General features: G+C 38.7%; 1 protein-coding gene across 3 annotated transcripts; it reads right to left on the bottom strand.

The window, feature by feature from the left end:
• Positions 1-10,938: 10,938 nt before the first annotated feature.
• lims1 (LIM and senescent cell antigen-like domains 1) lies at positions 10,939-23,296 on the bottom strand. Of its 3 annotated transcripts, none has more exons than XM_017477586.2 (10): positions 23,138-23,296; positions 20,700-20,862; positions 20,414-20,480; positions 19,421-19,541; positions 19,111-19,260; positions 18,806-18,956; positions 16,787-16,879; positions 15,435-15,483; positions 15,136-15,211; positions 10,939-12,332 (listed from the first exon to the last, which is right to left on the bottom strand). In XM_017477586.2, exons 1-10 carry the CDS (start codon positions 23,164-23,166, stop codon positions 12,218-12,220), a joined length of 1,014 nt encoding a protein of 337 aa, XP_017333075.1. In that variant the 5' UTR covers positions 23,167-23,296; the 3' UTR covers positions 10,939-12,217. The 3 variants fall into 3 exon arrangements, with proteins under 3 accessions (XP_017333075.1, XP_017333076.1, XP_053539237.1); XM_017477587.3 differs by having other exon boundaries at positions 20,700-20,859; positions 23,138-23,295; XM_053683262.1 differs by lacking the exon at positions 10,939-12,332 and adding an exon at positions 12,339-14,799 and having other exon boundaries at positions 20,700-20,859.
• Between the last annotated feature and the right edge of the window lie 37,652 nt (positions 23,297-60,948).

Raw genomic sequence — 60,948 nt, 5'->3', positions numbered from 1 at the left:
TTAAAGTAATATTAAATTAATTAAGTTTATTTAAAAAAATTGGGGGGGGGGGCGCACCATCCGTTCATATAGACTTGCATTTCTTGTTTATTGCACATTTAAAAATAGTAGTAATGTAAAATTACTGCACAGTACCAAACATGACAAGACGGTGTTAATCTGTCTCCCTTTTCTTCAGGTTTGAATAATAATACATTTTAAAAATCTATATGTTTGCCCCAATTACCCGATATAGTCACTGTGTCTGTGAGTGCACAGTATATTCTTTAAGAACAAATGGGCTTTAAAGTCCTTAATAATCAAAGATTAAACAAGCCTTGTATATGTCACACTCAATACCTTAGTCCACACTACAAAAAATATATACAGTATATCCAAAAATGAAAGTTTATACTACACTGAACAATACATCAGTGTAATAATATCTGAAAAGTCAGTGTGTCTACAACTGGGACCTGACAATCAAATCAAAGCTTTGATTTTCACTGTACCACAGCACAATGTAATTGTAATGATCATAAAGCCAAATCTTCCATGGGATGAAACTATCAGCTTCAGTCACATCAAATTTCTGGCTGGCTTGAATAAATCACTCATTCTCACCACCTGGATTTGCTGGGTTTTGCACTAGAAGGCAGGCGGGAGCACACTCTAATTTTGTATTCTCACCAATTCCCCCTGTAGATCTGTCTGGAATAATCAGGTGATTGTGCCTGTGGTGTTGGACTTAAAATGGATGGCCTGACTTTCATTGTGATGTCACTCTCTCATCAAGAGCATGTTAAAATAGCACAAGACCAATAAATGTACTTCACCAAAGATCACTAGTAGATCACTACTGTCAACAAAAAGCATAAATTTTATTGTTGCAAGATCAATGCAATACACAAATCCACATATTAGATTAAATAACCTGCCAAAACACCTGGTCTGATAATCCAATGTTATGACAGCTTATTGTTATAAGAATATAAGAAATAGTTTTATCATTAAGCATTTTAATATAGAGTGGCATGCAAAAGTTTGAGCACCCCTGGTTAAAGTATCTGTTACTGTGAATATTTAAGTGAGTAGAAGATAAACTGATCTCCAAAAGGCATAAAGGTAAAGACGAAAAATTCTTTTCAACATTTTAAGCAAGATTAGTGTATTATTTTTGTTTTGTACAATTTTTGAGTAAATAAATAAATAAATAAATAAATAAATAAATAAAGGAAAGGAAAGGAAAGGAAAGGAGCACAATGCAAACATTTGAGTTCTCAGATAACTTTTACCATGCTCTCAGACATTAATTAGCTCTTTAGAACTATGGCTTGTATATAATCATCATTAGGAAAAGCCAGGTGATGCAAATTCCAAAGCTTTATAAAAACTCTGACTCCTTAAACCATTCCCCACCAATCAGCCACCATGGGCTCCTCAAAACAGTTGTCTAGCACTCTGAAAATTAAAATCATTGATGCCCAGGAGAAGGCTATAAGAAGATAGCAAAGCATTTTCAAGTAGCCATTCTCAGTTCGTAATGTAATTAAGAAATGGCAGTTAACAGGAATGGGGGAGATAAAAATATTTTTTTTAGATAAAAATTTAGGTAAAAATTTATTGTGGATCTTTCTTGTAAAAAGACAACAAACTAAATCATGAACAGAAAAATATTTTGAAAAGAACTGACAATCTTGGTCTTCAGCCAGTGAATGTCTGGCAACAAAGAAATTATACAAGTCATGAAGAATGAATGGACAAAAAAAATTCCAGGTACTCGTGGTAAGGGGATAATTATTACATAAGCTTTATCACATTTAGAAAGGTATATGCAAACCTTCTTATCTGGGATCACTATTTTAATATATTTAATAATGAAGGAACATTTGTGAAACCTGACTCACACTAAATGTCTCGGCATAAATTATTTTCTTTGTCACTTTCATTTGGTCTTCAAACACTCATTCCAAATACTCTTATAAGCTAGCTCAAAAAAATCAGCATGCAACTTTTCAGCTTGATTAAACACGCGAGTACAGAGAAACTATTTGGGGTATTTATGGCATCCCTTTTTGTTATACACATAGCAAAACTGGCAGGCAACCTGAAATCATGTGACATAAATGCATCAAATTTGGTGTCAAATTTGGCCTCACAGCTCCAATGTCTCCAGTTCAATCCTGAGCTCAGGTTACTGTCTGCAAGGTGATTTGCATGTTCTCTTGATGTCTATGTGGGTTTCCTCTAGGTTATATGGGTCACCCAAAAAGATATGCTAGAAGGTGAATTGGCTACATTGAGATGCCCATAGATGTCAGTAAGTGTGTGATTTGTTTGTGTCCTGCAATAGACTGGCATCCCATCCAAGGTGTATCCTTCCCCTAATATCTACAGTGTTCCTGGGATAGGCTCTGAATGGAGCACGAACCTGACTTGGGTAAAGTGATTACTGAAGACAACTGAATGAATGTATGAATGAATGAATGGACATAAAAGTTTTGCCCTTTTGGCATCCTTCCATGTATTGATCTGTACATGTATTGGACCATGTATTGATCACATGTATTGCCTGTAGGTAAACAATTTCAGTAATTATATATTATTCAAAATTAGCCAATTATCCAGCATCTCTGTACAATCTCTGTGAGTCTATAAATGGTTATAGGCAATTTTGTTAAGATTTGAACAACTTTGTTGTAGAAATGGTGAAAAGATTATGCAAATTAATACAAAATCAAAATGCTGAAGCTTAATGATTTTCTAAAGTTTTTTTTGTTTGTCATGTTTAGGCCAAGGTATAATGCGAACCTTGCTGTGTAGGCGTTGTTGGCCAAAATGCAAGATGCTGTGATAAACCACCCCCCTTGGGCTGATTGGGCTTATTTTACTCGAGGTTCCAAGTTTCAAGATTCTGTTAATTCCACACAGCAAAATATTGTTGAAACAATTATGTTGGGTACAGCTCAACAATCAACAATAAATAATGCACAGTACAAGATTTCACATGCAAGAAATGTGTGTTAATACTCAGTGAGTGCAGATTTAGACTCATCAGATAAAGACTGAAACCAGGAGCAGCAGTAGTGATTGAAGTAGAAATAAGAGCACAGATTATTAAGTATAGTCTGTGCAGACTTGCAGTAGTCTCTGAAGAGCAGTTATGAGTTCTTTGATGGCAAAAGGAAAGAAACTGTTTTTGAAGATGCTTGTTTTAGTCATCAAGAGCGTGTGTCAGGTCTGATTATGTTTGAGGCCTTTTTCTGTTTCATGTCTCTGAGACTTACACTTTCATCTGCACTCATCTAACAATACAATTTAAAGAAAAAAGGGGAGGAGGAGAAGAAAAGTCCTAGCAAAAACAATACTATTTTAACAGTTCATGTTTGGACACCTGATAATTCCTATACTGTAACATGTAACTTAAACAGGGCAGGCTAAAATCAAAAGAACAATCACACTACAAGAAAAGAGACCTTGTTTTGTTAAATTGCCTAAAGCTAAGAATGACCATCTTAACATTCTTCTATAGCTATTTTCATTTAACTAAATAATTTAATGATTTCCATGCTTCTACTGAGCAAGGAGCACTGAGCAGTACTGTGCTGTACCATTTGGTGGTAATGTGCTGGGGCAGTAAGCTGACAGCAGCTGATGCCATCAGGATAAACAAGCTTATCAGGAAGGCTGAGTCCTTAGGTGGAAGTGTTTGAGACAAAGATATAGAAAACTATCGACGATACCTCTCACTTCCTCTTATCTCCTCCACAATGCACTGCAAAAGTCATTGAAAGAAAACAAATTCACCAGGATACCAATACCACCAAAGTGTAGCATTGAACACCACCTGAAAACTCTTTTAACCCAACCCCCAACACCCCCCCACCAAAGGCCATCAGACTGCAGAACTCCTCCTCCTTCTGCAGGAACGAAACCTGAAACCAAGTTCTAATGTAAGAGAATGTGTGGAAATTCTAATTTTTCTTATTATATTTATGCACATTTTATTGGAAAATTTGATAAAAAAAAATTATGTACTATATCTACACACTGACCCTTAATAATTACTGTAATATACTGAAAGCTGTAATATTAGGTGGTGTGATATTTGACAGATTTTGTCATACCATCCCATATTCCCTCGTGTCCTATATGACCATTGTTGCCAACTTAGTGACTTTATCGCTAGAATTGTCACAACTTTTAAGACCTCTTTAGTGACTTTATTTCAACATTAGCAACTGTCCTGCACTCAATACAGCTTTCCAGCTCACATCATGCTGCTGGTTATACAAACTGAGAAAGCAGGTTCACTGGATTCACCACCAGTGTGTAAAGCCTGACTGAGTTGTGCTTGTGTGAGCCTATGTTCCCAGTGACCAGTCAGTGATCACTATTGTTTCTCACTAACCAATCACTGATCACCATTGTTTCCCACCAACCAATCAGTGACCACCATTGTTTCCAAAGACCAATCACTTACCATTGTGTAGGGAAACTGAGCTTTTCCTTTGTTAGACTGAGCTCAAAACAGGGGAAAAGTGCAAACTTAATATTTCAACAACTGGTCAACTTGCGATCCAGCAATGAGTTGAACTTAATGTATCTTATTAAGTCTGGCTAGGATATTAGTCCTGTGGCCAGCGGTAATAATATCCTAATGTTAAACATGAGTTATGAGCACAGTAACAAGATCGGACAACTTAAGACAATAAATCTTAAATACAGACAAGAGACACTTGCTATTAAAATCAGACGAGACTTTATTAAACTACTTGAATAAACAGAAACTAAACTAATACATAAGCACACACACAAATACAAAACAAAAGGGGGTGACAGTGGCTTTGACCAAGAATGAATGGCTCACTAGTTTGAACACCATACGCTGTTCTTAGACCTCAACCTGAACGAACCATCAACAATTTAATTTTCGGTTTCGGTTTGCACCTGCGTTGATTGTCCTTGGGGCCTGTTTGGTTGAGACACCCCCCCTTTTCCACAAAGTTATCAGCTGTGGGACAAGGCTTTCATTTTGTAGGCCAGCCACTACGTCTCGACCAGTGGCCTAGATCAGAGGTTCCCATTTGACCGAGGCCCCCCTTTTGCAAGATGTCTTTAAAACCCATTAAAAATACAGACTTCTGAATATATCCCCCTTTTTATTAATAATTATCTCTATCATCTTTACATTACATTACATTAGGAATTGATTGTGTGTGTGTGTGTGCGTGTGTGTGTGTGTGTGTGTGTGTGTGGTTGTCTGGGAGTAAGAATCATGTATTTATTTATTTTTCACACCAAATTGTTGAGGCCCCCCGGGCGCCCCCTGGCGGCCCCCACTTTGAAAACCACTGGCCTAGATCAATGAGTATTTACGAGAGGTTTGCTAATTTGTGAGGGATCGTACATTGTTCACAGGACAGTTAGATCCCAGCAATCAGCCATGAGCTGTAATTGGATTGGTGCCCCAAAGTCTGCACACAGGGGCTCATGATTTAAGGCTCATGTGAAGGGGTGATCTTATGCTTACGATCTTGTGCGTTGAGTACAATTGTTTCCTAATGACCAATCACTGATCACAATTGTTCCCATAACTATTCACTGATCATTGTTCCCAACAACCACTGATCATCATTGTTTCTCACTGATCAATCAGTGACCTCAGTTGTTCCCAACAACCAATTACTATTCACCATTGTTACCTAATGGCCAATCACTGATCACCATTGTTCCAAACAACTAATCACTAATCACCATTGTTCCCAACAACTAATCACTGATCACCAATGTTCCAGCAGACCAATCAATGACCACCATTGTCCCCACTGACCAATCACTTATCACCGTTGTTCACAAGAACTAATCATAAACTAATTTCATCATTGTTCTCACTGACACATCACATTTTATTCTATTCTATTTTATATGTCTTCAGAAACTATTCCTTCTTTATGTAACACCTTCTGTTATGCAACTGGTTATGACAAATCACTAAATGTGCAACTTAGTCTATGGCATCAACTGCTACCTTCTATCAAGTGTTTGAGCATGCATTAGTTGCTTTCCCCCGAAAAACAGTTGGCAACAGTGTATGTGACCAAAAGTGGTGAATTTTATTGCCATGGATTTGAAGGCTGACTGGCATGAGAACCCAGTACCTGCAGATCTATTATGCTGCTTAATGCAGTCTGCAGAACTTTAAAGTTCATGAAAAACTGAGTAAATGTCATGACATGAACAGCACACTACCCAGGATATCGGTCAAGACGGAGAGCTAGGCTCTGGAGCAAAGTTATTAGAACATACACTATAGTCTCTGTGTAATCCAATGATAATGTCAGTGTCTGTGGAGATACTGAAATAGGAGCAAGACAGCTGATTGCTTAGCCTTAATAACTTCATATGAAATAGCGAAGGCAAGCAATCTTTCATCAGAGGAGTCTGGTGATGACATTTAAACTCACACCTGAGCAAATGAAAGGGGCAGAAGTTAAGCTGTTTTAAGACCAACACAATCTCACCAAAACCTGAACATAATAACACAGCACTGGCTGTCCTCCTGAAGTGGGGGTATATCCTGAAGCTTTGCATAGTTTAATGCTTCATTATACGGCATTTGTTTCTCAAACTACTGGCTTTGAACTTAGCAAGATGTTGAGACCGTGTTTTCTTTCTTTTTTTTTTTTTAACATGAGCAACAGTTTGTGCATGAAAGCATTAAATATATAATTGATTGTAATGGATCATGCAGGGATTTAAATAAAGTTGAACCCATGAAATAAATTATTAGGTTTCCATAGTAACTACGATACCGCAAACTTTATCAGAAGTTTATCAGAAGCTAGGAATGGCTACCAGGACAGATGAACAAGGCTGAATTAAACTCAGATTACTTCATGGCTCAAGAGGGTATACAGTGGCAAGAAAAAGTATGTGAACCTTTTGGAATTTCATGGTTTTTTGAATAAATTTGTCATGAAATGTGATCTGATCTTCATCTAGGTCAAGGGTATTGACAAATATATTGTGTCTGGAATAATAACACAAAAAAATTGTGATCCGTCATGGCTTTATTGAACACACTCATTCAACATTCAAAATGGCAGTGGAAAAAGTAAGTGAACCCTTAGAATTAATAAATGTTTGACCCCCACTTGGCAGCAATAGCCTCAACCAGGCGCCTCCTGTAGCTGTGGATCAGACCTGCACATTGTTTAGGAGGAATTTTAGCCCATTCTTCCTGGCAGAACTGCTTTAGCACTGTCATATTCTTTGGACGTCTCATGTGTATGGCTCTCTTCAAGTCATTCCATAGCACCTCTATTGGGTTGAGGTTTGGGCTCTGACTTGGCCACTCCAAAAGGCAGATTTTGTTTTTCTGAAGCCATTCTGTTGTGGACTTGCTCCGGTGTTTTGGGTCGTTGTCCTGCTGCATCACCCAACTTCTACACAGTTTCAGCTGACGTACAGACATTCTCACATTATCCTGAAGAATTGTCTGATATACTTGGGAATTCATCTTCCCCTCAATGATTGCAAGCTGGCCAGGTCATGATGCAGCAAAGCAGGCCCAAATCATGATGTTTCCTAAACCATACTTTACGGTGGGGATGATGTTTTCATGATGATATGCCGTGCCCTTTCTACGCCAGATGTAGTGCTGTGTAGTTTTTCCAAATAGTTCAATCTTAGTTTCATCAATCCACAAAACATTTTGCCAGTACTGCTGTGGAGTGTCAATATGCTCTTTCGCAAACTTCAGGCGTGCAACAACGTTCTTTTTAGTAAGCAGTTGCTTCCTTCGTGGTGTCCTGCCGTAGATACCCTGCTTGTTCAACGTTTTACATATTGTAGACTCATGAACAGAGAAATCTTTGGCTGTTATTTGGGGTTGTTTCTTTACCTCACTGATGAGTTTTCATTGTGCTCTTGGTGTCACTTTGACTGGGCGCCCACTTCTTGGTAGAGTAGCAACAGTCCCAAAGTGTCTCCATTTGTGGAATTCACTGTAGACTGGTGAATTTCTAAAGTCTTTGAAATCACTTTGTGACCCTTGCCAGCTTTATGTAAATCAACAATTCTTGATCTTAGATCCTCTGAAAGCTCTTTTTCACAAGCCATGGCTCACATAAGCATGTGGGCAGAGCAAACTCTAAAAGTTTGAGGGGTTTTTATCAGTCAAAGTAGCTGTAGTCCACACCTCCAAACTCATTTTCTTAACGGGACTCCAGGTGTGGTAAAACTTGACTCCAATTAGCTTTTTTGAGGTCATTAACTCAAGGGTTCACATACTTTTTCCACAAGCCCTATGAGGTTTTTTTTGGATGTTCTCAATAAAGACATGAAAGATCAGCATTTTTTTGTGTTATTATTTTAGACACATTATATTTGTCAATACCCTTGACTTAGATGGAGATCAGATCACATTTTATGACAAATTTATTCAGAAAATGAAATTCCAAAAGGTTCACATACTTTTTCTTGCCCCTGTATATTAATGAAATTCACTGACATGACAAAGAAACAAAATACCAAGCACCCAACATAGAAATCGCTTAAACCCAAAGTAAGCCCTTGCTTCAGTGTTGTCTCTCTTTCTTTTTCATATACTGAAATAAAATTTGTTTATATTCTCATAGGTAACTACAGGAAAATATTTTTCTCTCTTAAGCCTTTATGCTTATAGTTTGCTCATAACTCTATAGATAATTACAGAGATTATTAGAACAGTTTGTTTTCGGGTCAGCACTACCAAGAAAATATTCTCTTCTTTTTTATCCACTGAGATGGGATGGAGAGTCACAGCTACAGAATTGCTGTGGGCATACCTGCTACTGCTTTGGTCCCCACAGCACAAAATCCCATTTCTATATTCTTGACACTGTTAAAAGTGCAGAATGTAAATTTCATTATTTTTTTAGACTATAATAATGTAATGTAATTTCAGCAACACCTTAGAAAAACTGTGGTTGACATGACTGTCATTCAGTGAATCTGGCTAGTTACTCGGTTTCAAGATTCTGTCAATTAAAGAAATATAAACATGTACACAATTATTTTTTAAATCTGCAATCAGAATTAATTCATTCAGATTGGTGAAAATCTTTGCATGTACACATGCAAAGCCAGTGTTTTTTCCCTACAATTGAAATGCATTATGTAAGCTGCAGAGGACTCCAAGAATTGCAAACTGCTTTTTTTTTTTTTATTAAACTGCACAGAAAAATGTGTACTATCCATGTAAACAAAATTCATCATAGAGACGCACACACAAACCTCCCAACGTGAAAAGAAAGGTGGATTTAGATAAAACATTAGAGGTGTTGTAATTAAACTGCGGATCAATAAAAACGTCGTTACGCTAAATGTACGGGCTTCAGTAATTTTACCCTCCAATAATGTCCACCTATACAGATGATCCAAGCTCAGAAACCTGATAAGCACTCAGCACTTGTGTGACCCGCATGCCCTTACTCCACCTTCAGCTCTGCACTTGTCGCTTTTCTTTATCCAACAGCAGAGGGATTTTTTTTGTGTGTGCGACATATATTGACGTTTTCCATGCAACCCGCCACCATGATAGATTTTCAGTCACTCGCTATTAGTTCCCACCGTCCTAAACCTCACTCGTTCCAGACCACCTTCCATTACACACAAACACACAGGCAAATCATTAAACCCAACATGTTCAAAGGACCAAATGTCTAATGCAGTCAATCAATTTGTTTTTACCTTTGAATAACAAAGTCAGGCAAGGATGGCTATTCTTACATGGCATGAATTATTGAGCTTGTCAGCAAAGCTTTAAAGGTACAGACTTGTTAACATTTCTCTACCATTATGCCTAATTCACAGGGCATTACTGAAAGGGCTGGGGAAGACCTGGTGAGCCTTTCAGGATACCTTTGAACAAATATCAGCAAACAGAAGGCACAACATGCAGCTGGCCCACTAATGGTGTCATTAGGAGTGATTTCTAACACAGTGAGGTGAACAAATGATGCTGTGTAGGTTACATTCATTATATTAGATAGGTTAATGCTAGCTGTAAAACTGCTAGCTCAGTCAGTAGAGCATGAGACTCATTCTCAGGATAGTACATTTGAGCCCCATGCTGGGCTCCAAACCAAGCCACTCGGGTGGCATTAGGGTAGCTAGTGCACGATCAGTGGGAGTCCTAAGCCCGGATAAAACTGGAGGATTGTGTCAGGAAGAGCATCCAGCGTGCCAAATCAAATATGCAGGTCATAAAAAACTTTTTTTTTTTATAACCGAGATCTGCTGTGGTGATCTCTAATGGGAGCATCCAAAAGATGATCCACCTTCTTTATAACGAATCATTTATTAATTAAAAAAAATAAATAAATAAAAAATAAAAAAAGGGTTGTAAAGGTGTCTCCTAGCTTTGGAGCTATGTTTCATTGTTTCATATTTTTCTCCCGAAGTCTCAAATTCCACAGAGAAGAATGTTAACACCAGGAATTAATGCAGTTCTTAATAGAACAGAGATTAAACCAAGTGAATACAAATGTATTCCTTTGTAATAAATGAAAGGCGGCATCTAGACGTCTTTTCCTTTTTATCCTTATTCCATTGATCTCTGCTATGTTGCAATAATGGACCTTTGATTCATTGTTTAACTTTGGCCCTTGAAAGTGAAAGTTAAGAGAATGGCACAAAACACAGATCACTAATTGATTTACACTGAGAAGATGCGTAGTCCCTTGTAGTAATATTGTGCTTTAAATTTCCCTAGGCTCGAAGCATTGATTCATGGTTTACAAATTTAAATGAGAATTCTAGACGGGGCTAGAACAGTGCAAAGAAAGGACGAAAGATTTCTAGCTTTGTTTTTCCTCTCTTGAACAAACGCAACCACGGATTAGTAAACATACTACACAACATTATTGCCATCAAGTGGTGATCTTTGAAATGACACCTGCAACAAAACAGAAATCACGAGTGCATATTTTATTTGCATATGTTTAAAGCATTACTCAGCACATTAGAGATATAGTGAAATGGTACAGCATAAATAAGATGAATATAGTTGCATATAATGCTCAGATGTAATTACTTATGGTTTCGTTTCTTCCGAGGAAAACTTAATGGAAATCAACTGAACAAAAAAATATTCAGAACATAAGCTACAATACACATATAAAGGTGGAATAACTAAAAATGTTGCTGGTCCCTTCAACACGTCAGATTTTTGGCCCAAGATGTAGAAGACATGTTGCATTTTGCTGTAAAAATGTCACACTTTTGCTCATGGGACACTAAACACACAAATTAAATCCTGGTACATGAACTGTGTTGTTGTTGTTGTTTCCCCAGGAAAGTTATAAAACATGTATATGTAGCATAACTATACATTCAGTTACATACGCCATAACCCGTCAATCCAATTCAAATGGAGAAGCTAATACTTTAACCCATGGCCATGATTATCACATATGATAATGTAAATAAAATTCACCATGAATACATGAGATTTTTAAAGGACTTTTTAAAGTCTGTATTAGTCTGGACCCCTTGATCAGTTAAAACATTTTGCATATTTAAGATATTACAACTTAAAGTCCGCCAAGACTTTTCCAATAGCACCTTAACAACCAACTGTATTTTAATACAACAATAATCATAATAAAATGGTACATACAAGTGTGATATCATGGTAGAAGTTTGACATAATATGTATTTAATTTCACTTAAACTAAGTTGTCTAAACAGATTTTTTTTTTGTATGGTCTTTTGTTACCGGTATCTCACAGAATATACCATTATAAAATAGGATTATATAAAGGCAAACAGCTTTGGCTATACAGTAAAAGCAGTGTATCCTTTTAGAAGGGCAATTCAATCAATCAAGGCATTCTAGCGTGTAAACTGCACATTACATCACATACTGATTGTGAAGTTCTTATTGCATATACTGAATAAAAATAAAAAAAGTCATACACATTTCTAACAAACAAAAAGTGTTTTGGTTCCTGAATTTTAGTAAATGAAGAGGCACTCTGATCAGAAGTATGTAGCAATAAGTGAAAAACATTTACCTCATTCGCTGGGCTTTCCCCAAATAGAAGAGTAATACGGAGTACTGAACTAACACAGCGAACACCACTGAGTAGCAATGCAAGAGGATATTAAGCCTAGAGAAATGCACGGCCTCCACTCCATTAAGCACAGGAAAGTTCACTGAGTCTCAGGCGCCCCCTGTGGGTGATGAGGTCTACTTGCGGGCCACAGTTTCAGCCAGCTTCTTCAGCCTCTTCTTCAGCTCCAGGGGAAATTTCTCATAACACTTCTTACACACGGGCTTCATGTCAAACTCCACAAACTTGTTCCTGTAAACAAAAAGCAACATGTCTGTTCCAACACTTGCTTGTTTAAGATAATATAAATAAAAGCACACTACTAAAATACTTATCTACAGTGCTTTGAGCAAGTATTCCCTCCCTCAACTTTTCCATAATTTCATATGAAGTCATATGGAATCCTGTTTGGAATTTGACAAAATGCATACTGGAGACTGAGCAAACATGCGGGAAAAGGTTCTCTGGTCTGAGGAGACCAAAATCGAACTTTTTGACCTCGACACAAGGCATAACATTAAGCAGAAACCTTGAGAATAATAATCCCTCAGTGAAGCATGGTGGTGGAAGCATCATATTTTGGGGATGCATTTTATCAGCAACTACTGGGAAACTAGTCAGGCATGACGGCATGATGGCTTTAGCCAATTACTGGATAATCCTAAAAGAAAACTTAGACTTGCCTGCAAGAAACTTGTTACAGGGGTGCAGGTTCTCCTTACAGGACAATATCTTAACTCATACGGCCAAAGCTACACTTGACTCAAAACCAAGAACCGGAATGTGTTCAGGCCCTTTCACACGGAGTGCGCCGTGATAAAGTGAATCGATGATGAACAGCGCTTTCACACCGAACGCAAAACGATTGATCACCTTCAGCTAATTCACACCTGCACGATATGTGGCGCTGACCGAGAATGCATTTTATGCCTGCACACTAGGTGGCACAACCCACTATTCAACCACCACTCCCAAAAGGGAGGCGGAACCTTTTTTTTTTTTTTTTTTTTTTTTTTTTAAGTGTTTTTTTGAAGAGCCCCATCAAGCAGTTTGAGTATGAATAAAATAATGCGAAATATAATGGAATAACATGGTAGTGGGACAAAACCCGTTTATTTGTGAAAAAATCCGTTTTTAAAATCTAAAAAAATATACATGTATATATAGATGAAAGAACAATAAGAATTATAAGAATAAAGCAGATTACAATTACACAAAAAATAATTTCTATCAATGTTTTTGTAGTCTCTGTGACTTATCAAAAAGTTATTTGTTCCCAGACACCAATGATAACAAGAACTCAACATCCATTCTCCTCTCTCTTCTGGAATACGTTTTTTCTGTGTCTACACTGGTTTTAAAAAGAGCTTTCTGTGTTTAGCATCACCTATCCTGCCCTTTTGTACAACAGCAGCAGCTCTGGGAATGTGATCTAAAGCTCCGATCTAATTTGGATGAACTGTTTCATTGTGGGGCAACGGGGGAAAAAAGAAAATAAAAAACACACACACACACACACACACACACACACACACACACACACACACATCTAAAAAAAAATAAATAAATCACTCTGTCGCACCGCGATTGATCGCGCCCAGTGTGAACAGCTCCATAGAGATCAATTCTTTCGATTCAAGAGCGTCATCGTGTCATACATTCGCATTCGCTTAATCATGCTCAGCGTGAAAGGCCCTTTAGAATGGCCGAGCCAAAGCCTAGACTTCAATCAAATTCAGAATTAATGGCAAAACTTAGAAATTGATGTTCAGCAACGATCTCCAACCAATCTGACAGAGCTTATCCGAGCTTGACACTATGAATACGTAAAAATATCATGATCCAGATGTGGAAAGCTAACAGACATAAACCACTATTGACCCAGGAGCGTAAATACCTATGTGACCAACAAATGTGTGTGTTTTTGTTTAATTAACAATACGGAACACCTTCAAATGTTAGACATTTTGCATAAATAAAATGGGGAAAAGAAAATTCCAAATAAAGTGGGGATGAGGTGTGTGTATACTTATGCAAGGCACAGAAGTTTCTTGAGTTCTGTGTTATTTCTCTATAATCTCCAGGCAAATCACACCGGACACGTTCCTGTAGCGCTTTTTTTGACGCATGTGTGAGGAGCATCACATGAAGTTAGCGCTTCCATTTTAACAACTTTCGATCAACACCATCTGTTATCAGTGGAATGTTAGATGGCCAAACTTTGTCTGGTTCCATCCCACACATTTAATGGACACGGTGGTACATTTGGGCATAGTTTTCTTCATCAAATTATGCTTATTATCATGATGCAATAGTGTGTGTTGAACGCAAAGTGTCCGGTGTGAATTTGTGGTCAAAATCCACAAAAATTGTGCACCAACTAAGAAACTAAATAAAACTGTTAAATAATGACTGAAATCACAAAACCAGGATTTTACAACCACAACACAAAGAAAGGTACATATAAAAATATGCAGGAAAATAAAGACATGAGCCATTGGAAATGGATGAAGACACTGACCACAAAAAAAGAAAGAGTAAAGATGGATGAGCATGGAGAAAAAGAGGAGACAGGAGTTACGGACAGACAGCAACCGTCTTCTTCTTCCTCTCACGAGTATCGCGTTCACGTTTGGCAAGGCGCCGTTTCAGCTCCTCAGGCAGCCGGTCATAGCAGTGCTTACACACCGGCTTCAGGTCAACCTCTACAAATTTGTCCCTACGAGGACAGTGTAGCGGTCCAGCAAGAGAGCGATAGGAAGGCAACAAAGGATAGAGATAGGAGAGAAATACAAGAAGTGTTTTTAGAAAAAGAGAAGGAAATAAAGATGAAGTGTACCGGTATTTGTATCAGCAAGAGTAGACAAGCAGATTAGAAACAGATACACTTGGCAAAAATAGAGAACACTCAGAGGGATGCTGCACACAAGTACAGCGAGTTGGACATGAAGCACTGGAGAATGTGAGAAGAGAGAGAGAGAGAGAGAGAGAGAGAGAGAGAGAGAGAGAGAGAGAGAGAGAGAGAGGGGTGTTTGTGTGTCTGCATTAGACTTACTTTAGTGTGAGCTTAGTGTTGCAGGTAGAACAGGAGAAGCAGTTGACACACCAGGCTTTGTTCAGAGCCGACACAACTGTAACAAAAACCATGACTACATTAGCAACTTTCAAAAATGTTAATTATACAACTGCTTCAGCCACAAAGAGGATGAAATTACACACATCTGACACACACACACACTAAAACCTGTTAGGATTTAATCATGGGGGGAGGGGGGGGGGTCACTGGAAGGGCTTCCTGACAACCTTACATTATGTATACTATTAGAAGATTAAATGTAAAAGCTCATTAATTACCATCTCCTTCGATCACGCGGTTGCAGTGGTAGCAGACGTCACCAAAAAGCTGTGCAGACCAAGCGCAATCAGAATATAATCATGTTTGGATATTCAACACCATAAGCATGTCAACATGTTGAGAATGAAGATCATAAGCTAGAAAAATCAACACTGCTACATTTACATGAAAGGTTTTGCTACATGCCTGTATCTAATCTAGTATAAGATCACATGCATGATCCAGGGTCATAAACAGCCACAACAAAAGATTCGTCACTGATCCATTGTTTTTTTTAAACTACTAGTGCCAAGTTAGACAGGTCAAGATTCACCCCAGTACAAATGACATTACCGTAATTTCCGGACTATAAGCCGCTACTTTTTTCACATGCTTTGAACACTGCGGCTTAAACAATGACGCGGCTAATTTATGGATTTTTACGAGCTAACGCGCTTCATGCCGCCAAAACATTTAGCCTCGTCACATCGGACCAATGAAATTATCGAACAGGTCACAGTGGATTCAGTGGTTCAAATTAAATCAAACGCACTCACACTAAATTCTTCAGATCAGTCATTCTGCGCTTCATGCACACCCCCTCATCACGGAAAACACACGAAGAAATGCATATGATGCAGCTTTCAAGTTAAAGGCGATCGATCTGGCTGTCGAAGAAGGAAATAGCATGCGAAGAGCAACTTTTGCTCCAGTCGGCCAGTGGATCCTAACAGCGTCGAGCAGTGTCATAAAATCTACCATCACCAGCAGGTTTCGAAAGGCTGGACTGCTGCGTGATGAAGAGGACAGCACAAGCTCAAGGCTGAATTTGCCTCGAGATGTAAGTGACATTGAGAGAGACAACGAAAGAGAGACTGAGGAAGTGTGTGACGAAGTACCGGTAATTCTGAGGCTGTTCAATTCCGACACTGAAGAAGGAGACTTTAGTGGTTTTAGTGCGCAGCAGGAAGATGAAGATAGCGATCAATGACTTTTCCTGGTAGGCAACTGTATTTTTTAATTTTTTAACCAGCCGTGTTACAGGCACTGTTCGGAAAAAAGCATTTACGGTACGTATTTAATTAAAAGTTTAAAAAAAATCTTTGTGTAACATCTTTCTGTGTAAATATCATGTTACAACGTGGACACCTGCGGCTTATAGACGAGTGCGGTCTATATATGTACAAAATTTTTTTTCTTTTTAAAGTTAGTGGGTGCGGCTTATATTCAGGTGCGCGCAATAGTCCGAAAATTACGGTAAATCCAATACTAGACTAGTAATGGGATTTTCTTTCCATTTGAAAAAGGAGTGCTCTACGTTTAACTTAAGCAAATATTGAATTGACCTGTAGTCCAAACAGCACCATGTTACCTGGTTGTAGTGAGTCTCGCAGTATGCCAACCCTTTTCTTTCGTAATGGCGATGACCCAGGAAGGGCTTCTCACACTTAGCACACACAAAATGCTGCAAACACACAAATACAATTACAGCAATTTCAGCATACGCTAGCAATAACCAAATGGCTAAATTGCACATTTTTTAAATCATCATTAAAACTTTGCCTGCTGGTATTTATACCATTCACAATCTGAAACTATTGATCAAAGCATCACATACCGTATAAGCAAGGTACATTTAGCTAGCACTTTATGCAGACTGACCGGTTTTACTGCTACATTTGTAAAACTACTCCCTTATTTGGCTAAATTTGAAGTTTAAACATACACCAAGGCAAGATTATAAAGTAAATAAAACATTTATTAGGGATGCACCGAGATGAAAATTCTTGGCCGAAGCCGAATATAATAAAAAACTTGGCCGAAGACCGAACACATTTTTTCGCGTTTTTTCCATTTATTTCACCACTGCATAAATTAAAGTTAAAATGTGCTTTTTACTATTTTGTCTCGCTTTTCAAAGAAAAAATCAATTACAAAACCTACAATTTCAAAATAATTCATTAACCACTGAACATTTGGAAAGGCACAATATAACTTTAAATAAATTAGTAAATTAAAAATATTTTTGTGGGGTCATCTTTGAGCCCCCCTTGAATAGCCGATGTTAGGCCTATAACTAACTGCTGAAAGAATGGAAAACTCTGTAGCCTACAACAAAAAAGTGCATTAAAAAGTGCATTGACAAGAGTGCAGAAAATGGTTCTATACGGCTGATTATATTGGGGATATACAACGCTCGCATCCCTGTACACCTCGAGGAGTATCATAGTAGATAAAGTATAGTTAGATACGTTGTTAATGTTATGTTCCTTGATAGATTTAGGTAGTTTAAACTATAGATTAGTTCATTTAGCCCCTGCTGATTTTTCAGCTGCCAGTCCATAGTACTAGTCCATGTTTCTTGTTTTGTGTTTTGACCCTGTTTTCTGTGACCGCAACTTCGATTCCTGCTTTGCCCCGTTTATGCCCATTTGCAGATCGCCTGACCCTTTGCCTGTCTTGCCTACGTTTTCTGGATTACGATTTGAATTTGTCTGCCTACCCTTAAATAAATACGTCTTTACCTGCACCTGCTTCCGTGCTCTACTCCCTTACATCTCGCGACGTTACAATACTCCGCGAGGTGTACAGGGATGCGAGCAGTATATATCCCAAATATAATCAGCGCTAAGTGCTGGCAGCTGAAAACAATAAAGCCACACCCCTGAACAAAAACCAATGACAAAACAGGGAGGAGACAGAACAGAAACAAAACAAACGCACGTGTCCACAGTAAACAATGTCACAGTTGTTAACATCCGAAGAGTATGCGCTCGTTGAGTACTCGTGCACGTAGCTCATGCATGAACGTGCCCCCTCATCTCTCCGCATCTCACTATGGTTGCTAGGCTATTTGGTCGCGTCATCAGACACGTCATTGTTCGGTCAAATTTATTCAGCTTTTTCACTTATTTTCACAATTTCGGTTGCCAAACATTAACATCCTTAACATTTATACATTATTTTGGTAAAATCCAAATGTTTTCCTAAAAAAGAGGTATCAAAGTATGTCATAAGGAAAAAAAATGTGTTTACACTGCTGATGTTAAAAACTGTTTTTTCAAACATGGTTTCATTTTCTACCTCTCCACTGTTAAATCCCATTTTTTGCAAAAAGTTACACAAAATTCAGAATTTATAGATTTGAATAAACCAGCTCCAGTGTTTTCTTGGTGCTTTACAATGATTAAATATTGAGATGTATATTGGGTACCATGAAGACAGATTCAAGTATTTGCAACATTCATCTTTTTGGCATATCGCCCCGAGTTCATAATATTGATTTCCACATGTGCTAGACATGACCCAAATATAAATAAGCATTATGGATGAGAAAAATTTCAAACACATTTTGCAAACCAGACTTGCGCTCTCACACACTCACACTTACCTCAACATGCCACTGCTTGCCCATGGCATTGACCACACGGCCTTCGATAGGCCTTCTGCAGGCTCCACAGATCGGCACACCCATTTTATCATGGCATGGGAGACAGTAGAGCTCTCCTTTCAGCTCCCGAGCATCAGCAGTCAACTCCTTACTGTAAAGTATCACAACTTCGTCATATAAATCAAAATCATTTATATACATACGACAATTGATATAAACTACGCCAATATTCCAGCTAACTGGGGACAAAAGTGTGTCACAATAAACTTGGAGAGAGTGGTTAATTTCCTGTATGTCCAACTAACCCGCAGTTGCTGCAGTTGAAGTGATCCGGATGGTACGGGTCATTCTTGAAGATGAGAGGCTGCTCATCAATGATGGCATGGCACTTCTGACAAAAGTACTTCCCAAGACCACGAGCCTTCTCCCGATTATGACATGGACGACACAGATGACTGTAAAACACACAAATGTGCCACTTCCTAAGAATCCATTTTCAGCTGAGAAGCTGCTCATCATAAAAAGATTTATTTTATTGTATATTTAGTGCAATAACCAAAAGGTATTATTAATATCATCCAAAGAAGCATCACTATACACTATTAATGAGCTTACCGGCCAGCATTTTTGACAAATCCAACATCAGCTAACACTGCCTGACAAATGTCGCAGCAGAAGCAGTCAGGGTGCCAGCTGTTGTTCATGGCTTTAATCACACGGCCAATGATGAACTCACCTTCACACAAAAGAGGATTAACAATAAGCCACAACAATACTGTGTGTTATACCTCATGTCTTTATTGATTAGTTGGCCAGTTATTTTTTCGTTTAATCGGATGGGGCGGGGCAAACTTTCAGTACCATTTTTTCCTTTATTTAAAATAAAATCCACAAACGGAGTGTTACAAATATAAACTTCAGACTAAACACAACTGTTTGCCCAATTATATAAGACTGAAAAGAACCCAACACACACACACACACACCAAAATATATATGATTCATTTAGGACTGTAGTTTAATTCGGTGCTTTTTGTGGATCCATAAAAACATAAATACTATTATACAATATAAAAATTTTATATTTTAAATATTATATATATGAATTACTTTTTATGGATGCACGAAAAGCACCGAATTAAACTACAGTCCTAAATGAATAATAAAATCTCACTTTCACTGCACCTTGTGGTTTCTGTTACTCGCTGTCTTTAGGAATATTGTTTTACTTCTGTTTACTTTGATTACTTTGAGTGTTTTAATTAGACATTACAGATCTTATTTGAGGTCCCACTGTGCATTACTGCATCTACACCACAAGCGAGGAGCAACACGGCCTTATTACTAAATGGATCACTTCCGTTATCATAAATAGCAGAATTTACACTGTAAGCGCGCAATTACAGCATATAATGACAATAAACTTAAATTAAACTAAACCTTTTAAGCAGCTTGCACCAGTTTACCCAACCCCTTGCACACAGTGGAGCATTTTGGATATAGACATAAGTTTGTGCTCGTGCATCACTGTCATGCTTCTGTGCTACAAAAGCTCTGCTTTATAAAGTTTGCAGGAATATTAGAGTAAGTGATAATGCGTAATCTTACCACACTGGTGACAGCAAGGCGCAAACAACATTTGGAAATCATGCTCGCAGTACTTCCTGCCTTCAAACTACAGGGACAGAAAAGAAATTAAAAATCTGTAAATTGGATTGATAAAAATCTTGAAAAAAGGCTTGACAAAGCTTCAGGCCCAATTAAGGCATTGCTATATTATTACGTTTAATATAGAACAAGAGGCATATACATGCACAGGATGTAGAGTTACATTATTACATGAAGCAAAACACAACACTGGGAGGTCCATTTAATTATAAGAGCCATGCTGTACCTCGTAGAAAAGTCCCTCCGGAAACTGCTGGAAGCACTGGGCACACACGAAGCACTGCTCGTGGTATAACTCGCCATTACTGTTGACAATCTTCTCCGCCGGTGCAAACCCGCTTTTACATCGCTCACATGCGGCATTCGCCAGGGCATTGGCCATATTGCTGCTGGGGTAAGAACAACTGTTATTTATTTCACTCATTCCTGAATTAGTTTATCTCTGTTCATTATCAAATTTATTTGACATCAGCCCACTTGAGATGATTAAACATGCAAATGCCATTCAGAACACAACATACCAGATGTTTCACTGAGTTTCTACTGAGACTGAAACATAAAAACGACGTATGAAAAATAATTGATGATTTGTGGACTATACCGTCATAAGACTGGTGAAAGAACTCAAGGTACAGTACTGTTTAAATTTCTATAAGGAGCATCCCATAATTCCTATGTTTTGGGGTTGCTCAAGTCTCTCGTTATAACTCAAAATGCAAGCTTACGCGGTAAGCGTACCACCGTTGTGGCAAACTACCACCGCGGCTGTGCAGGCCACCGTCACAGCCCTATTCGCACTTGTTTTTTTATGATGTTTGTTGGTAAAAGAGACTTTTTAGCTGTACTCATGTTTGACGCACGTGAATCGAAGAGGGCTTAAGCTGAATGTGTGTTGCGATAACATCACATGGCTCAAACCTGTGGAAAATCTGAGGTAATTCTGAAAAAAATTGTATGCGCTTCTGAATACTGTAGAGTTTTATTTTGTGTTCATTTCTGCGATCGCTAAAAGCAATAAATAAAAGTATGGTCAAACTTTGTTCCATCAAACTGGATTCACTACTGTTTTTTCTGGCTGGTTAGCAAACCTACATATTATAATACACGGCGTGTATTACAAAGAAAGTATTGTGATGTGATATTTTTATCATATCGCCCAGCCTTGATGGTGCTTTAGCATAGGCTATGAGACACTTTCAAATTAATTTGCACTCGACATGACTGTGGTTCTCATCAAAGTTGAGCCAATATTAGTCCACAAATATTACCGCGTAATTACAGCAGATCTCCAGACCTGACGTGCCCGTGATTACAGTTTTACCTCCTCTGCTTCTCAAGTGACTTTGTGATTCCCTGAACAGATATTTCTACCAAATGACAGTATAACCAGGAGCAGTGAACAGCCTGAGTTATGATTTTGGCCCTGCTTTACATGGCCCCACGGTAATACAGCGAGATGTGGGTGGGGATAAGGACACCCGATGATGTATGTTCCCTAATATGGTCATCTTCACATGGAAACAGTGAAGCGCTCTCCTACTCTCCAGCTTTGGACTTCCTGACCATGTTGGTGTCTCAGATAAAAACAAGAACAGCATTCCTCGAGAATGTATGATGACACAAAAACAAACTGTACTTTAGGCAACATTGCTTTTAGGAAATAAATAAATAGATAGATAGATAGATAAATAAATAAATAAAGCCATGTCTTGTGCTTGGTGCTGCTTTTGGCTCACAGACAGAATCTTCAAACATCTGTCTGTCTGTCTGTGTGTGTGCACGCACGAATGTATATGTATGTATGCGTATGCATGTATGTGTGTGTGTGTATAGGTATATATGCATGCCTGTGTGTGTATATGTATGTAAGTGTATGCATGTGTGTGTATGTGTGTGTGTGTGTGTATATATATATATATATATATATATATATATATATATATATATATATATATAAAATGTGTGTGTGTATGCATGTAAGTATGTGTGTATATATGTGTGTGTATGTGTCTTCCTTAAGCCTGCTCAAATATGTGAACAATAAAGTCAGATGTTTTACATAAAGATAAGCCTCTCGAGGTTTCAAACTTTTCTTCAGAAAACTTTTTGAAAAGAAAAAAAAAAAAAAGAGAAACTTTCATGTAAATTGTACTAACTTACACGATGTAAACTTCTAACTGAGCAGGGTGAACGGAGTTGGCCAAATAAGGGCATTTTCCCCTGAACCGATTCATGATTCATTGGTTGAATCTCCAATGTTTTCATAGTGGACACATAGTGCACGAGAAAGAGTGTGGAATTCCATACATCACTCTTATTCTTACACACCCTTCTTAGTGCACTTATCTAGGAAGTTATTTAGGACGCGTCTTTAGTAACCTAGCTAGTTTGCTAAGATGGCCGCTATTTGGACAGCTGTCTGTGAAAGATGTAATAGCTCTTATAGAAAGCATTAGACTACGTATGTTCATTTAAATGAAACGCTTAAAGTTGTACAATCGGGACTTACACACTTGTTGAAACAAAAAGTAGCTAGTTCAAACCGTACAGCCATATTTCAATGATAGCCAGCTAGCATCACTGGCAAGAAAAGAAAAAAGTATTGGTTTGAAGTCTACGCTCACTAGACTTATTAAGAATTATAAGTAAACTGCTCGACATTACCTGCCCGTCATTTCTGACACACCCAGCATCCCCTACTAGACAGCTAATCCAGGAAGAGTATTGAGAGTCGACCACTTTAAACGAGCTCGACAACAGTTAACCGCTTTCTTCCTCCGGGCGCTGGATTTTCAGTCACCCCACCCTTCTGCTTAGGGACCGTCAACAAATTCCGCTCTGAACTCAAACGCGATCTGCGCGCCTAATCGAGTAAGGGAGAGTGTACAAAGACACTTGTCCGTCAAACACGCAAAAAGGACCGTAACGATACCATCATCACTTCGATACCAAGATCACAGTGCTCACTACCAAAACACTATGGATAAAATGTTGAATACTTTAGTGAATAAAAGGGATGTTAAAAATTTAGTCGGTCAAGAATGGTGGAGATAGTGCATTGGTGGAGTTTGGGGAGACGGAGGCGCGAACAACCCTGGGCCTGCCTTCTAGGGGTCCCTACTGATCACGAAGATTTTTTTTTGTAAATTTCTTTTCTTTTTTTAGTCAGAAAACTTAGATCAAATGTCCATTCCAAATCATTTTGTTACAAAATTGTTTTTTTTTTTTTTAAATCATTACATCACAGGCTACTAAATTGTGTGTTGCAATTTGTTTACATATGCGTCATTTCCCTTTAGAACAGTAACAGTGTGATTACCGTTAGATACTCTTGTTAGCCTTTGCTCGCCAAGAAGATATGAAACATTTTAAAATATGAATAGATATAAATCTGGTGCATGTAAATGGAGAGAGAGGTTGAAGGAACAGCAGAGGAAAAACTATGTCATGTCTAGTTGTGCCCGACTGACAAGCTATTTTGTTTCCTTTGCTCGTTTTTCTTAATCAGAATGGCTGATTGTTTAGGTCGGATAACGTAACAGGTTGGAGCTGTCAGTGGATTTTTAAGTTATCTGTTTGTTTGTAGTTGGCAATAATCATTGCTGAACGCCTTTACTGTTTTTTGTGAAGTATTTTGGTAAATGGTCTGCACTTATATAGCACCTTTTTAACCTTAGTGGTTCCAACGTATTTTGACCCTAAATGGAATGTTTTGTTTTTGTAAACCCACGATACTGACTGTTTGTGTTACTACGTGTGAGATATAAAAGATTGCTGAACACAGTACCTAAGCTTAGCCTACATTGTTTTGGTTTGCCGGTCCAGACTGTTGAATAGATACGTGTGTCCATTCATGTTTGAGGTTGCATTTACTGCCGCTATTTTTCTATTATACCAACAAGATATTAATAATATGGGGGCCCTGAACATTTCTCACTCCCCCAAAGATAAAACTTTGGCTCTGCCCCTGATGTAGTGTCATACCTTGGGCTTACACGGCTGCTTCTGGAACAGGCTGACTAATCTTTATTGATGATGTAACTCAGGATGGTAGCAGCAGAAAGAATTCAGAAGTTTACAGGAACATTTTGTCTGCTAATTTATAGAGAAATGCATCCAATCTAATCGGGAGGAAGCAGTGACCCAAAAGTACTGCCAATTTAACAAAGGACTTTATCAGGTCGACTAAGTGGAAGGTTTTAGACTGGCCAATTCAATCACTAGAGGAGACGGAAGGGAGGAACTCCCAACCCAAAACAAACAACAACTGAAAGAAGCTGCAGTACAAGCCTGGAAAAGCAACACAAAAGAAAAAGGTAACAGTTTGGTGATGTCAGTGGGTCACCGGCTTGATGCAGTTATTGCAAGCGAGGGATTTGCAACCAAATATTAAGTGTTATTTACTTTAAGACTATCTGTTCCTATACATTTGTTCACCTAAATATTGGGTGGGCTGCCACCAATGGTGCCATGTTTTGAGTTATTTAAAATAGCTAGATGTAAATATCAGGAAATGAAAGCTGAAATTCTGATCTATCATCTCATATTCATCTTTCTGACCCACACGTCTTCAGTGTATAGCAAACACAAATGGATTGGCCTTGCCATTCAAATATTTTCAAAAGTGTATTGAGATCACCTGACACTTTAATTGCACACAGGTTGACAAATTATGTGATTGCTACTGGTTGCACTAGAATAAATAATCATTCTTTATTGATCACATATACATTACAGCAAAATTATTTTCTTCACATACCCAAGCATTTCAAGAAGCTGGGGTCAGAGATGATACAGCACCCCTGGAGCAGAGAGGGTTAAGGGCCCAACAGTGGCAGCTTGGCAGTGCTGGGGCTTGAACCCCCAACCTTCCCATCAGTAGCCCAGAGCCTTAACCACCAAGCTACCACTAACTGTAAGCATAAACATATTCCAATAAAGTCTAGTTCAGTTCCAGTTTGTAACACTACAAAATATTGAAAACTTCAAGGGGAGTCAATACTTATGCAAGGTACTGTTTTATTTTTGTTTTTGTTTTTTTACACATAAGTAAATTGCAGTGTAATTTAATCAAATACATCCAGGTAAACCTCTTATCATCATCTGAGCTGTTCATTAGCCTGATGTGTGTTTTGACTTTCAGCTTTGTGTATGAGGCAGTATGACAGGGAGGAGTGATCCACTTGACTGCTGTTTGCTTATTGTATGTTACCTGTTATAAACAGAAATTTATAATGCTTGTAATACTGACATTTTGTCAAAAAAAAAAGTCCATTTAACATAATTCTAGTTACAACCTGATTTTTATCAGGGTAGAGCTATATCTCTACAAAAAGTTGCACTGACTAACAATGTGGTTCCAAGGATGTTGACATATAAAGGTAATTAGCAACAAAGGTTAATGCAGTATCTGCATTATGTACGTCTATGGTTTTTGCAATGACAAGATTTTTTGCTAAAGGTTTAAAAGGAGCACATATGAAGTCATCATGGAGCTCTTTCCATTTGAGTCAATGGATCATACAAAACTTGATTAATGCCTAGGTATAATACAATGCCAAGTCAGTGTTAGCCTATCTAACTACAACTTGAAAGTAATGAAAGTTAGTAATCGATAGTTGAAAGCTATGTTTTGTGCCACTAGTACTATATTATTAATACTTTGTACAATCATAGTGAATAATTCACTGTCTGGGAACAAATTTCATTTTGTTGTAACGCAAAGGTTCTTTAAGACACCATAACAGTGAAAAAACAGGTAAAATGCTATGCACAGTTTTTGTTAGTGATGGGCAGGGTACAATGCATGCATATATTCACACACTCCTTTACACCTGGGGGCAATTTAACTTAGCCATACCAGCTGGCATGTTTTTGGGGAGGTTGGAGGAAACCAGAGAACCTGATGGAAACCCACATGGAAGCTGGGAGAACATGTGAAACTCTGCACAGACAGAAACCAAGCTCGGAATTGATTCGTTTCTCTACAAAATAAGTTTCACACATTGAAAATTCAAGCTGCAGTTCAGTTAGGGACAGGAAACAACAAGAAGATGCTATTGAGTTTATTAATGGCAGTTCATCCATAGGGGCAAGTGGGGCTAATTCACAACTCCATACATTTTAGATTCAGTTGAAATACTAATTGCCTCCTTTGAGTGACTAACAATTTTTTTTAAAAATCCTAAATTGGGCAGCATTGCACCTAAAAATGGAACTGTAAAAAGCAATAATAGAGGCCCGTTGGAGACCTTGCTTGCTCTATGAAGATTTTCAGTGAGATTGGGGCCAAAAATGCGATGGGAAACACATGAGCTGCTAGGTTGATTTCTGGATTTTTTTGTCGAGTCTCAGCTGCTTATTACAAGGTTCATCTAAAAATTCACTGGGTAGTTGCCTATAACATAAGCAGGGCCAGCCTGTGGGTTTGTGAGGCCCTTGGTGAGATCATGACCATGGGCCTCAAACTCGTAAACACACACTGAACCAGTTCATAGTACAATACAACTGATTTATTTTTCTGTTATTAGAGTAAGCACTTTACAAAAAAAAAAAAACCACTACTTATTTACTTTGAAATGCAGCATTTACTGTACTTACAGTATTTATTGGGCTATTAAATATTATAATGCATTTTCTGCTCAAATAAACAAAAAAATCTTCACACATTGGCCATAAACGACTAACACAGAGACTTCACTACATCATACTGTACCACTGGAATTGTGAGATTGTTCAAGTGTCCAATGTTTTCTCTTTGGAGGTAATATGAAGGCAGTGTGGTATATGAGCGCTTCTTGTATGCATATGTATAATATGGATTCAGCCACACTGAAATACAGACTGGAATAGAAATATGTGATTTCATAAATACACAACGATGAGCTCAGAAGTTTGAATATGAACTACTGAACAAATGTTTGCACACTTCATGTACAACCACAGGATGGCAGTGTTATACAGAATTCAGCATAAAGAAAGGTGGAAACTACAGGGTGTCTCCATACATAGGGGAAATTAACACTTTTTACCAATAGGTCTTCCAAATTGTTTTGTACTTAGTTTATGCTATATATATATATATATATATATATATATATATATATATATATATATATATATATATATATATATATATATAATATATATATATATATATATATATATATATTCAGATAGCCTATAATGAATGCCTTTGACAAAAGAAGAACGTATTAAAAACTTTATCATGGCTGAATCGGGAAGCTGAGGCTTTTGGGACACCCCGTTTAATAGAGTTAAGCTATCATATAAATTGATTAATATTGTGTATTTTTTATGTATGATTCACTGATTTGAGCAACAACTGAACAACTGAAACAGACAGCAATAGATGTCAGGTGGCTCAGCAATAGAGTTGATTCCTAGCGGCTCTTATAGATTTGCATGTTCTCTAGATGTTCATGGTTCACCCCCAAAGACAGAGGATTGGTATTCTAAATTGATCCTAAGTGTGAATATGGTATGTGTGTGCATGGTGCATTGCTGGTGTCCAATCCAGTCTTATAGCCATAACCCTGACTGAATAAATGAATAAATGGTACAACTCAAACAAAACAAAAAAAGAAATCATCAATTCAGTGTATAACAGTGGATTGTGTAGATGTTGGTTAGGTTTCTCTATTCGTTAACTTGTGCTGGTTCTGTGTTTGTCATTTATTTTTGTTCTCCCTTCTCATACTGTTTTGATAGATAAAATGTGAGTATTCGTTACTTCCCTCTTTCACAATGTACAATGTACTCTACAGTGTTCTGATATTCACCTCCATTCGGAATCGTTCTTGTAGGTAACAAGTCTTCCATCTCGATCTAGTACTCAATGTTGATACTTTATAAATAAATATCGACAAACCTTTGTCATTTGTTTTTATGTTCTGTTTATTAAACACCAACAGAAAGCACTGATATTCTCCAGAATAGTCACAGAGCATGAGAAAATGCAAGTGCTCTTACTTACATTCAAAGTTTCTGTGCTTTCAATATTTATAAAGCCAATATTATGATAACGAGTGACAAATTATATATCATATTATATCTACTGAGATCCATTCAAAATGACTGACAGAAATGTCTGGCCTCATAATTAATATTCACGGTTATACAAAATAGTCAAATTACTGTCTGCCTAGGGGGTAACAAGATGAAATAAAATGATAATGTCAAATAAAAAGGAGCTACCTACCACCATCATTCACGTCAAGGTCATTGCTGCATGGTGAGGCTTGAAAGCAATAATTCATCATTGGATATGTTTAGACTGAAGGTAAATGCTCACCACCACAATAGCAGCACTTAGTACTGAAACATCCACGTGCAGGATTTATCTCAAACAAATCAATGCAGTTTCATTTTATTTAATGTTGTAATCATGCTCTAGATGTCTATAAATGACACATGGAATTAAAAGTCTTATGAGTGTGTTATATGGTAGTTTTATAATGCCATTGAGATGTCCCATGAGAGAAAAATAAAATATCTTCTTTTTTTTTCTCCAGCAAACATCATACAACACCCCGTAATGCTTCAATGTGTGTATGATACATGGTTCAATAGAAAATGAGAGCGATCCAGTAGGCAGCTGCTAGGGCTTACATACAGGCTTTAATAATGCAGCTCTGGATGTCTCTGAAGAGCATTAATGTGGCCTCTGCTGTTTGATAATGGCTGGTGAAGAATGGCAGGCCTTTACAGTGTATTGGACATTATGGCTCATGGGAGACTTTCTCCTCTTGAGAAAAGGAGTTAGTCATTGAAATATGGTTTAAAGCCAAAGGAACATGTACACATGTACTCACTGAACCTAATACAGAGACCATGGGGAAAAGACTCAATGTCCTATTTTAATAGCTGCATCTAATCATGATGCTTGGTTTAATTATGGTAATTTATGGTAATTCAGTTTGTCAGAGTCTGAGCTATATCACTATAATTTTATGGTGATACTTGGTAACTATGATAAGGATATACTTACTGTATACTAAGTGAGGAATAAAACATGACAGGGTGGCCAGGAGTCATAGAAAGCAAACTTGGCCATGCTCTCTGGGTGGGAGAGATGGCATACTCTCCTTGTCAGTCAATGCGACACTAACGAGTAATCAGCGTTTGTGAGTTCATGTATTCAGAAAAGGGCAGATGGCACGTTCCTCCAAGAGTGTTATGCTGCTCTGTGATGCAGCAGTTCGAAAAGATGCATTTGTCTGGATTTGCATGTCTCAGCGAAAGCATGTGTTAACCTTCACCCTCCCCGGTTGGTAGCTGTTGTGTGATAGGGGGGAGCTGGCAGGTGGGTGGGTGGGTGGGTGGGAGGGTGGGTGGGTAAGTGGGTGTCAAGCAGATTGTCATGTTACAGAGAAACTGGAACGCACATAGTTCTCATTTAAATTATAGCCAGGACTATTGTCAGAGCCGTGCTATGAATCCACACTTTCAGATTCGAGAACTCAACACACTGCTGTATGAACCATATTACACCACATTGCTGTTAAATGGATTCTAATTGGTCAGAAGGTATAGATTAATGTTCTATAACAGCAGCTCTGACAACAGTGCCACCTGTAATTTAGATCACAGGTTTATATTAATGTGCTTGTTCTAATACGTATTGTTTCTGTAGTTATAGGCCATTCACAGGGGTTTGTATAGCAAATGCACCATATAGTCTAATACTAACAATTAATGAGTTAAAAGAACGTTGTTATTCAACAAAGAAAAGTGTATTATCATTGATTTGGGGAAGCTTTCTGTAAGGAAACAAAGTCTAGGCCAGTCATCACCAACCATCTTCCTTGAGATCTACCCTCTTGCAGGTTTCATCTCCAACCAAAACACACCTGTTTTAGTTGATCAAGAACTCCTTAAGGCAATGATTAGATGGTCAGGTGCCATGATTGTAGTTGGAGCTAAAGTCTTCAGCAAGGTAGATCTCTAGGAACAGGGTTGGTGACCACTGGTCTAGGGTGTCAGTGCTTTGTAACAGTCAGTATGTTTTCCATTACAGTAGAGTCTTCAAGACAAAGAAATTTGTGCTTTCCTGTTTCACTAATCTTTTTTTGTCTCATTAACTTCTCTTTATAGCTGCTATAACATAAGTGATAACAGGAACTAACTTGCCTAGTGGATGGTACACAACAATAAATGTAACTATAAATGGTTAAAAGTATGCTGTGTATTAAATGTTTTTAATGAATTTAATAATTGTGATCTTCGACAAATTGCTGTGGTGTAACTCGAGTCAAGTTTATTTGTAAAGTTGTACTATACTGTCAAGTTTATTTCTTGTTGTACTATATTGCTTTAGGGTAAATATCTTCATTTCAGTATATGTATGATAAAAAAATCTATGATAGAATTAAAAATAGACCTACATACCTACCATACTAAACAAATGCAACTTTTGTATTTAAAAAAGCAATACATTTCCTAAAGAAATATTTCAACAGCACAAAAATGATTTAGGACTGCATTTGAGAAATACAGATGTTATTCTGTTGTTTTTTTTGTTTGTTTCCCCCATGCATAGTATCTAAAGTACAGCTAATGGAGGCATGGGGATCATTTCTGGACCATAACCATACTTTATTCATGAATGCTATCAAGTGATAACTCCATCAATATCAACAGAATATTCTAGTATATTACAGATTATTATACTATGTTATACTGTATGTTCATGTCTTTATTTGTCATTTCATGCCAGCTGCTGGTGTCCGGATTTATATTTATATTACTTTTAGGGCACGGTAATCTAATAAGAAGCCCTTAAGTGCCCAAAGCCTTTAAGTGGCCACAGTGCATGGTATGAATGGTGCTATATTACTCAAAATGATGTCAGGGAGAGTGAGCAGGGGAAGACAGAAAGAGAGAGGGGAGAGGGAGGGAGAGAAACTGAGTGGGGAGATAGGAAGGAAGCGAGAGAAAGCTTCGTAGTGAAGCTGCCACTACGCTCGGCATCTTCTCGCTGACACACACCCACACAGATCCTCGCCTTCACTACTTTGTCCTTACAGACAAGCGAGGGTGATTTCTCGACTTATATCTCCATCTGCCTCATTCAACTCCTTCTCCCTCTATGTGTCTGTTTTTCTCTCCATCCTCCTTGTTCCTTTCACTCATTTCACACACCATCTTAAAGTAGCAAACAGTACCAGGAAAAGCTCCAGGACAGGTAAGAATGTGAAGCTCATGTGTGTGTGTGTGTGTGTGTGTGTATGTGTGTGTATGGTGGTTTAGGAAGCAGATGCTTACACTATGCTTTTCTGTTGTATTTGTTCTGATATTACTGGTCTTTATTTGAGCGTTCTGCGGTGATGTGAAGTTAACAAGTGGACTTAATGAGAAGAACCGTCAAAATGTGTAACATGCTTATTAAATAATAAAGTGCAGACTGCAGTTTTGTAGAAAGATATGGAGCAACAGCCACGATAAAAATGTCAACAATAATTTTGTAAGTATTTGTTTAAATACTTAGATGTCAATATTTGAATATTGATGACTGTAACATAATGACTTATTTATAGCTTAGGATGATTCATGTCTTTGTCATGCTGCACTAGGTAGAAATGGACCAGGGTTATTATTCATCTTGAAGCACATTTAGTAACTACTATGAATTATTTATTAACTTCTCTGAAACTAATAGGAAAGGTAGATAGTTGCAGGAATGAGGTGTGTGTCATATCGTGTCTGGACTTCATAGCTCTTGGGAGTTTAATATACTCAATACAAAGAATGTTGCGTCTTCATTTTCCTTCCTAATCAAGTCCTCATCGAATTTTCTGACAAGTTTGATTGTTGTTTGTTCGCTTACTTTCTTCTGTGCAAGTGCCTGATACCTTCTGTGCATTGGAAAGGCACTTTGAAAGGGTTCATGGGTCTGACAGACTGTCTCAAGCCCTATCCTCAAATGCGCTTATCACAGAGATTGTTGGTGGTAGCTTATCTATTAGTGTTTCTGCATTTCTCATAGTGAGGTGGAACTGCAATTCCTTTTAAAGCAAGCAGCTTGTAAATAGTAAAAGTATATTTTCCACTGATTAGTGGAATCAAAGGTTTTTTTTTTCATTTGTAATTGTTCCCCACATGCCTTTTTTCTATGATGGATGAACATAGAAAAAGGAATAATTAAGCAATATTGTACGAGCAAGAGTGTGGTTATGCAGGATATCAGCATGGCTGTGATTAGGCCGTAGGTCATAGGTAATCACAGCCATGTTGATGTTCAGTTTAAAAGCATGATTGTTGGCACAATTTTATACAACAGTTCTAAAAACAAGAAAGTATTATAGAGTTAGTGACATTTTGGACACAATATGGGCAAATGTTCTGTTCATTTTTGCTCTGCTAGTGGAAATATACCCCAAATAAGCCACGCTCACTTTATAGCATGTCGGCTAGTGGACTACCTAGCTCACGTTGATATTTACATTCCTGTTGAAGGTGCTTCTGGTAAAATTGGCATTCCTTCTTCCTTTTCTTTTTCAGCTTTTGTTCCTGAAAATAACTGTTTGAAATTTACACTTGATGATGTTACTTACTCTACTGTAGTAACAGTTTTGAACTAGGAAGTGGAATTTCTATGTGGCAAATACAGATGAAACGAGTGGCACACGCAGTGAAACATTCCAGTGCACTTATAGGAGATTATAGTTGTGCCCAAAAGTTTGCATACCCCTTGTAGTATCTGCTAAATCTTAACACTGTTACCAAAATAAGATGGATCATAAAAAATCCCATGTTATTTTTTATTTAGTGCGGTCCTGAATAAGCTATTTCACATAACAGATGTTTACATATAGTCCACAAGACAAGATAATAGCTGAATTAATGAAAATTATCAAGTTCAAAAGTTTACATACCCTTGATTCTTAATACTGTGTGTCATTACCTGGATGATCCACGACAGAGTTTTAATGTTTTGTGAGAGTGTTTTACGAGTCCCTTTTTGTCCTGAGCAGTTAAACTGCCCACTGTTCTTCAGAAAAATCCTCCAGGTCCTGCACATTCTTTACTTTTCCAGCATCTTCTGCATATTTGGCTCTTTTCCAAAAGTGGCTATATGATGTTGAGATCCATCTTTTCACACTGAGGACAACTGAGGGACTCGTACATGACTATTATATAAGGTGCAAACATTCACTGATGTTCAAGAAGGTAACAAGATATATTAAGACCTAGGGGGGTGTAAACTTTTGAACAGGGTGATCTATGTAAATTGTTATTGTTTTTTTTCATTTAGTACTGCCCTTCAGAAGCTAAATAAGATAGTTACATGTCTCCCAGAAGACAAAATAATAACAATTTACACCAATCATACTGTTCAAAGGTTAGGGTTAGGGGGTCTCTGTGGATCTCCTTTGGGTTTACCGTTTTCTCCTACTTCTCCAGAAACATGCCAGTTAGTGGATTGGCTATGCTCATGTGTGAGGAGATGGTGAACAATCCAGCGTGTATTCCTCAAACCCAGTGTTCCTTGATCCACCATGACCCTAAATGAGATAAAGTGGCTTCTGAAGATGAATGAATGAATGGATGAACGAATGAATCGCTGAATTGGCAGTTTTTGCACAAATGTAGTTCTTATTGTTTGAAAGAGAAGCAAAATTCTGATAGCATTTGTGTGTATTCATTTTTTATCCCTAAAATGCATATTTTGAGTCACTATTGACCACAGAGCTCATTCACCCTGCCTACCTCATCCAGTTACCTCAACCTCCCTAGTATTCCTCAACATTTTGGCAATAACTGACAGATGCCAAAATGCCAAAATTGTAATATTGTTGCTTCTGGCTTGCTCATTATAAAGTAAAATTTTCTATCTTGAACTTATAGATTTTTGTAAAGCTGCTTTAAAATGCCATACAAATAAAAATGTAATTGAATTGAATAAACAAACAAACAAACTAATTAATTAATTAAATAATTTATTAATTAAAAGCATTTTCTGTTAGATGAGACTGATAAAATAGGAAAATTTGAGTAGCGTTGTGTAATATGTACCTTGATAGCTTTTTAAGTCTTATGGAATATTTCTCTATAAGTTGCTATAATAATCCATTTATTCTGTCACTTACAGTACAATCTGCATAAGTAACAAACTTAAAAATATTTTTAAAAAATTCAATGTCATTAAAAATTTTATGCCAGTTTTACACTATTATTAAGTCTGTAAAAGAATTTGTGCTAGATATATGTAAATGCTGGTTTGTTAAGAGCTGAGAAACACGCACACATTTCATAGTTGAATTTGACGATGTGAGTATTTATGTAACTCCTAGAGCGAATGTCTTAATGTATGTATTAAGATTATGGTTAAGTATTGTTCATACAGGGGCAGAAGGGCTCGTGCAATGTCCACTGAGAACAGGAGAAATTATTTAGCCAAACAAGCACACTGTACATAACACTGCATGTAGCAACACCTAAGTACTAGATCAAGAAATGTGTTTTTCTCCTTTCATATATGTTCCGCAGACCCATTGATACTGATTACCATTATGATTATCATAAAGTTCATTACTTTGAGAAAATGATTGCTTTTCAAAAAGTAAATGCAAGTGACCTTTAGAAATCTACAATTTGAATCTATTTTTCAATTATTAAAACAACCTTCAGTCTTGAAGTAGAAAATCACTTCATCTCCTCAAGGATATTCAGAATCTATAAATACATCACAAATTAGATGTAAAATATGTAGAGAATTTACTATTCTGTTTCTTCTTCTTACCCCTTTTCATTTTTTTAAACAAAAGAAATGGCAAAAGTTAACAAGCATAATTACGACCAAATTCATGTTAGACCGACTAAACACTTTTTATGACCTGTAGGCTAAGAAAACAAGAGAGGGAAGCCTATGTGTTTTTGCGTGTACCGCTAGCTCTCAATGCTATTCACAAGAGTTTGACTAGAGCATATCTTTTAATCTGCTAATTAGCCTCATTATGAAGACTTGCCCGTGAGGCTCAAGCACAAGCCAAAACACACACACACACACACACACACACACACACACACACACACACACACACACACACACACACACACACACACTTACACACTCAATACCAATGCTACACTCTAAGAAGAAAAGGTTATAAAATGAACCTTTTGGAGTTCCTGGAGATTGCAACTGTGGGGGAACCTTAAAGGCTCATTTTTTAACCTTTTTAAAAAGGTTCTAATTGAAACACTCTCTTAAAGGTGCATTAACGACCCCATCATGGTACTTTTTGAACCTGTTTCTAGACATGCATATAATATTATTATAATTATTATTGTTATTATTGTTATTATTATTACTATTATTATTATTATTATTATTATTATTCATTACTACATTATTTAAACCCATTTCACAACATAGACACAACACCATGGTTGTGCATAAAATATTTAAGACATAAATATATAATTTGAGCACAACACCTTCGAACAAATAGAATAACTTGAAACAAAGGAAAACTCTTTCATGAAAAAAACAACCACAATCAATTTCATTCCACATTTAAGAGAATGTAACAATATTTATATGTGTAAATAATAATAATAATAATAATAATAATAATAATAATAATAAGATATTACTTGAAACCAGATAACAACATCCACATCATATATTTACAGCACATCCAAAAGTATTGGAACAGCAAGGCCAATTTTATTGTTCTTGCTATATATTGAAGACATTTGGGTTTGAGATCAAATGATGAATATGAGACAAGCGATCTGAATTTCAGCTTTCATTTCCTCATATTTCCATCTGTGTGTGTGTTATACAATTTAGAATGTTGCACCTTTTTTTTCAACCCACCCATTTTTTTTCAGTGATCAGAAATATTGGAATATGTCCCTGACAGGTGTTTCTTTCTGCCCAGGTGTGCACTGTTAGATTGAATGTTTTAAGAATTAATAGCTCTGAATGTCTACTCTTGGTTTAAGCCCTAGGTTTTGCCTGTCAAGACTGCATATGTTGTTAAAAATGATAAACCAACATGAAGACCAGAGAGCTGTCTGTGGGAGAAAATAGGGAAAATCTATCAGAGTCACTGCACAAGCCAGATTGGAATTCACAAAGAAATGCAGAGATGAGCCACAAAAGTTCTGCAAGTTCTTGTGCATCTCAAACCAAAATGTATTCAATGTATAGTGAAAAAAATAGAATTGGCCTTGCTGTTTGAAAACTTTCAAAGGGGACTGTACATCCATCCATCCATCCATCCATTTTCTATACTGCTTATCCTTCAAGGTCAATGGGAATATGGAGCCTATCCCAGGGAGCATCGGGCACAAAGCGAGGTACCAAGGCAGACCGGGTGCCAATCCATTGCAGGGCACACTCATATACACATTCACACACCCATTCATACACTACAGACATTTTGGACATGCCAATCAGCCTACCATGCATGTCTTTGGACTGGGGGAGGAAACCGGAGTACCCGGAGGAAACCCCCACAGCACGGGGAGAACATGCAAACTCAGCACACACAGGGCATTGGCAGGAATTGAAACCCCAACCCTGGCAGTGTAAGGCGAACGTTCAAACCACTAGGCCACCAAGCGCCCTGGACTGTACATTCATTTAAACAAAAAAATTGGCCATTTTAATTACTGTGGGTGGCATTTTGGTTTTGACATTATGGCACATAAAATACTTTTCAATGAATTTCAGGGTGTTTGTTGTCTTTGATCAACCTTGAAATGTAGGGCTGAACTCCAGAAACTGTTTGCAGTCAACCAATCAGCCACATCTTGGATTTTGAAGTGAATCACCTGTGTTCATACTTTCAGTCTGTATACAGGGAAGTATTACAATTTAGAAAACAATGTGGGATTGTGTGTACTCTCTCTCTCTCTCTCTCTCTCTCTCTCTCTCTCTCTCTCTCTCTCTCTCTCACACACACACACACACAGTGGGGACAAAAAACTGAAAAATGTCTTGAAATAAAACATCTGGATAAGGTCTTGAGGTGTGGTAACCATGATATAAATGGACTCCGGGCCGTTAAATTATAGAATTATTATCATGGCCACAATACCACATTGTGTGTGCTTAATTTTTCTATAATTCAATGGCCCGTTGTCAATTATTCCTTACATAACACACACCCTAATATAATTATGACCTTATGTTCATGTTATTTTCTTAGCTTTTCAAAAAGGTTATAGTTATTTTGATAGGTAATATCAGATATTTGCGATACTCCACTCAGTTCCGCTGCTCGTGCTTCAAAGTTTGTAATGTTTTTTGTGTGAGACAGAAATTTGGAGATTTACGTTGTGTACCACTTCCACCTGGTTTAAATGTTTGTTTTTCATTCTCAAAATTGAAACAATATGAATAATCACGTTTACTTAAGTGAAAAGAAAGTACTAGTGAATTGTTATTAGCTAGTTGTCAATATTGGCAGAAAGTGAATAAAAAATATTAAAGATTTTAAGTAAAAGATTTAGATATTTAATTTGTGTTCGGATTGTTTGTGCATGTATAAACATTTTTACAAAACATTTTTAGGCTATTACATGTACAAACAATCTGAACACACAATAATAATAATAATAATAATAATAATAATAGTAATAATAATAATAATAATAATAATTTACAAAATAAATTAAATAAAAAACTTTTCCTGATGAAACCTTACACAACACATATTTAAATGTATTTCCTGATAAGAAATGTTGTGTAATAGCATTAAAAGCAGAAAAGTCCAAAGTGATATGTTTCACAGTTAAAGGAGTGTTGCAGAATGACATGATGGTGGATCCTCACCCTTTAATAAAAACCCATGTGTCAGTCGGTGATCTATATGATCTTGTGTCATGATCATGATCACTTGATCATGTCTAGAAAAAAAAGTATTTTGGCAACCAGATTAATTTAAAATAATTTGTTATTGTCACAGTTTTCCCATTCAACTTACCGTTTTTGGAGTTGAATAAGGGCTTGAGGTCTGAAGGTGGAATCTGGCATTCTGTGGTTCTTGTTATAACGTTCTCTTTAACAGCAATGTATGCTTGTCCATTGAAAAAGAAACACTATGACTCAGAATCCAACCGAAAATGCTGTAGTTTTGCTTTTGTAACAGGTCTACTTTACAATATGAACAATTATGGAGTGATCAGTCTTTAAGGTTTTAAGTGATTGAAGGCAAGATTTTGAATCTGTAAAAATTTTAAAAAGTTAAATGGTAAACAGTCTGCACTTATATAGTGTTTTTTTTTTAACCTTAGCAGTTCTACAAAGTGCTTTACACTGATTCTCATTCAGCGATTCACACACACCCACACACCAATGATTGCAGAGCTGCCATGCAAGATGCTAGCTTGCCATCGGGAGCAACTTCGGGTTCAGACACTTCGGCATGTGGAGGCATGTGGAGGCACGTGGGCCGGGAATCGAATTAGTGGACAACCCGCTCTACCACCTGAGCCACAGCCGCCCACAGTTCAAAAAGTTCCCTTCTTGTGCATGTTCAATATGTTCCAGGGCTAAAAGAAAAGCACAGGCCTCACCTAATAACAAAATAGTAGTAAAATCTTTACCATCCATCTTCATAAAGGAACCTTGAAACAGGCCGGGTTCTAATACGAACCCAGTTGACACAACAAAGGTTCTAAAAAGAACTGATGATACAGTGAGGGAAAAAAGTATTTGATTCCCTGCTGATTTTGTATGTTTGCCCACTGACAAAGAAATAGATCATTCTATAATTTTAATGGTAGATTTATTTGAACAGTGAGAGACAGAATAACAACAAAAAAATCCAGAAAAACGCATGTCAAAAATGTTATAAATTGATTTGCATTTTAATGAGGGAAATATGTATTTGATCCCTCTGCAAAACATGACTTAGTACTTGGTGGCAAAACCCTTGTTGGCAATCACAGAGGTCAGAAGTTTCTTGTAGTTGGCCACCAGGTTTGCACACATCTCAGGAGGGATTTTGTCCCACTCCTCTTTGCAGATCTTCTCCAAGTCATTAAGGTTTCGAGGCTGACGTTTGGCAACTCGAACCTTCAGCTCCCTCCAAAGATTTTCTATGGGACTAAGGTCTGGAGACTGGCTAGGCCACTCCAGGACCTAAATGTGCTTCTTCTTAAGCCACTACTTTGTTGCCTTGGCCGTGTGTTTTGGGTCATTGTCATGCTGGAATACCCATCCACGACCCATTTTCAATGCCCTGGCTGAGGGAAGGAGGTTCTCACCCAAGATTTGATGGTACATGGCCCCGTCCATCATCCCTTTGATGAGGTGAAGTTGTCCTGTCCCCTTAGCAGAAAAACACCCCCAAAGCATAATGTTTTCACCTCCATGTTTGACGGTGGGGATGGTGTTCTTGGGGTCATAGGCAGCATTCCTCCTCCTCCAAACTCGGCAAGTTGAGTTGATGCCAAAAAACTCCATTTTGGTCTCATCTGACCACAACACTTTCACCCAGTTGTCCTCTGAATCATTCAGATGTTCATTGGCAAACTTCAGACGGGCATGTATATATGCTTTCTTGAGCAGGGGGACCTTGCGGGCGCTGCAGGATTTCAGTCCTTCACGGCGTAGTGTGTTACCAATTGTTTTCTTGGTGACTATGGTCCCAGCTGCGATCATTGAAAAGATCCTCCCGTGTAGTTCTGGGCTGATTCCTCACTGTTCTCATGATTATTGCAACTCCACGAGGTGAGATCTTGCATGGAGCCCAAGGCCAAGGGAGATTGACAGTTCTTTTGTGTTTCTTCTATTTGCGAATAATCGCACCAACTGTTGTCACCTTCTCACCAAGCTGCTTGGCAATGGTCTTGTAGCCCATTCCAGACTTGTGTAGGTCTACAATCTTGTCCCTGACATCCTTGGAGAGCTCTTTGGTCTTGGCCATGGTGGAGAGTTAGGAATCTGATTGATTGATTGCTTCTGTGGACAGGTGTCTTTTATACAGGTAACAAGCTGAGATTAGGAGCACTCTCTTTAAGAGCCAAACGACCAAGGGATCATTATTGAACCTGTGAGTTCCATGTTGAACCTTTTTGATAGTTAGAAGTTCATATTTTCCGGGTTAAGTTCTTTTTTGAACTCCAAAGGTTCAATCTCTTCTAAGAGATTAATACAGCATTATTGAAACCATATGATGGCCACAGTGGCATGACTCACATCCATAATAATGCTTTGCAACACGCCATTACTGATGCACATTATATCCCATGCAACATGGGTTCTTTTGAATGCCACAGGAACATCAGGTTCACTGAAATACTCCTTCAGAAGAACCAGACAACACACTTTGATGACCAGAGAGGCAGAACTGCCATCAAGTCTCATCACTTTTAATAAAACAAGCCAGCATGGCATTTTAAAACCAGCATGGCTTATTCTCTAGATACAGTTGGCTGAAAACGTTCAGTGCCCAGCGATAGATTGGCATCCTGCCCAGAGTATCCCCAACCTTGTGCCCAAAGTATCCTGGGAAAGGCTCCAGGCTCTCCATGACTCTCTGTAGGATAAGCCGCATGGAAAATGGATGGATGGATGCAAATGCAAATCATCAGCCATAGACCTTCTTTTTCCTGTTGTGCCAGAGCACTATCAAAGATCTCAAAACAAATAGTTTTCATGTTAATATCTACTAGATTAATTTCTTCCCAAATTTCACAAGATAGTAAGATTACATAAGGAAATACTCAAGTATTTAATCTTTGTTAAATTAGACATTAGACATTTAGTCCTTTTAATGAAGCAGCTCCTGTGCTGTCTTCTGATCTATGTTAGCCATGTGACATATCATAGTTTTTCTGATTTTTTTTTCCTCATTAGGTTTTTTATAGCTTTTTTATACTCATTTGGTACTGTATCTCTGTCAAGATTTTGCCATGCTCTTGGTTGTTAATTAGTCAGTAGATTTCTTTCCCAGTGTTGCTAACCCAGTCTATATTAAGAGCTTTATATTTATGTACAGTATAAAATCAGAAATCATTATTTTATAGTATGGGATCAAAGTTCTCAACTTCCCTTTTTCTATTTCGGAATTGAAATGTTACCGATGCACCTGGCGATAAACCACTTGCTATCATTTTCATTCAGGAATTTTTTTTATTTTGACACAAAATCTATAGCTCCCTAACCAAGCTTTCTATATCTAAACAGAAACTCATTTTTTTATGGTTCTCTGATCCTTTCTCAAATAAATGTGATGAAAGTTAAAGCTTCTACAGTATTTGATAATATATTGAAATGTACATGCATATTATTGTGTAAAGTTGTGTGGTTGAAGTGGAAGTTATTGTACTGACTCATATCATCATTCACCACCATTATTATTGTTATCTCTCTGCATTTATATGTGAATTTCTGGCTAATGGGTCGTCACCTGTGGCTTGCTCAAATGGTATATTTCTAGTTATTACTGTAGTGGTATCTGTCTTGAATTATTGCATTACTTGAATTACTGTCTTGAATTTTGACTACTGTAACCTGGATCATTTTATTGAGTTGACATATTGTTAACCTCAGACCCTAATTAATAGAGAAGATGGCACGATGCATCCTCCAGCACAAGGTGCAGATTGTTTTGGCTTAAGTGGTTAAAAATAACTTCAAAATATTTTAGTGTTTTAATCATTCAAATATTTCATTTATGTCTAAATAAAGCTGCATTTTTCTCTACAGTCTCTATACACGTGTTCCTGAATTTGTACATGCACTGAATGTCCAATCACATCAGTCAATTATCCAATCAAATCATTTGTTGAGGCAAAATCACCACTTCTTTTGATGCGCATCAAGGAATTTATTTGGTAAATGTGTTTCCATCATAGTTTAGGAGCATGTTTTCTTATCGAATAAAAAAATCATCCACCTTAATTGAGCATATAATTTTTTTATGCGCATTTTAGAGATTTTATTTGCATCTGCTGTTTCCATCCAGCATACTTTTTATGTGATTCACATAAAAATACATGGATGTAAGCATGGCTAATGACACTATCTGTATCTGTATCTGTACCTGCATCTGTTTAGTGCTCCAAATATTTATAACTGTATCTGTATTTGGATTTAAACCTGAGGTGAGTGTGGCCAGACCTAAGGGAGCTGCAGCACCATGACTTTCGGGATTTATTTAAAAAAAAAAAAACTGCAACTGTATAGTAAATGTAAAATATGTAAATAATAAAAATATATAGATAAACAAATAAAGAAATACTTAATTTAATTTAGTTGTTTTTGAGTTTGTATATCAGAGATATCATTCCTTTTATAGCACAGTGACTTGCTAACAATTACAAGTTTTTACTGTTTTGTTAATCTACAACTGTCTGGCTCTGATAGTTCCTCACCACTCGAGCTAATAATTGGTCTCATCTAGAAATGTGCACAGGACTCTTTTTTTCAATCCTACGTGCACAGCTTTTAGTAGCCAAACTTCCACAATCCTCAACCAGGAAGTTACTATGTAAATGCTTTCCACAGCACCATGTTTGTGTAAATGAACATAGTCTTTTTTTGTCTTGTGAACTTTATATATGACCACTCAAGCAAAAAAGTAAAAACCTCCCGCCCACACAATGCATATACGACAGCTTAGTTGTTTCCCAATGTATATCTCTAGTCTCAAAAAAGTCAAAACAGAACAAAAAAAAAACAAAAAAACAACAGAGCACCTCTTATTCATATCTGTGTTTGTATTTGTACACATTGTCTGTTTAATCAGAATAATCTACACTAGATTCAACAAAGGAAAGACTGGGGTTTTGTTCTATATTTGTGCTGTACATATAGTATGCCAAATCAGTCTCTCTGATAGGCAGTGTGACAATAAATTTTTGACAATTCTTGCTATGTCTTTTTTGTTACTAATAGCATATCACAAAATAAAATGAAATGTTCACTTTCCCTCACTTCTCTAGAACCACATGAAAGGGGGAAATATTGAATCTTCTTTGCTGTTAAAGTCTTTTTTCACTGTAGGCTATAGATGTGAGAAAACACAATCAACAGCCAATTTAGCTGCTTGTTATGTTTGTTTTGAAGAAACTTGATAAATCCACACAGCATGTGTAGCCTGTAAAATACAGAGTAAATTAATTAAAACTTTTTTCATCTGCGATAATAAATGTTTCTCATACACTTTGTGTGTGGTGCACGTCTAACCGTAATATTACCAAATACGAATACATTATTTGGATCAAATGCATAATGTGCTCTAAACAAATACAAATATGAATAGGAAGCTCATTATTCTTCTTAGAAAGCCTGCCATCTATTTCAGACTACAAGAAGCAACAAAAAAAGTAGAACGAGTGGAGTGGAAGAGTTCGTCATGCTGCGATTAAAAATAACCCTCACATTTCTCTAGTTGAGACCAATTATGAAGTGGAGTCATGTAAGTAAGGAACTGTAGAAACTCAGGAGTCGAATAATAATTTCAGTCATGACAACTCTCAAAATGAGATTAACAGCTTTTACTGATGTAACGGAGTGTATGTAGGTTTGGTCTTGGCGGACTAGATCTGCTTCTGCTGGGGAGGAGGGCAGGATGTGAAATCTCATAGCATGCGCAGGGCCATAGTCGATGAGTTACACATTACGCTGGAGCATGTTAGTTATATACAATTTGAAGTTATTAAAAGTATTGTATTAGTTTTATAATGTGTTTATTTGGACAGACCATGGACACCAGCACTCAGGATCATCACCATGACAGCGTAATATCATTCAGATCATTTTATCACAATACTGTAGGCTTCCCTGAGAGTATTTTTTTTTTATTATTATCAACACTTTTAGAACATTGACTACACTTCAATTCAGAAAAACAAGCAGCTGATTTCCCTCATTTATTTTTAAATAGATCATTTTTGTACTATTTTCATTTTTTTAAAATCCCTGGACTTATGAATTATATGGTATCCTTTCACATAGCAGTTTTGTGCATTCCTATTTCAACCTCAGCAAAACTGAATTACACAGTGAGATATATCTTCAGTTCTTATAATATGATTTTTTATTTTGCTGTACTGCTAACTCTTAACCTTAGATTCATTTTAGTGTCTGAATAAAAGGCTCCACTTTGCACTTTTGTAATGCTGTGATAGTGTGGTGTGTCCCTGCAGTGAGTTAGTGTGCATCTGCCATATGCTTCTGCTACAAACTCTCCACCAGTGCCCTGTGTCCTAATTGAACAGTAATTGACTCGACAGCAGGGAAGGTCAGTTTAGCTTGTCACTGTACGCCATGATTCATCACCATGTCAACTGTTACTTCATGCTGCAGCGCTCACACACACACACACACACACACACACACACACACACACACACACACACACACACACACACACACGTGCACATAGTCACAAGAAGAAATGATAGCAGATGGATACCACAAGCACAAAAGAATGGTTTCTAGAATGAAAGAATTAGTTGTAAAACATTATAAAACCTTGCACATACAAACAATCCAAAAATTATTTTGTTCCTTGGTGGAAACAGTCTGCAGTTTAATTCATCTTACTAATTCCAGAGAAGACATTATTGATATGTGGTAGTGCTCTGTTAGGCGTCATTACCAGAAAGTACAACTAGAAACGAATAACAGGAAACATAGGAAACTAAAGCTTAATGAGACCAAGTGCATGATGTATGACTAGGAACAGGAACAACAGGGTAAATAATAAGAAAAATTATCAAATTGAGACACAAAACAGGTGAACATATTAGGGTAATCAACCAGTGTCATGGCAGGGGTGGAGATAGAACTTAAACAAAGGCACATGTCATAACAACCTAAAAGATAACTGAAAAGAAAATGACAACAGAGTAGCATGAGAGAGGGGGTATTTGAGACAATAACATCTGGATCAAGTGACAGAACACACTTAGCAAACTACTACTGATAATTATCAGAACATAGTTATATTATTGAATATCAATGGCTATGACAACTTTTGACAGCATATGATATCAGATATGTCAGGTGTATGACATAGTAACATCTGTGATATGACATAGGGATCAAGTAAATACTTTCCATGCTGACTTTTATTTTGGAGCTTCATTTGAAGACACTTGACTATACTGACTAGAGGTCAGTAACATATGTAGTGCGGAATTTGTCACGTCAATAAAAGTGTATCATTTGTTTATGTGAACAAAAGGAGTCAGCTAAAGCCTGATGGAATAAGCCTTTATATATGTTTGCGTAGATTTGTACCATTTGTCATGAAGGGCTTATGTAAGTGTCATTTAGCTTTGTTAACACCATTAAATTAAAGTATTAGCCAAAGTATTTTTCTATAGCATAGTCATCCAGAAAACATGATAAAAGATCTACAGTTCTAGCCTACTAAATAAAATATGTTATAAATTACAGTAATATACATATTTTTAAACTGTCATCTATGGAACAGCAATTATATAAAACCTTAAACTGCCAGACAGTAGTAGAAGTGATGTTCATATTGAGAATTTGTCATTTAATTATCAACCATCACAATCTACCATCAATAAAGTTTTGCCATATTAAAAATAATAGAAGGCTTAGAAAATAAAATACCTTTACAACAGTTCCACTAAAAGTGATAACAATAACATGTTAGTAACAGAGGGTAAATTAACTTATTTTTAACATATAAAAAGAGATCTACCAGATCTGGAGTAAACCTCCAGTAATTACTTAGCTGGCACATCGATATAACTTTGCTTAGAGTGGAGCTAGCAGGTTAGTAGCTTTCAAATAGAAATGAGGGATATGCATCTGTGGCTTAGTGGTTAGCACATTGGCCTCACAGATCCTGGGTTGGAGGTTCGATCTCCGCCTCCGCTCTGTGTGTGCGGAGTTTACAAGTTCTCCCCGTGCTTCGGAGGTTTCCTCTGGGTTCTCCGGTTTCCTCTCCCAGTCCAAAGACATGCGTTAATGGCAAATAGGCATCTCTAAATTGTCTGTAGTATGTGAGTGTGTGTGCGATCCCATCCAGACCTGTCCAGAGTGTCCCCTGCCTTGTGCCCCGAGTTCCCTAGGATAGTCTCCAGGCTCACTGCGACCCTGTGTAGGATAAGCAATACAGAAAATGGATGCATGGATGGATGCATGAACGGGGATATGCATGATACTTATTGGTTAATCCTGTTTATCACTGTAGCAGCTGGTAACTAAGACAATATAATTAAACAAACTAAGGGATGTGTTAATTTGATGTCAGGTGTGGTTACATACGTCGAATGATAATAACAAATTTACTGACCATTTATGAACATCATTATAGCACACTGTGCAAAACATTGTTATTTGACACATATAATGTATAATCATCTGTGCTGTGTATGTGTTATGTTAACCATTCATGAATAAGTTCCTCTGTAATACATATTACGTTTACGTATTCTGCCTATTGACTCTAATTTCTCTTTCTAATACATAATGAATAATTTCGGTCATTTACAGGACCATAGTTCAGTATGAGAACACCGTAGAATTATTCTGACACATCTATTAGACTGTTTCAAGGAAAGAACACTGTACAATATACTACAGAATATAATTATTAGGCTATCTGAGATAATTTAAGCCCAGGGAGTATCTTCCAGGGACGTCACATAAAGCAAAGAGGTGCAATAGTGCTTCTGTGAACCATTTCTAATCACAGCAGTGTCTATTACAATGTCTTGTCAATACACATGAAATATTAGGTGCTGACGTGAATTCCCTGTGTTTTATGACTTCAGGCTACAGTGATATCGTTTCTGATTTGAGTTGATAGCACATGTCTCTTACAAGTACTAGTGCTTTAGGGAGCCATTAATCATATGTTAGAAGTATTTGAATATTTGCAAGGATTGGCAAAGAACTGCTGATTCCTCAAATGGAAGTGAAATAACACAACCACAGAGACTTAGAGGGTATTAGAAATGCTAGTGCTTGATGATGTCAGGTGTGATGTCTCGCATCATTCTTCCTAAAACACACAAACTCCATCATGTTCACAGTCACCAGATTTTAATCACTTACACTTGTTCACAATTACACCTGCAGGTACATGAACAAACCATGAACACTCTGTCAGTTACAACACAACGCTCGGTGTGTTTATACCTGATCTTTTGCTTACGCAACCATGTGCTTGTAATCTGGGCAGAATGCGTTGTCCTGCTCTGGATGGCAGCGTTTGTTGCTCCAAAATGTGTATCTTTCTACATTAATGGTGCCCTCACAGATGTGCAAGTTACCCATGTGCACTGACACATCCCAATACCATGACAGACGCTGGCTTTTGGACCCGACGCTGATAATAGCTTGGATGGTCCTTTTCCTCTTTGGCCCGGAGATCACGACGGCTGTTTTGTCCAAAAATGATTTGAAATGTCGACTCGTCGGACCACAAAACATGATTCCATTGTGCTACTGTCCATCTCAGATGAGATCGAACCCAGAGAAGTCGGCAGTGCTTCTGGACAGTGCTGATGTATGGCTTCTGCTTTGCATAGTAAATCCTTAACTTGCAGCGGCGAATGGTGCTGATTGACAAAGGTTTACCAAAGTATTCCCGAGCCCATGTCAGGATATCCATTACAGACTCATGGCGATTTTTAAGACAGTGATGTCTGAGGGATTGGAGATCATGCACCTTCAGAAGTGGTTTTCTGTCTCACCCTTTACACACCCCGATTTGACCGGATTCCTTGAATCTTTTAATTATACTGTAGAAGGTGAAATGCCCAAAATCCTACTGATGTGTCTTTGGGGAATGTTGTTCTCAAACTGTTGATTATTCGCTGACGCATCTGTTGGCAGATTGGCGAACCTTGACCCATCCTTGCTCTTGAAGGATTAGGCCTTTTTTAGAGGCTCCTTATATGCTATGATTAAACGATTGCATTCACATCACCTTCTTATTTCAACTTGTCACATCGCTATTAGTCCTAAATTGCCCCGTCCCAACTTTTTTGGAATGTGTTCCATGTAGCAATTTTTAAAAAATGTTTATCTTCAAAAAACTATGCAGTTGATTAGAGAAAACATCAAATACCTTGTGTTTATACGTTTTTGTTTAAATACAAGTTAAAGTACATTTACAAATCACTCCTCTTAGTTTCTATTAGCATTTTCCATACTGTCCCAACTTTTTTTTATAATTGGGGTTGTAGTTAGAAGCTGATCTTTTCCTGATTCTGAATCAGCATCTCAGTAAAATAGCATAAAAAGAGACTATTTAGCCATTTTTTTCTGACACAGCACTCTCTCAACCACATTCAGAGATATCTCCTAATAGGCAAATGTTTTTCTTTACAGAGTCTCATCCCTCCTCTAGTCTAGTGTTGCCATTTCCCATCATAGTAACACTGACATGGTAGAGTGAGTGGCAGTGGTTTTGTCAGGAGTTTATTTTCAGGAGGATGAGGAAACATGCTCACTGTGTGATCTGTACAATTAAATAGACAAGTGCATCACCCTCATGCATGGGTAGATATAATGATGAAAGACGTTTAGCTGAAAGTGAATTATTTTAAAAAGGAGAGCAGGTTTCTTTGGGGGGTTTTTTTCCATAAGGAGGCAACATCTGTACAGCAGTTGAGATGCAGTGATGTGAGGTTAATTCAAGCCTCTTCCCGGTTAATTGAGGCAATAATGTTAACAGTGAGGTTAGATCAAGGCTGCCTGTTCTGGTATTTAGAAATGAGCAAACAAGTCTTCCAGGAAAGGTGCATATTAGCAGTTAAGTTCAGTTCAACTCAAATCAGGTGGCACTTTAAATAGTGGCAAATTAGAGAGTGAATGAGAGATTATATTATGAGTATGTTATTATTAATTCTGTGTGGAGTAAGGTCAAATGTCTGTGATTATTTGCTAGTGGCCTTTATTCATGTTTCATATGTATTAGTAAGCATCAAAACGGGACTTGACTTGGTATTACAGTAAAATAATCATTGTTTCCACTTTGAAGTTGATTATTTTTCTATTAGTGTCATGTAACTCGAGTGCGGATGGATGTATATGCAGTTAAGAGCTTTATTAGAAAAGAGACAGGCAGACAATTCCAATACAAAAGGCAAAAAAGTGGTCAAATAACAAATGAGGGGACGGGCGATCAGCAAACAACATGAACTGGACTAAGACAAGAATCGAGAAATGTGTGGCTATAAACAAGATCAAAAACCATAAAACAACAAACCAGGTTAAACGGCTTAGTACAGTACAGACGGTCAATACTTTGCGCCTGAACAAGGGCGAACAAAACACATACACAAGGGGTATAAATATCTAACATAGTCAAGGGGATAACACAAAACAGCTGAGACATTCGGAAATAACCAATAACATAACAAGAGCGGAGGCAGGACAGAAACCAAAACAAAACATACGTGTCGAAGGTAAACAAAGTCAGTGTCAACAAAACGGAAATGCGCACTGTCCGTGACAAACAGTATGTCCCAAAATGTTTTATACCTCTTATAATCATAACAATTTGCCAGCAACTTTATTAGTTAAATTAAATAAAGAATATGTCATACTTTTCTATCAGTTTATAATTACATTTAATGATGCAAAACAAGTTTGTAAGCCTGTAAGCACTTCTGTTATAGCACCTATAAACAGTTCTTTCCTCACCTGCTTCTTGTTTTCTCTCACTTTATGCTGCTTGTTACCAAGAAATCATAAAGCGACACATCCTTGCTCCTGATGACTTTCCCATGATGGAGCATGTAAAGGAAAAGCTTTACATTTACCTACTGACTGTTACAAAAAGCTGACACGGGAGACTCCATCCATAATAAATAATAAATAAATACCTTAGATCTTTTTCCACCTTTAATGTGATATAGCAACCAATAAAATTAAAGTGAAAAATAACTAGAAACAAAGAAAAATTAAAGACTTACAATAACCTTGTTGTGTAAATGAGCACACCCCTTAACTAATATTTTGTTAAAGCTTGTAATACAGCATTTAATACATAATATTTGATCCCCTGCTGATTTTGTATGTTTGCCCACTGACAAAGAAATGATCAGTCTATAATTTTAATGGTAGATTTATTTGAACAGTGAGAGACAGAATAACAACAAAAAAATCCAGAAAAACGCATGTCAAAAATGTTATAAATTGATTTGCATTTTAATGAGGGAAATATGTATTTGACCCTTCTGCAAAACATGACTTAGTACTTGGTGGCAAAACCCTTGTTGGCAATCACAGAGGTCAGACGTTTCTTGTAGTTGGCCACCAGGTTTGCACACATCTCAGGAGGGATTTTGTCCCACTCCTCTTTGCAGATCTTCTCCAAGTCATTAAGGTTTCGAGGCTGACGTTTGGCAACTCGAACCTTCAGCTCCCTCCACAGATTTTCTATGGGACTAAGGTCTGGAGACTGGCTAGGCCACTCCAGGACCTTAATGTGCTTCTTCTTGAGCCACTCCTTTGTTGCCTTGGCCGTGTGTTTTGGGTCATTGTCATGCTGGAATACCCATCCATGACCCATTTTCAATGCCCTGGCTCAGGGAAGGAGGTTCTCACCCAGGATTTGACGGTACATGGCCCCGTCCATCGTCCCTTTGATGCAGTGAAGTTGTCCTGTCCCCTTAGCAGAAAAACACCCCCAAAGCATAATGTTTCCACCTCCATGTTTGACGGTGGGGATGGTGTTCTTGGGGTCATAGGCAGCATTCCTCCTCCTCCAAACACGGCGAGTTGAGTTGATGCCAAAGAGCTCCATTTTGGTCTCATCTGACCACAACACTTTGACCCAGTTGTCCTCTGAATCATTCAGATGTTCATTGGCAAACTTCAGACGGGCATGTATATGTGCTTTCTTGAGCAGCAGACCTTGCGGGCGCTGCAGGATTTCAGTCCTTCACGGCGTAGTGTGTTACCAATTGTTTTCTTGGTGACTATGGTCCCAGCTGCCTTGACATCATTGACAAGATCCTCCCGTGTAGTTCTGGGCTGATTCCTCACTGTTCTCATGATTATTGCAACTCCATGAGGTGAGATCTTGCATGGAGCCCCAGGCCGAGGGAGATTGACAGTTCTTTTGTGTTTCTTCCATTTGTGAATAATCGCACCAACTGTTGTCACCTTCTCACCAAGCTGCTTGGCAATGGTCTTGTAGCCTATTCAAGACTTGTGTAGGTCTACAATCTTGTCCCTGACATCCTTGGAGAGATCTTTGGTCTTGGCCACGGTGGAGAGTTTGGAATCTGATTGATTGATTGCTTCTGTGGACAGGTGTCTTTTATACAGGTAACGAGCTGAGATTAGGAGCACTCCCTTTAAGAGTGTGCTCCTAATCTCAGCTCGTTACCTGTATAAAAGACACCTGGGAGCCAGAAATCTTTCTGATTGAGAGGGGGTCAAATACTTATTTCCCTCATTAAAATGCAAATCAATTTCTAACATTTTTGACATGTGTTTTTCTGGATTTTCTTGTTGTTATTCTGTCTCTCACTGTTCAAATAAACCTACCATTAAAATTATAGACTGATCATTTCTATGTCCGTGGCAAACGTACAAAATCAGCAGGGGATCAAATACTTCTTTCCCTCACTGTAGTTAGTCCCACCAGAGGGGTCAGAATTTACATGGTATCTGAAAGGTAAGAGAGTTATAAAATAAAAACTTACCATTGTGAAACATTCTGATCAAGTCATGTTTGCAAAGTTGGTTCTGCTTGATCATCCGCATTTTCTGAATCTGACTCGGGCTCGAACTGATACGGTAAAACTGATGACATGTTGCCTAGGCGCTTAGAATTGCTTTAAAAGGTTTGGAGGCTAAAGCTAAAGCTAAGGGTTACATTTCTGAGACATGCAAGGCTTTTGGCCAATCATAATGCAACGGGTCAGCAGGCCAATCAGAGCACTCCGGGCTTTTCGGATGGAGGGGCTTTAAAGAAATCGTAGCATTTTAGGCAGCCTGGGAATAGAGGTACTGCAATAATGTACATTATTTGACAAATAATTCGTTTTTTGAGCATTAAAGCATGTTATCCTATTTTATTACACCCAATAAACAACCTAATTGTTACGCCACGGCCAGCAGAGGGCACTGCGGCGCCCTGTATTCCAGAGCCGGCGCCCAGAATTCCAGAGCCGGCGGAGGCGGTGCCCTGCATTCCAGAGCCGGCGCCCAGCATTCGAGAGCTGCCGGGGGTGGCACCTTGAATTCCAGAGCCGCCGCCCAGCATTTCAGTGCCGCCGGGGGCGGTGCTCTGACTTTCAACCCGGTGGGGGTGCTGCTCCGCCCCTCTGCTGCCCGACGGAGGCTGCCTCGCTTTCCGTGGCAGCAAGAGACAGTTCGCACAAGGGCCCTGGACCCCCGTTGGAGGGGGGTTCTTGGTGCTCCGGGAGGAGCACCCTTTGGAAGGGGGTTCTGTTACGCCACGGCCAGCAGAGGGCACTGCGGCACGGCTTCTGACTGGTCACGTGACTCTTTTGTTTTCGTTTGCTTCCTGCTTGGACATTGACTTAAGTCTGATCATGTCTCTGTTTTTCCCCAGGTGTCCAGGTTTTGGTTTGATTATGTTGACTATTTAAACCCCGCAGTGACTGCGCAGTTCGCGCAGTATTATTTGGTTTACATTTGTCATGTCCAGGAGGTATGACGGTATGTGCTAACGTGTAGCATGCTAGCGGTCGTAGCTAGATGTCCTGAGTTTAAGTATAGCCAATAGAGACCGCGCTCCCTGTGTTTTGTTTGTCTGCTAATTAATAAAGACTTTGACCTGCACCTGCATCCGCCTCCAGTCCCGTTTCATAACAATAATTACAGTTTTAAAATGTTTAAAAATCATAATATGACCCCTTTAAATCTAACCGACCACACAATCCATTTTTTTCAGGCTTTACAACATTTAATCTTCTGCTTGTTGCAAAATGGTTCACAGATCTGCAGGCCAAGCACAAGCAGATCATGGGCTTCAGTACGAGAAACAGCACCATTTGGTTGGCAAAAAAATTTATGCTGTACGCAGTATATGTCCTGGCAGAACTACTGTATCTACTAGCAAGCCATGTTTGTTCAAATGACTGACCCGTACTGGTCTTGTCTTTCCTTCACCCGCAACGTGCGTGTGATATTGCATGATGGTGCATGAAATTGCAGGATCCTTTTTCCTTTGACGTGCATTTTCAATGGCCACATCTGTACATCTTGCATTTTTGCAAGGAAGAACAAGGCACAAAACAAAACAGCTTGGTTACAGCTCAGGTGGTAAACACTGAAACAATATTTCACAATGTAACACTGAAACACGAGGGTATAAATAGGCAGACTAATCAAGGGGTAAATGGAACAGGTGTGAATGATGACACAATAGTATAACAACCAACAAGAAACCAAAACAAATATGCACATGGCAAATAAAACACAGTCATGATAATCCAAAAGCGCTCTGTCACGCTCCAGGCTGCTTGAGCACACTGAGCACTCTGACACTCAGCACGAGAGGAAATACCTGACAGAGTCTTCCCCCAATGGTGCTTCTCCCAAGCAGGGTGTGGAAGGCTGTCTCATTGACCTCTGGCTTGAGCATGGTGTGGGAGGACATCTCATCAGCCTCAGGCATGAGTATGGCTTGGTAGGCTGTCTCATTAGCCTCTGGCTTGAGCATTGCATGGGAGGCCATGCCGACTGCCTCTGGGAGGCACAGAAGATGGGAGGCCATGTCATCAGCCTCTAGCAGGAGCAGAAATTGGGAGGCCATGCCATCAGCCGCTATCAGAAGCACGACTTGGGAGGCCTCATTGTCTGCCTCAAACTACAGATTAGCTTGGGAGGATGTCTTGATGGCCTCAGACATGAACGTGGCTTGGTAGGCTGTCTCGTCTGCCTCTGGCGTGAGCATGGCATGGGAGGCCATGTTGTTGGCTTCAGGCTTGAGCATGGTGTGGGAGGCCATGCTGTCAGCCTCTGACAGGAACAGAATATGGGAGGCCATGCAGTCAGCCTTTGGCAGGAACAGGACATTAAACTGGAGCTTGACATGGGAGTGGGTCTTGTTGACCTCTGTCAGGAGCATGAATTGGGAGGATGCGCCGTTGGCCTTTAACTGAAGCAAAACTTGAGAGGCCATGCCATCGATATCTAGCAGGAGCACAGCAGGGGAGACCACCTCATTGGTCTCAGGCTGAATCTCCGAAAGTGTGGTTGCCACATTGACCTCAGGCTGGAGCTCGGCAGGGGATACCACCTTGTTGGTCTCAGGCTGAAACCGTGGGGTTGAGGTCACCAGGTTGACTTCAGGCACATCAAAAAAGCAGGTACGTGCCTTTCTAGGGCTGGTGGGGTACTAAAGGAGATTTCTCCCTAGCTTCTCCTCTCTAGCGTCTTCCCTCTCAGACCTGACCAAGAAAGGCCAACCGGACCAGGTGCAGTGGACCGAGGAAGCAGATTGGGCATTCCAGGCCCTCAAGCAAGCCCTCATCAGCTCAGCTCGCCAGTCCTCTGGAATCCCAACTTCTCTCCGCCATTCACCGTACACATGGATGCCTCAGAGACCGGACTGGGAGCCATCCTGTCCCAAACCTTCGATGGCAAAGAGCACCTGGTCCTGTACTTCAGCAGAAATCCCTGCCAAACGGAAGTATGCCCTAGTCGAAGTTGTTTTGAGTTGTTGTTTCCTGCCTCACCCCCATACTCTTGTGTTGAGCCTAATGTTCTGAAGCTACCACATTTCTGACTCCTCATCGTGTCACATAAGCACCACTACCCTCACGTGCACTGCTCCAGTAATCAGCTTGGTGGCTATCAGTAGGTAGCAGCATATAAAAGTTACTTGGTTTGTGCCTCAGTTAAGACACTCGGTTTTTGTTGCGCTGTTTGACACCTGGCATGCACTTGCTTGTAAGCCCTGCTCTCGCTATTGGTTTCCTTAATAATATCTCACTTTCAGGGACAACTGGGCTCTATACTGCACCTCTGCCCACACTACACGTTGAGCCCCATAACAGATGACCTTCACAGTGTTCCAGGGTACATGTAATGTCTTGGAAATTCTTTTGTACCCCTCTCCTGATCGATACCTTACAACAGTGAGATCCTGTACATGATTTCTAAGCTCTTTGTGGACCATGGTGTCAGCAATTGGATGAAAGCAAGAAGATAGTAAGAAAATCCTACAAAAAAAATAACCGTTCTTTTAAAAAAAAAAACTTATAATCAGTGCACACTTGTGTAACCAAGTTATTGTAAGTTTTCTCTCTTTTTTTCCCCCCGTAAAACATTTCTATTCTATTAAAGGTGGGAAAAGATCTGACATGATTTACCTTCGTTTCATTTTTTACGGCACAAAAACCTTTTAACAGGGGTATGTAGAGCAGTGGTGTGTTTTCATATCCACTGTAAACGATTATGTCTTTCGTTATTAAATAACAATCCATTTCCTTAATTCATTTATTATTCTTAGACTTAAATTGCATTAAATTGGAGCATCTCCCTTGCAAGTTGCTGTGAATTAGCTACTGTTATAAGAACAAATACGTATTACAACAAGCATATTAATAAAAAAACGTGTCATTTGCCTTACAATCAACACTGCTGTCAGAGCTGCTGTTGTAGAAAATCAACATCATCTGACAAATCAGATTCAACAACATATCAGCACTGTGGAGGAAACGTGTCTACTAACATGACACCTTTTCTGTAGTGTTCAAGCATACTAGAATAATCAATTGGAATACAGTATCTGGCCACGTGTTGATCAGACAGCTTCTGTGTACACCATAAAAAACAGGTCAGTGGATATTCATTTCTCTGCACTACCCTTTCCTAACAACCCACAAGACATTTATTTAGAGGCTTTCTGTAATGAACAGGAGGTGTCCCTTTAATTGGTCAAACAAACTGTTTAATCAAACTTTCTGACAGATACTTCCTCTTTTAAAAATCAATTTAATTAAAAAGAGATTGATAGTTTTAATCATGCAACATTTTGGAGAGCCTAGCCCGTCTTTGTGCATGTGTCTGTGAATGGGTCCGTGTCTGAAATGATTAGCTTTGTAATTACTCAGGCTTGGCCAGGAATCTTGTGAACCTAGAATGTCTAGGCCAATGCTAAGTGTCAATCTGCAGCCTCTTAGTTTTAAGCAGGCAGATAGAAATAAATCTGAAGGACTGAGAGCTGAAGAGGGCTATTACCGGCCTTTCTGTCTCATGCATGAGACTAAATAACTTCTGTAATTATGCTCTACTTATGAACAGTCCCTCCAGGATTTTGCGATTTTGTGATCGCAAAAATTAACATTAAATCAAGCAAACTACACAATATTAAGAGGAGCTTACAATTTTTCTACATTACCACAGATTTTCTGCAGATTTGAGCCAAGACACATGTGACATCATAATAACGTATATTCAGTCAAAGCCCTCTTCAGTGTCCCTTGAACATGAGTACAGCTAAAAGGTCCAACAAACACCACTGCAAAAGACTGTGAAAAACAATTTCGCGGAATTGCAATTTTACCAATTCAAGTAGTTCCCTTTCAAAGTTCCCGTAGTTTCAAAGTCCCCTTCAGTAGTTCCCGCTCAACACTGTGGGAAGTGTCCTTGCGCATGACTGGCAACTGAAGCTTGTGTAATATCATGTGTATTTATAGGCCTGCAGTGATCAGGTGACGTGGAAATTAAGCACGTTGTATACACACACACACACACATATATATATATATATATATATATATATATATATATATATATATATATATATATATATATATACACACACACACACACACACATATATATATATATATTGTCGCGACGGACCGACAGCCGGCGCACATAATAAGAAAGTCGCTCCTTCCCCAACTGCCCGCACCGGCACGAAGCGGACAGCCTCGTGCCAAACACACCATCAGCCGGAAGGACCATCACAGTGGGGCGGGACCGTTGACGCTACACCGGCCGGCGATTGGGGAGTCCGTCGGGGAAATTCCACCACTCAGGCGATGGCGGAGGAGGATAAAAGGACACGCTTCCGGCCGCGCGAGGAGAACGGCGAAGAGACAGACTCCGTGCGTGCTCTTCAGCGGCATATAGGCACGCCAACATTGAGCACGACGGTATCCTCTCTCAAATCTCTAATTCCTTTCTCTCTCTCTCCTTCTCTCCTCGAAGGTGCGAGCGTGGACGAGACCACCGGGTGGTGAGATCGCGTTCAACGGTGGATGACGGCACGGGAGACCCACGCGCACGTCTCGGGAACCCCGACACGCCCTCGAGAAGGTCACAACGCCAGCCACACCCCCACGAAACCCCTCGCACTCACACGCCCTCACCTCCTCATGACAGACAATTCACACACGGACAAATAAAGCACCCATTTTGACTGCAACCTGTCTCTTGTGGGTCTGTGCTCCGCCCTCCCCCGGGCTAATTCCCCTACAATATATATATATATATATATATATATATATATATATATATATATATATATATATATATATATATATATACATATACATATATACATATATAGGACTGGAACCCTGTCCAGGGTGTACCCCGCCTTGTGCCTGATGCTCCCTGGGATGGACTCCAGGTTCCCCGTGACCCTGAAAAGGAGTAAGCGGTAGAAGATGGATGGATGGATGGATATATATATATATATATATATATATATATATATATATATATATATTGTCTTCGTCTTCAGCCGTTCTCGGCCCACTGCAGGGCGTAGGCCTCTGTTGAATGCCGCCACCAACTACGATCCGGTGCCCTTTGTTGCCAATTGATTCCAGCGAACTTTCTGATGTCATCAGCCCACCTGGCCTTAGGTCGTCTTCTTGGGCATTTGGCTTCCAGTGGAGTCCAATTTAGGACTGCAGACGTCCATTTTTGGTCTTTCATTCTTGCTACATGTCCTGCCCACTTCCACTTTAATGTTTTCACCCTTCTGATTATGTCCATTACTTTGGTTTGACTTTGCACCCACCCATTACTCTTGTGGTCTAATAGCGATATGTTAAGCATGCGGCGTTCCATGCTTCATTGAGTGACCCTTAGTTTTTGAATTATTTTAGCATTTGAGGTCCAGGTTTCACATGCATATGTAAGAGCAAGGAGAACACAATGATCAAACACTTTTCTTTTGAGACATAGAGGAAAGTTGTGTTTGAAGATGAAATTGAGGCGGCCAAAAGTTTGCCATCCTGATCTTGACCTCCTGTTGACTTCATCAAGGCCATTCAGTTCCATTGATATGTTTTGTCCTAGATATATGTAACTGTTTACTTGATCCAATAGTTTTCCCTGTATTTTAATTGGTATTGGTTGAACCCTATTGTTGAACATAACTTGGGTTTTTTGTAGGTTAATTTTTAGCCCTGATGATTTGCTTGCTTCATTTAAGTCTAGTAGTAGCTGTTGTAGTTCTTCTGGGGTTTCTGAGAATAGAATTATGTCATCGGCAAAACGTAGGTTGGAGATGGGAGCCATTGATCTTGATTCCTTTGTCCTCCCAGTCGAGTTTTTTGAAGATTTCTTCTAGGCAGGCCGAAAAAGGTTTGGGCGATATGGTATCTGCTTGGCGGATGCCTTTTTGTATTTTGATTTCCACTTTATCACCATTTAACTGAATTGTAGCTTTTGCATTTTTTTTATAGTTTACATTTATAATATATATATATATATATATATATATATATATATATATATATATATATATATATATATATATATATATATGGCACCTGTGAACCACACCATCAGCCTTATTATCTTCAGCGAGACTGCATGTTGGGCGTTTGTGTAATGCTTGCAAAAAGATGCTTCATTTCTTCTCTATCTTTTCAATAAAAAAGTAAAAAGTAAAAAAGAAAGAAAAATTTCTTCATTGTAAAAAAAAAGAGAAGAAAAAAAGAAAAAGCAGGACAGAATTCAGGAAGTGTGTTGCGCCTTGCTCCCGTTGCGTTGTGTTGTTTTGCCCATCAAGGGGTGGGGGGGGGTAGCACTTTCTATGTGAAGTGTTTTGGGGTGGAACATGCCACAGCAGCCCTCGAGGGGTCTGACTGGGGCCAGCTGAATCAGGTCCTGGGGATCTCATATGGATCTGGAAGAGGAGACAGATGAGCGCTGCTCTATCTCTTGCTCTGTCTTCCAGGTCTTTGGAGCTTACGTCGTGACTCCTCCTTCCGCAATGGAAAGCCAAAACACCCTCTCTGACTCTGAGGAGCCAGTAGGGGGTGACATTGCACCAAAAACAGACAGCAGCTCTCAAGCATATAAAGACCTGATTGAGGTGATTACTAGAGCATTTGAAAAACTAAATCTATACTGGCACTTCCTCCCCAGTGAAAATAAATCTCCCTCACACCGCAAAAAACTCACCTTTTCTCCAGAAGTGCTTAATAAAATATCACACTTCTGGGGAAAACCATACACTAGCCACGTTTATAACCCGCGACATCTGATTAATCGTGGGGAGTGAACAGCATGGCTATTTAGCTATGCCGAAGGTGGAGGAGGCGCTTGCAAGCCACCTCTCTCCATCGACAGCAGGTAATTTAGGGAGGCCAGCTTGCTTGTGGCAGCAGGTCTTGCTTGTGGGTCACTGCATACAATGTCAGTGTTGCAGGCCTACCAAGCAGACCTGCTGAGTGAGCTTGACACAGGGGAGGGAATTGGGCCCGAGGCAGTGGCAGAGCTACACCATGCCACAGATTTGTCTCTCTGGGTGACCAAGCAAATGGCCCGTCATATCGGCCGTTCAATGTGTAATGGAGAAGCACCTGTGGCTCAACCTCTCAGGGATTGCAGACAAAGATAAGGTGTCCTTGCTGGATGCTCCTGTTAAACCTTCTGGCTTGTTCGGCGGTGCGGTTAATGCAATCCCCGACCGGTTTTGCAAAGCAAAACAGCAAACGGCTGTGTTCAGCCACTTCCTCCCTTATCCCGAGTTCGCCCGGGCATCCATGAGAGGAGCTTGGGCCAGCACTAATGCGAGGGAGGCACAGAAGGCAAGTATGGCGGCCCACCTCCCCCCACGGAGAGCCAGGGGGGCTGGGCGGCCACAGTCACAGCCTGTTTATAGGCCTGATCTGAGAATTATCATAAAGGCCAAGCAAGCAAGGAAGGAGCGGTCCTGATGGGCCACAGAGGGATGTATCAGGGGACGTGAGGTTGTTAGGGCAGATAGCCCCCAGTGCTACTGTACGGCCTCCCCTAGCCAAGGTCGTCCCAAGTTTTCAGTCTTCTCTGGTCAGCGAGCTGTCATATGGCAACGAATATCTGATGCTTTCCCACCAACAGAATGTGAAACATTAACCTCACTAAAAGACCATCTGACAGTGTGTAAACTACTGCCAAATGTGTCTTCATGGGTTCTGTCTACCATAGAAAAGGGCTACCGGGTCCAGTTCAGAGCTTGACCCCCTGTTTCAGAGGTGTGCTCACCACAGTAGTCAGCACAGAGCAGAGCTCAACATTAGTGCAGGAAGTAAGATCCCTTTTGGACAAA

Source organism: Ictalurus punctatus, chromosome 10 (assembly GCF_001660625.3).
Source record: "Ictalurus punctatus breed USDA103 chromosome 10, Coco_2.0, whole genome shotgun sequence".
Lineage (NCBI taxonomy): Eukaryota > Metazoa > Chordata > Actinopteri > Siluriformes > Ictaluridae > Ictalurus > Ictalurus punctatus.
This window is presented reverse-complemented; position numbering and strand designations above follow the sequence as displayed.

What these genes read in the sequence shown, in the direction of transcription:
- lims1 (XM_053683262.1), bottom strand. Translation starts at nt 23,166, where the DNA reads ATGCTGGGTGTGTCAGAAATGACGGGCAG. An exon ending in GCAAGCAGTGGCATGTTGAG is followed by an intron (nt 16,880 to 18,805) that starts GTAAGTGTGAGT and finishes GTGTGTTTGCAG; the next exon opens with CATTTTGTGTGTGCTAAGTG. An exon ending in CCGCGTGATCGAAGGAGATG is followed by an intron (nt 15,212 to 15,434) that starts GTAATTAATGAG and finishes TTTTTGTTACAG; the next exon opens with TTGTGTCGGCTCTGAACAAA.